At 52.5% G+C, this 60,948-nt stretch overlaps 4 protein-coding genes across 10 annotated transcripts; 1 reads left to right on the top strand and 3 right to left on the bottom strand.

The window, feature by feature from the left end:
* Nucleotides 1-996: 996 nt before the first annotated feature.
* On the bottom strand, nucleotides 997-32,426 carry MXRA7 (matrix remodeling associated 7). 4 transcript variants are annotated; one of them, XM_064150940.1, is made up of 6 exons: nucleotides 31,730-32,426; nucleotides 24,512-24,607; nucleotides 21,304-21,364; nucleotides 16,335-16,434; nucleotides 7,260-7,335; nucleotides 5,121-6,919 (listed from the first exon to the last, which is right to left on the bottom strand). In XM_064150940.1, the coding sequence occupies exons 1-6, from the start codon at nucleotides 32,294-32,296 to the stop codon at nucleotides 6,914-6,916; spliced, it is 906 nt and encodes a 301-aa protein (XP_064007010.1). In that variant the 5' UTR covers nucleotides 32,297-32,426; the 3' UTR covers nucleotides 5,121-6,913. The 4 variants fall into 4 exon arrangements, with proteins under 4 accessions (XP_064007008.1, XP_064007010.1, XP_064007012.1 ...); XM_064150942.1 differs by lacking the exon at nucleotides 7,260-7,335 and adding an exon at nucleotides 13,882-13,962 and having other exon boundaries at nucleotides 31,730-32,425; XM_064150938.1 differs by lacking the exons at nucleotides 5,121-6,919; nucleotides 7,260-7,335 and adding an exon at nucleotides 997-1,388 and having other exon boundaries at nucleotides 31,730-32,422.
* Nucleotides 32,427-37,420: 4,994 nt separating this feature from the next.
* Nucleotides 37,421-51,176, bottom strand: JMJD6 (jumonji domain containing 6, arginine demethylase and lysine hydroxylase). Its single transcript, XM_064150935.1, has 7 exons — nucleotides 50,907-51,176; nucleotides 49,653-50,041; nucleotides 46,329-46,615; nucleotides 44,964-45,099; nucleotides 44,710-44,848; nucleotides 43,646-43,773; nucleotides 37,421-41,180 (listed from the first exon to the last, which is right to left on the bottom strand). Exons 1-7 carry the CDS (start codon nucleotides 51,033-51,035, stop codon nucleotides 41,144-41,146), a joined length of 1,245 nt encoding a protein of 414 aa, XP_064007005.1. The 5' UTR covers nucleotides 51,036-51,176; the 3' UTR covers nucleotides 37,421-41,143.
* A 347-nt stretch (nucleotides 51,177-51,523) lies between these two features.
* On the top strand, nucleotides 51,524-54,348 carry METTL23 (methyltransferase 23, arginine). Its single transcript, XM_064150936.1, has 5 exons — nucleotides 51,524-51,787; nucleotides 51,891-51,995; nucleotides 52,084-52,321; nucleotides 52,640-52,724; nucleotides 53,030-54,348. The coding sequence occupies exons 1-5, from the start codon at nucleotides 51,614-51,616 to the stop codon at nucleotides 53,199-53,201; spliced, it is 774 nt and encodes a 257-aa protein (XP_064007006.1). The 5' UTR covers nucleotides 51,524-51,613; the 3' UTR covers nucleotides 53,202-54,348.
* SRSF2 (serine and arginine rich splicing factor 2) lies at nucleotides 53,658-57,751 on the bottom strand. 4 transcript variants are annotated; one of them, XR_010303973.1, is made up of 4 exons: nucleotides 57,046-57,751; nucleotides 55,880-56,671; nucleotides 55,108-55,220; nucleotides 53,658-54,573 (listed from the first exon to the last, which is right to left on the bottom strand). XR_010303973.1 is itself a non-coding variant. In XM_064150937.1 (3 exons), the coding sequence occupies exons 1-2, from the start codon at nucleotides 57,405-57,407 to the stop codon at nucleotides 56,368-56,370; spliced, it is 666 nt and encodes a 221-aa protein (XP_064007007.1). In that variant the 5' UTR covers nucleotides 57,408-57,750; the 3' UTR covers nucleotides 53,658-55,220; nucleotides 56,361-56,367. The 4 variants fall into 4 exon arrangements, 1 of the variants encoding a protein (XP_064007007.1); XR_010303972.1 differs by having other exon boundaries at nucleotides 53,658-55,220; nucleotides 55,880-55,983; nucleotides 56,361-56,671; XR_010303971.1 differs by having other exon boundaries at nucleotides 53,658-55,220.
* Between the last annotated feature and the right edge of the window lie 3,197 nt (nucleotides 57,752-60,948).

Genomic DNA, 60,948 nt, shown 5'->3' with positions numbered 1-60,948 from the left:
TCATTGATTTATCCAAGGATTCTTCAAGACTCTTCCAAACACTTGATAAATTCACAAGAGATCTCCTAAGGATGTAGTCTCCTACATAATGCTTTTATATTAGAACAGGATCTGAGCTGGACACAATCATCCCTGTAAAAAAAAACAACAGACACTCTTCAGTGTCAAGAGGTGAAGAGATGTTTCTGTTTCCAGGTTGGTGTTAGCTGCTCTTCTCTCAGGCGTGAAGATGAGCTCAGCGAGGTCAGCAGGAGCCAGCTTGGGTTTCTTTCAATAACCCAGCATGAAGGAGGGTGAGAAGTTCCTTCCAAGGAGATGAGAATGGCATGATGAGGAGCATTAATGACTTGCCTCTGAGTGCTTTCTAAGTGTAGGTCCGGGATTCTCTCTGCCAGGAGAGGTTGTGCAGTCTCCATCCTTGGAGGCTTTCAAGACTCAACAGGATAAAGCTCTGAATATTACAGAATCATAGAAGGGTTTAGGTTGGAAGGGACCTCAAAGATCATCCATAGGCAGGGACACCTCCCACTAGAACAGGTCGCTCAAGGCCTCATCCAACCTGGCCTTGAACCCCTCCAGGGAGAGGGCATCCACAACCTCCCTGGGCAACCTGTGCCAGTGTCTCACCACCCTCACTGTAAAGAACTTCTTCCTAACATCCAGTTTAAATCTCCCCTTTTCCAGCTTAAATCCATTACTCCTTGTCCTGTCATTACAAGACCTTGTCAATAGTCCCTCCCCAGCCTTCCTGTAGGCCCCCTTCAGATACTGGAAAGCCACTATAAGGTCTCCTCAATGCCTTATCTTTGCCGAGGCTGCTTTGAGCAGGAGGTTAGGTACAGACCTCCTTAGACCCCCTCCGACCCATGTTACTCTATGCTCCTATTTACATTCATTGTGCATCTATGATCTTTGGCTTCCTTTAGATATCAAACTACTAACTACTAGGTTTAAAGCTTCATTTTTTTTATAAAGCACAGTCAGAAAAAAACCAGCTGTGAGTTTAACTGCTTTGTATAACTGAGACCTAGGACCCAGCCAGGGAGAGGTAAAAATCTCTGTTGGAGGTGAAAATACCACAATAGCTCTTCAAGGTAAAACAACACAAAAAGGTGAGAAGGAAGAGTTTGGAAATGTCTCAGGGCCTATATATGTTCTGCTAAACAAAGTGGAACTGCAACATAGCTACTGAAAGACGTTTATAGCACTACAGCCTCCAGTGTCCTGCACGGTGAGGGCCGAGATGACTCTGGGCATAGCACTGGCTGCGTGGTTATATGTCATACAGTCTGAGCTGCTCCTTCATGTCTCCTTCAGACATCTCTCCAAACGTGTCACTTTTTTCCTTCATGAGCCTGAAGATGGCAGCCAGCTGCTCTCTCTGAACCCTGTCGAGGAGAAGAAAAGGAGAAGTAGGAATAGCCAGTCCCCAGAAGGCACATTGAGCAAGAACACTATGGTCAAACGAAACGTGAAGCCAAATGGAGGTCACCTCACAAGCCTTACTGGCTGCAGGAAATCTGCCCCTGTGAGATAAAAGGGAGATGGCCTCTGGTTCTCCTTCCACCGCCTTCCCATCTATCTGATCGTCCTGCACGACTCTCTGCACTTCTGTAAGTGTGGAGATAAACCAGACAGATTTAACACTAGCCTTGGAGCTCCTCAGGGCTTATCTGTGCTCCAAGTTTCAAGATAATCTGATGTGTGGAATTTCACAAGGCCAACATGTCCCAGTTTAGCAGACTCCATAGTGAAACTGGATGAATCTTTTGTCAGCAAGCAGTGTCCTTTCCTTCTGCCATCCTCTAGAAACAGAGCGATCCAGGTTGCATTTTACATGCATACCCTGCCTTAAAATTAGAGACCAGGCTGCTTGCTAGCGTGGGCATGACTTTGGTCAGCCACTGGAGCATAAGAAATTTGCTTTGATTCAGGAGTTCATCTGCCACTGTCAGATGGTGAGATGGGCTCATGTAGCCAGGCCAGCACTAAGATGATCCCTGTGTGGGCAGAGCTTGACCAGTGGACCCTCTAGCTCTGATCTCCATCCCTAGAGAGTTCCACAGTAAGTGATTAACTCCCTTCTCCCCATCACAGATGATATCCTGATTTTCCCCTAACCTGAAGCAGTTCATTGTATGTCCTGCAGCACAAAGATTGGCATCTATCACAGGGCTTTATTTTAGGAGGATTTGCAGGAGGGCTGGCCATCCATCTACTGATCATCACTCAGATACAGATATGTGGGTAGCACAGGAGGCTCAGCTGTTTGCAGGTAGCTCATAAACTGATGCAGCTTTCTCTTTCAGGGCAAAATGAACCTGCACCTTGGCCCAAGGCAGGCTTGTCCGTGGGCTGCTGCATTCCCATTGCCAGACCTGGCCGGCACCAGACTGCGGTATGGCATAGCACACCTCATACCCAACTCTCCTGTGTGAGATCAGAACTAATGAGGGTGTGGTGCTTTATGGCTGTAACAAGGGAGGAGCAGTTTCTAGTACTTCAAGGCTCATTTGGCCCCAACTTGACTGTGGGGTCAGAGTTGTGGAATCACAGAGCAGCATTCACTCATAGCTCAGCAGGTCAGAGCACACATCTCCTGCAGTCCCAGCTCCTTCTGCCAATTCAGCATCTTTAGACCTCTCCTGGGCTAGAAAGACACTGACTTTTACTTCCACACGGGCACTGTGTCTCTGACACAGCTTTCCATACAGGACTGTAATGCACTGTAATCAATCCATTTAAATGCACAATTAGCCTGGGGTAGGCTTCCTGCTCGTCCTGTGTGGACAAGCTCTTAGCTGTTCCAGCAGCAGTAGAAAATACTCATTGCCAGGCGAAAACCACAGCACAGTCTTTGCTTGGAAGAAGAGAGGACAGCATCAGCACATCAAAAGCCACACCACTACAAACGAGATCGATGGAAGGAGACAGGAAGAAGCGGAGGACCCTTTGCATGTGGAACTCCTGCCTCAGAGTTCTGCCTTCCCCCCTCTCTTGGTCTGAGCCCCAGGAAGAAGCAGGAACAGCAGGCTGTCCTCCCATCACCATTTCAGCAAGCAGGGCAGGGAGGGGAAAACAACCAGCCCAGCAGATCCTGGCAAAAGCAAGCTCGTTAGCCAGTTCTTTTCTCTCGCAATTAAAATGCGGTTGTCCTAAGGCCAGGCACATCCCGATAATGAGGCAGGATCTTTCGGTTACAGAAGCTGTGGCCACAGGCTGTCAAACGGCAGGGTTCGGCTGGCTCTGGTGTCATTGAGGTGGCGGTGGTGTTGTGTGCTCACATGAATAGGTCGCAAGTGCCCTTTTGCCGAGGGGAGGAGGGGGAAGCGTGGTCGTTAGCGATCAATAGTTTATTTTCGATCCCCGCTGGGCACCAGTGGGCACATTTCCAGCCTGGTCTGGAGAAATTCAATACACAGACGGTGTCTGAAACGCCTGCCAGCTGGGAGTGCTCCACGCAGGTCTGCAGCCCTTGCTCGTTTAGGTCACAAGACGTTAAGGCTGCCGAAGCCTCCCCAAAGGCTACCTTTGTGCCTTGCCTCCAAAGCACCAAAATCAAGATCGACGGCAAATATTCGCCCTGTTTTCCTAAGCATGACATCGATGCATTTTGGCTTCCCTCTCTAGCTTTAAATATCCTGACTCTGCATTGGAAAAACACGTAAATAAATAAATAAATAAATCAGGAGCTGTTCCCTGCTGTTGTTGCTGCATAACCTAAAGCAAAGGGAGAGCAAAACAAAGATAGAGAGAGAGAGAAAAGAGCCTGGGAAGGAAGAATAAGGCATCAAAACTATGATGCTGATATAAAAAAGGAGCTTCTCCTATCAAAGGTGACCTTGAAAAACAACTTTGTGGTGCTCCAGGTTGTTTGTTCATTCAGTCATTTCGGATCAAACCCGCTCCATTCACCAATGGAATCATTCTCTCCTCCCCTAAGTGCAGCCCTCAAAAGTGTTTGGATTCGGCAGGTCAAACAGGATTTTACTTCTTGCTGACAAAATAGATGAATTAAAGAGTTTTCAAAGCAGCCTAATTCTTCTTGATAGGCAATTGAATTTGCATACTTAGTTCCCTTAGGCTCTTTTAAGACATTTCAGTCCAAGGCGTTTACAGTTGAGTGGAGGCTTGGGGCAGCAAGCAGGAGAGCTCTGCATCAGGAGCTCCTAAACACCCATGCTCACAAACCCTGAGAAGAGCTCTGCATTGGGAATGTTCCTAACTGCTCTGCAGCCAATTCAGATCAGGATATACAGAATGTTAGGGGTTGGAAAGGACCTCCATGGATCATCGAGTCCAGCCCACCTGCCAGAGCAGGACCATAGAATCTAGCACAGGCCACAAGCTCACAGGATGTTAGGGGTTGGAAGAGACCCAAGGAGATCATTGAGTCCAACCCCACTGCCAGAGCAGGACCACACAATCTAGCACAGGCCACAGGCTCACAGGATGTTAGAGTTGGAAGGGACCCAAGGAGATCATTGAGTCCAACCCACCTGCCAGAGCAGGACCACACAATCTAGCACAGGCCACAAGCTCACAGGATGTTAGGGGTTGGAAGGGACCCAAGGAGATCATCCAGTCCAACCCCACTGCCAGAGCAGGACAATACTAACACAGATCATGGAGGAACACATCCAGACAGGCCTTGAAAGTCTCCAGAGAAGGAGACTCCACAACCTCTCTGGGGAGCCTGTTCCAGTGCTCTGTGACCCTTACAGTAGCAGGTTGCACAGCAACACATCCAGATGAGGCTGGAAAGTCTCTAGAGAAGGAGACTCCACAACCTCTCTGGGGAGCCTGTTCCAGTGCTCTGTGACACTTACAGTAGCAGGTTGCACAGCAACACATCCAGATGAGGCTGGAAAGTCTCTAGAGAAGGAGACTCCATAACCTCTCTGGATCCTGCTGCAACACTGCCTTGCTCCAGCAGAAATAAGGGGAAAACCCTGACTTTCAGCACTGATCTGACTCTATTGTGGAGGAAGTCAGTGGAATCCTTTACAGGGTGAAAGGCCTAAGGAGGGCAGAACCTACCTCTAACCTAAACCCCACAAGTTCTCACTCAAAAGAAATGACAAGCAGGGAGGGCAGGGAGAGCAAGCCACAGACCAAGGTAAACTATTCAAAGGTTTATTGGACCAAACAAAGGCAATTTTTTTGTTGTTTTTTTTTTGTTTGTTTTTTTACAGATTCAAGCCACTAGAATTACAGTCCTTTGTAGAAGAGCCACCATCAGATAGAAAACAAACAAACAAAAACCAAACTAAAGTAAAAAAAATACACCCAGACAGCCGTGTGGAGTTGAAGAAATCGTTCGGACTCGCTGCCACTAGCAGGAAATCTGGACTCAACTATAGACTTTGCTCGATGTACATACTGCCATGTAACTTAAACACAACGTATATAAGGCATTCTTTGCATAGTTGGGTGCTCAGGACACAGTCAGCCAGCCAGCACCGAGGGCAGAGAGCAGCTGTACCGGCAATGAGGGGAGGGGAGGGGAGGGAGTTGAAGCGGAGGGTCCAGAGGTGCCTAAACTCATACGCACAGCACTGCGCAGGCTTGCGGTTGTTGGCTGGGAAGGGGCAGCCCAGCCTCTTTTCTACAGCTGAAGCCTCCTGCTGTTCTTTAAATGAGCCCTTGGATGAAGAGTTTGCCCACCCCAGGCGCTAGAAGGGACAACTGTGTACAAGGGTTCAAGTATTGTCTGCATAGCCATCACATAGGAGGAACGAAAGCAGCCTGCTGGGTTTCTGATATGTTTGCAGCCTTAGCCAAGAGGCAGTTGTTCGGCAGTGAAAGAGAAACTCTGAAGGATGCATCCCCACCCCCAGCCTGCTGTTTCTGCAACATTGCTAGAGGACTTGGACCCTCTTCTCACTCTCACAAACTGGCTTGGTTTGCTGTGGAACCTGCTGTGTGTGAGGCAGGTGTACACACCCAGCCAAATTCATCTCTACGCGACAGAGATGAGGAGCAACACTGAGCACTGGCTCCAGTGGACAAGCCACAGGGCTAGCAAGAGGAGAGGGCACTGCAACAGCAAGCAGGCAGAGGAATGGGGAGGTTGTCTCTTCCAGAACCCCAGCTATTTCATCCAGAGCCAGAAGGAACTCTTGATGCTATAGCTATCTCCTTGGGTCTCTCCTCTTGGGAACAGGAGTAGGGAAAACTGAGAATCCAGATATTAACAGCAGCCAAAGTGTGGCCTCCTAAACCTCCACCACTAGAAGCAGAACAGTTAAACTAGCAATCCTCATCACTTCTCAAGCCTTCTGTCTACCTACACAATCAGGTCTCTGCTAGAACAACTACAGAAGCAAGATCAGAGTCAGTCCATCTGCTATCCCTCACTTGGACCTCACTTTGTCCCTCAGAATGAAGCAGCATTGTACAACATTTGAGATCACAGGCAGTTCCCACCCCCCCAAGAGTAAAGAGGAGTTTGGCCCCAGGAAGAACTAACTTGCTAGTCTGGTGTAAGGTCCAGGCTGGTCTAGGAGAAGAGCTGTTGTTGGCCCACCCCGAGAAAGGAACCACACAGGTTTCATGGCAAGCCTAGTACTTGGTGCTGAACACAACTAACAGACTCGCTGCACATTTAGTGTCCAATTTGAGTTCTGTTTAGGGGAGAGGGAGGAAGGTTCATCCCAGCCCCCCAGACACAACTCAAGTTGCTGCTCGGGCCCAGCCCCAGTCCATAGAACCACACAACAGGTTCTCCTCAAACTCGACACCACAGGAGGTTTTGAAGAGCTCAACTCCAGACCAAGAGGGGATCCCAAGTTTTGAGGGTTTATGGATTTCTCTTATGGGTGTGTTTGGTTGTTTTTGGTATTTCTCTCAAGCCTTTAAAGATGCCAAGGGATGCCTTTAGGAGGAGGCTAGGGACAACTTCATATAGTCTTCAGTTCTGCAAAGAGAAACAGGGAGAGAAGAGAAATCATTTCAGTCAGTTCACCCCTCAAGCTGGCTCAGTATTATTCACACAAACTAGAAGGGGGAAAACTCAGTGTGTGTGTGTGGTGCTGGGGAGACAACTTCCCACCTCAGGGCAGAGCAAGCCTCACTTTGCAAACCTCAGCCTCTGAGGAGGAGACACTTTGCTTCATCAACTGCAGCAGGATAGTACCCCATCAGAAGTGTAAATCCTCTCATCTGGCACCAATCTGTTACAGCCCTCCTGACCTACTGATAAGAGCTGGGGAAGCCCAACTAATTGGAAGCCTTCGTTAGCTCCAGGGGATACTTGCCTCAGCTGTCCTGTGCAGAGCCTCCCTGAGCTGTTGGCAGCCTTCTCCAGCCCAGATTCCTCTTCCCATCTGCAGACTGAAGAGCTGGGAATGAGGACTGGTTTCACAGGGCAGTATGCCTGAGCAGGTCAACCTTTCTCAGTCCTCCTACAGATGTGGCTGTTCAAGTGGAGAGGCAAAACCCCCCCAGACACTCTGCAGGTCAGAAGGCTTCCTTTTGATGGGAAGCTCTCCCAATGTCCTAGGAAAGGAGGCTGAGATGATAAGATATGTTTTATGGATTTCTAGGCATTCCCTGGGGTCTTGCAGCATGTTGTCAGCAGAGACAGGGCTAAAAACAAGGCTTGTTCTCAGTTTGAGCCTTTGAGACACTTACTGCCCCAGCACCTCTGATGGCCCAATATAGGAAACACCTGGCAGCAGGTTGGGCAGCTGCCCACAGACAGAGACCTGTGTGAGGTAGAAGGAAGCTACACCACACATTAACTGGGCACTTACAAACACACACAGATGTGGCCCAGCCGAATTCCTCCTGAATTCAGCAGGGTTCACTGTCCCTAACACCTGAACCCCATTTAAAAGTCCCCCTGCTCCTGCCAACCACAGCATGAAAGCAAGTTGCAGCCTCGTTGCTGCCTCACTTCTCCATGTCCAGCAGCCTCCCAAGTGCAACCAGTGACCAGGAGCCTGGGTGGGAGATGCAGGATGAATCTTCTTGTGGGATGGGGGTTACTCAGGCAGCATTAGGACAAAGAAGGGGAATTGTGCAGGGTGGATCATGGCCCCACTCAAGTCAGACGAGTGGAATCACATTTCATGCCTGAGGGCACAGGCTTGCTGCCACAGAGGCCCAGAAGGAGAGGTCCCCTCCAGCACATCACAGTTGGAGCAAGGACGGATGTGAGAGAGGGTGGACAAGGCTCAGTTGCAGCCTGAGGCCCCTCACAGGAATACTCACCTCCAGGACAGGGCCAGGCTGACAGCTGGGATGAGAAGATCTTAAACCAAGCATGAACTTAATGGAGGATGTTCGTCAGAGCCATAAATTCCCCATCTGCACAACAGAAATACCCCTTTCTGCTCCTGGAGCAAGCTGTGAAGGGGATTAGACTAAAGAGCATGAAGCAGTCTATCACTGGGGACATCAGGGCCATAAAACCCTCCAGGCTGAGCAGCTCTGGCATTGCTGCTGAAAGACTTAATTAGCTTGGGATGGAGGCTGAGAGCACTGAGCCACTGCTTATCCTTGGCTCTTCCCTCCTTCCCATCCGCCCTGGATGACAAAGTCAACCTGATCACTGTAGCTTCACCCAGCAGCACAGCAATCAAACCAGGTCAGGGGCTTCTTTTGCTGGGAGTTTGTAGCCTTTCTTCAGATGTAGGCTAGCCAAATGTCCCTGCTCTGGCCAAAGCTGAGGGCCAAGTCAGTTGACAGTACCATTTGTGAGCTGTGTTCTGTGCAAGAACAGCTGGAGAACAAAGAGCTCAGACAAGAGAGATCCTGGATTATGAGGGAGGCTCAGGTACTGAAGGTTTGAAAAGATCATGCTTTGCCTTCAAGCATGGAAATGGGGTGTCCTGGTAGCCTCAGAAGCCTTCTCTCCACTCCAACTGAGCCACGGCATTGGCACAAAGCTTCTTGCCTTTCAGAGCAGACAACATCCCAGCTCTGCCAAACAGAGTGGGCTAGTGGCATTCCATGTGCATTAATCCCTTGTGTGAAATCTGCAGCAGGTCAGAAGTCCTGTAGCCCATCCATAGACTTACAGCTCTCCAAAGCAGTCCTGACCCACCCTAAGGATGTTCCAGAGCATCTTTCTGTAACCACCCCTGGTAATTGCTTGAGCCCTTTTCAGGACCAGTTTCACTCAGCTGATTTTCAGAGGCATGGAGCTTTCCCAGCTCCTTCCCTCCGCAGAGGCAGAAGGAGCTCAGCTTGGGACCTCTGGTCTGAAATCCTGGCAAGGAGGGCAGAGTGATTTGCCATTGGAATGGGCTGCCCAGGGAGGTGGTGGAGTCACTGTCCCTGGAGGTGTTGAAGAAAAACCTGGATGAGGCACTTAGTGCCATGGTCTAGGTGACTGGATAGAGCAGGGTGATAGGTTGGACTGGATGATCTTGGAGGTCTCTTCCAACCTGGTTGATTCTATGATGGCAGCTGGCTCCAGACTCTTCTCACTCAATCCAGACAGGCCAGGATTGACTCTTGAAGATCAAGAGCAAAGAAGAAAGGCCCTGGATGCTGGGCAGACCTGAGTGCACTCCCCAGGCAGTTCTCTCCCATCTGACTGCTGGGGATGGTCCTATCACCACTGCTTCCCATTTCTTTATCATGGAGACAGCTACCATCTCATTTCTGGTAGTGAACATAAGCCAGCCTTGTCCAAGACTGGGACACTGCAGGAAGAATATGAGCAATGACATGCTGAATCTAAGCTTTCCTGGTGGTCCCAAAAGTGTGGGACAGTTGCTTCTGCCAACAGCTAAAACACAGAGAAGACTTTTATGCAGAACAGGGAGAGACAGCCAGCTCTCAGGAAAGAGGAGAGCAGCAGAGTGAGAAATACCAAAGGGAGCTTCTATCAATGCAAATCTGAAGTTCTTCCAGTGGGACAGAGGGATTGAAAGGTGCACTCAGCCTCAGGGAATATCTCCTGCTCCTCAGGAACACCAGGAGAGCAGCCAAGGCTGCTGGAACTTGCATGACCAGGAAGCACAAGTCCCACTGCCTTTAGGATAGGGCCTGGTGAGGAGTCAGTGGGGCTGGAGACTGTGTCACTCCCAGAGTGGATCTTGCCCACCACTGTTTAAAGCCTCCCATATTTCCCAGCCACAGCCAGGAAGGTGGTCCAAGCTCCTGGCTAGCTCAGCTGAGAGGCCACCACAGTCTCCTTCAGTGGTGTGTTCATCCTCTTGCAAAACTCTTGACCTCCCCAGCCCCATGCTGCAGCAGTGGGGAAAGCCATGGATGTCCCAACCTGCTTCTCTGTCCATTGCTTAGTAGTAGAGCTCCAGCTTGCTGGCTACCAGTTTGCAGCCAGCCTGGTGTGATGCACCAGCTCTCTGCAGCCCTTGGTGTCCCTCAGCCACAGAGGAGCTGCAGGAGGGGCAGAGCCAGGCTCCCAGAGGGTTAGCAGATAGAGAACAGCAAGCTGCCCATGCTGCACAGCATTAAGCAGAAGCAGATGAAGACAAGTTGTGAGTGTTGGGCGAGGGAGACGCAGAGAAGCAGCCGCAAGCTAGGGCAGTTCAGGGCTTGAGCCAAAAGAAAAGACCCAAGAGCTCAAGCAGATTTGCTCTCTGGTCTGAGATCTCATGCCAGGGTAGGGGCAGAGACTCACACTCTGCAAAGGCTACTGTGGAGTCTGCCAAAGTTTTCTCTGTGGGACAGGAGAGGAGGAGGTGGGGATGGGACCTTCCTGGACTCCCTTTCCTCAGGTTTCTGAGGGAGGCATCCTGAGTTGCTCAGTTTGTAAAGCTGCTGGGGACTCATGACTCAATCAGATGCTCTATAAATAGGGCCAGAGCTCAAGTCCACAGACATCTCTTAGGTCAGAGAACATTATCCCCAGGGATGTGGTGGAGGCAGGGCACAGCACTGGACTACAGGAGCTTCCCTCTTCATACAAGCAGAGCCTGGCGCCTAGGGAGGGAGCATCAGAGCAAGGGGAGATCAGTGGGGACCCCCAAACACACAGTGCCCCAAGAGGCAGGTGCGAAAGAAACCATGGCTCACACTTTATGGCTGACAGCAGCCCTGCCCGTGGCCAGTGCCAACCCCATGGCTGGTAGCCACAGTGAAGCAGTGGCCAAGCTGCCCTGAAGAGCCCCCAACAGCCCTGGCTTTGCAGTCCCTTGCTGCTACTCCTCCCTCAGCCCAGGGTGACTATCGTGCTGCAGAAGATGACAAGCAAACAAACAAAGAAACCCCAAAGGAAGCCCAAACTTACCAGTCTCCCACATCCAAAAGAAGCACCATGCTGGACAGGACAGGACAGGACAGGACAGGACAGCAAAGCTGCTGGGCTGGGGGGGGGAAGGTTAGCAGGAGGAAAGGGAGGAGGGACAGGCCCAGCCCTCATGCTACACAGAGCAGGGAGCAAGCAAGCGAGCCAGGGCTGTGTGATGGCAATGCAGGGGGTGGACAGGGACAGATGCTGATGGAGAGCTCTCCTCAGATGCAGCCTCCTCCAGTCCAGTCCACCCACTTTTTTTTTTGAGGCTCAGTAGTGGAGATGTTCAAAATAGGTCAAAGTCTCTCAACACAACGACTGAACCCCTGCAGCTGCTTCCTGCCCTTGCGTGCTCCAGAGCTGTCATCGCGAGCATTGTCTCCTTCCAAATCAGACTTCAGCTTGGTTCTCCCTCAAGCCACAGCTGCAGCCCCACTTTGATCCAGACTGTCTGTCAGAGCAGGGACAGGTCTCTTCTATCTGCCATTCCCTAGAGCCAGTCTGGCCAGGGCACCCTGCCTTGCTGAAACTCCGGGATCCAAGCCCAGTTTTATTCAGTGCCTCATCACCAAGAGGCACTCTGAACCCAGCTGGGGAGGTGACAACTTCCCAGTGCTAAATTACCACCAAGAAAAGCACTGAGCATGAGATTTACACCCATCCAATTCTCCTTGCAAAAATTCCAACTTGCAGTTCAGCCTTAGGCTTAGATCTAGATTCAAGCAGTGTCTCCTCAACCCACCTCTGGCTGGCCAGGAGATGAGAGGATTGAAAGGCAGGAGAATGTGCTCCTAGAATGGGTCAAATGGCTGTTGGGACTGAGCCCATTAGCCAGGGAAACTGGGCAGCCAATCCCAACCTTCTCCTTAGCCTTACAGAGACTGGACTGTGTGCTGGGGGATCACTGTGAGTGCAACAGCACTGCAACCACAGAGCATGGCTGAGCATTTTGGTGCCAGTCACTTGGAGACTGCTCAAAGGACCTGCTGAGGCACCATGGGACAGCTTCTGACTCTCTACCCTCACTTCTTCCTAAATGCCAGAAAGAAGAGAAAGGACAGAGAGGAGAGACCTTTCCACAGACTGTCAGATAGGTTTTGCTCTCTTTTCTCCAGCCAACACACCTGGTGAGGAGAGGCAAGTGCAGAGCACAGAGAGATCAACCCCTTGGCATCACTGAGGCCAACCAGGACTTGGCTGGGACCTGCTCTGCCTCAGTGAAAGAGAGACTTGAGGGAGTCTTTTCTCCTGATTCTTTTCTCTTCTATCATGAGTGGAGCCTTGCTGCAGCTGTCAGTGCTCAACAGAGTCCTAATCACAACCTTTCACACTCCAAGAAAACTCCCCCTGCCCTCTTTCAACCTCAAGGGCAGTCTGAAGAGCAACTGGCAGAGACCACTTTAACCCATCCATGTAGGCCAGTCCCTGAGGGCACACTGGGGAGCCCTTCCTCTTCCTCCCTCATCTGCACAAGGCACCCAGCCAGACCAGCAACACCTACCACCAGGCAGCCTTTGTGGGCTGTGTCTCATTCCTGCACAACTCAGCCCTGGGGCTGTGAGTCATTTCTCAGCCCAGACTAGGACTTTGTTCTGTGGCAGCTGCAGCTGGCAACAGGTGGCCAAAGGCTTCAGGTGCAGAAGAGAAGGATTTGGGAAACAGGCTGTGCTGGCTTGGGGAAGGGCTTCATCCTTCCTTTGCATCCTTCCCTTGCATCCTTCCCCTTCCTGCCAGATTGTTCTTCTCCCCTAGGGGGGTGAATGCTGCGTGCTTCTGTTCTAGACGTACAGGTGACCCACCAGGTGTGATCAAGCAGAGCTAAACTCACTGCTTTCCTCTCTTGCTGAGCAGTCCCTCTATATTTTAAGTCTGAAGTAACCAGAAGCAGGAAGTTGCATCACTCAGTAAAGGTCACATTCTTTCCCCTTTTAGTCCAGATTTAGCTCCAGTTTGAAGCCACAAGATTCAAATGAATAGTTGGCAAGACAAGCACAGCTTCTGGAGTGATGTAGGTTAGAGCAGCAGTGGGGTGTTGGTGAAACAACCCAGGCTGCTGCCTGCCTGTCCTCTCCTCTCCTAAGCCCTGCAAAAGGCAAGGAACCCTTTCAATGGCACCTCCAAATTCAGGAGTCCCTGAATTCAGACCCACGGATTACTGATCAACACAAGATGCCCCAGGGGAGCCTTGGGGCCCCAACTGCACTTTGGGGATGTTGCTTACAAGTTGCATCACATGGGAACCTGCTGGTCCATGGGAAAACTGGGCCAGAAGCAAAGACTAAGCCTGTCTCAGTTTTGGCAATACAGCCTGGGCCTGATGTCCCACTCACTCAGCAGCCCTCATCTTCCAAATCAATAAACATGAGTGGTCATGGGATGCCCATCTGCAGGCATCCAAGATGGAAAGGCTGAGCATCTGAATGTGAGAGCCCCTGTTCCCCTTGGAGCACTCATGATAAGTGTGATGGAGGCAGGGAGGAATGGACTCGTTAATCTGTTATGAGGAGGGAAAGGGAAGGGAGGTGGAGGGAAGGTGGGACAGGCAGTCAACTCCAGCTCAGAAACAAACCCTCCTCCCCAGAAAATGAAACCCAAACTCCTCCCCCCCAAACCACAGTAGCAGATGTTATGAGGGGTTCCACTACTGCTAGCAAACAGCGTGTCCTTACCAAAAAGATTTGCAAGAAAGTTTGTGGCCGAGGACCTAAGGTACTTGCTACAGAGATGTGAGATCAGAGGTCAGCTCAATCCTGCAACATAAAGGTGGCAAACCCGGGTCACAGCAGATCAGCAGCATGGTGGGGGGGTGCATGGAGTTGGGAAAAGGGATGGGGCTGCTGAGGGAGAAGGATGCAAGAGTGGGCTGAGCTGCTGCGCTCAGCTCGCCTGGGAGCTTACCTGGCAGCAGCCCTGCCCCCTTGCACCACCTGCCAGGCCTGAAATGAGAAGCTGCTGATGCTGCAGTGAAGGTTTGGGGAGGAAAAAAATTAAGCCAGCAACAAAGCGAGAGACACAAACACAGGCACAGACAAACAAAATAAACCACACAGCTGCCTTAGAGAAGTGAACAACACAAATATGGAGGAGAAGAAAATGAAGGAGCAGCAGGAGAAAAGCTTCTGCCTGTGGCCCTCAGTGTGGAAGGCTGCCGAGAGCCTCCAAGGAACCTGTTGCCCAGTCATTGTGCCATCAGTTCTGGGTGCACTGTCCTACCCTGGGAGCACTCCAGATCTGAACACCGATGCCTGAGAGGTCCCACGTACCCAGGAAAGGTCCTTCACTCCCTATAGCCTGTGCACAGTACCTCCATGTCCCCTCGGTCTGCCCCAAGGGGACAGCAGGAGAGTTTGTTGCCACAGAGGAACCAGCCCAAGGCCCTACAAGACTTCTGGCCCTGGAAACCCAAGCAGCAATTGCTCAGCTGCCTTAGATTGCGTTGCTGGTGCAAAGAGTTTGAATTTGCCTGCTGCAGGTAGATTTTTGGCATTGGTGCTTAGCAGGATCCTGAAAAGCAATTTCCATTGAGCCCCAAGGGGTTCTCTCACATTCACTCAGTTCATTCCACCACCACCTTCCCCAGGTGAAAAACAACAGTGACACCTGCCCAGCATGTCATGGGTTGGGGGCTTCAGGCACAATAAAGGTAACACAAAAGGAAGAAAGCAAACACTTTTCCTGCTGCCACCAACGCAGAATCCACCCTGTGCCAGAGGAAACCAGAGCTCATTTCTGTTGCTGACCCCAGAGCACACAGCCCTTGTAGATCTTTGCTCCTGGCAGTGCTATAAGGCAGGTGAACCCCAAGATCTGAAGATGACTGGGAGCCAAGAAGCCAGGGGAGAAAGGGTTTGGTGTGGAAAGAATGGCTGCAGGCTCTGCCTGTGGCAGTAGCCTGCACAAAGCCTTGTGCACCACCCAAGTCTTTCTGAGTGTGTCAGTGTCAGCCCTTGGGCAGGTCTCTGGATTGTCACTGCCTACTGCAGAGCCCTGCTGATGCCATGGAGAAAGACCCTGCCCAGCCCAGTCCCTGGCAATGCAGAGTTGTTGCCCAGGGGCCTCAAGGCAGGAGCATGCCAGGCTCAGGGGCAAGGTGTGATCTCTCCATCCTTGCCTTCCCTGCTGTGCCCAACTTTCCACTTGGTCCATGTCAGGCCTTTACACCATGCCAGTTGTGGTGGTACTGAGACCATGGCATCACAGGCCAGGGGTGTGCACACCACTGGACAGAGAATTGGATCCCACAGCCTTTGGGACAGCAGTGGAGAGAACAACATCTCCCAGGTTTGTTGAGCCACCACTGGGAAATCCCAGGAAATGCCAAGAGGGAAGAGGTGTGAGCTGCATGCATCTGCTGGGGAGCAGCCTAACACAGAGCCTGCTTGTAAGGCAAAGCCCTGGGCTAGGGGGTTTGATATCTCTGATTTGATATGGACTAAGGGACTCCTTCCACACGTGGGCAGGAGCTTCACACTGCTGGCACAGACTGACTTGGGCAGGGCAGCACATCTTGAGGTGCAAGGTTTGGGTCGATTCCCCTTGGAAAGGCTGGGAAGTGTGAGCTAGAACAGGATAGGTTCTTCCTCTCTTCATGCAGAGCTCAGGAGGAAACTTTAACAGAAGGTGTGAGCTGGACAATTCTCCATCTCCAGCAGGCTCCACCACTTCGAGCTGAGGAACCATCCCTGGGTGCAGGCATTTCCAGTCTCAGCCCCATCACAGGGAGCTCTAAAGCTCCATGCTCACTCTGCTCCAGAGCTTCTGAGCTGTGTTTATGTCTTCAGTTTGGAGGCCATCCACATGTAAAGGAGTGATTGAGCAGGTCAGTATGGTGCTAATGGGATCAGGGGAACGACATCAGCCTGCATCAGCTGGAAAATTTGGTCTAAAGATTGAGGGAAGGAGCTTGAACAGCTCCAGAGGTATATAGAGACTCAATGTCTCTGTCTCCTAAATCAGAATGACTTTATCTCATCTTCCTGGGTGGAAGAGATCTGGGCCATGAGATGTTGGGCTCTAGGTTACCAAAGTAATATGGGGAGAGAAGTCTGGACACACTCAGCTTGCTTCACAAGGACACCAACCAGATGGCCTTGGGCAAGAAGAGGAAGGAAACTCAGCTTACCTTTGCTCTTCCTCGAGTTCTTCTTTGGTCATCATTGACTTGTATTGGTTTCCCCTCAGCTTTCCAGGACTGTATTTGAAAGAGAACATCTCATCTGAAGCTGGAAAAGGAGGAGAGAGAGATAAAGAGAGATCACATCAAGCAGAGACCTCCTGAGATCAATAATCCACAGTAGTGGACTCATTCCTTTGAGCTGCTCACTGACCCCTGCACCTGCACACACTCCTACATGCTATTGACCCTCCCCAAAACACAATTTGTCAGCCAGCTCCAATCTGCAGAAGGTCTGGGCAGTGCTGGGGAAGCTATGTGGGAGAGAGCCAAGGTGTTGCTGGCCAGAGGACAGCAGGAGTGCTGGCTGCAGCTGTGTCTGGAAGGGGCAAGGATCGCTGTGAGCAAGCAGCCCTGCCTGGAAGCAGATGCAGGTAAATCCTGCAGCATGGAACCATATGCTCCTGCTCCTCCTGGGTTCAGAGCCTTGCAGGCACATCTTGGCTTACCAAGACATGGTAATCCTGTCCTGATTAGCCTGCAGCATTTTCTGCTGCTCCTCTCTAGACTTGCATTCCTCCTCCCTCTCGCTTATCCAGGGGCCCTTTCCTATGCTTGGGGCTCACAGATGGTGCCATGAGCAAAGCTGTCCCAGGCCATGCAGCCCAGCAGCTGTCCTGCAGCCCTGGACAAAGGTGGTGGAAAAAGGAGGTGCCACATTGCCAGTCCTGGGGCTGCAAACGATGCTGAGCCAAGGAAGCCCCAGGAGCACCAACAGAGCTGGCTGCAAGTCCCTCTCTCACCAACCAGTGGCTCTGAAGAGGAAGCTGATGCCTGCTTGTCCAGGCCTTGGGGTGCTCTCGTACCCAGCTCACCAGCCCCAGCCCCAGGCTAATTAGAGCACCAAAGCTCACGAACTCTGAGCCGCAGCTGATCCTTCTCCAATCGGATTTGTTCGAGCACTCTTTGCTGTTAAAAACCTCTCCCCTGCTTTATCTCCCTGCGGATGGGAGAGAACAACAGCAGTGGAGGTCAGCCCAGGAAGAGAGGCTGCTTTGGGCAGCTGCCTGCGGTGGTTATCTGTGGGCTGTTTATCTGCCAGCTCTTATCTCCCAAGGACTGCAGGACTCAGCTGCCTCACCTCCAGACATCTCGCACTGCTGTTTCCCCATCCACCCAGGAACATCTGCTGCTCCCACCCACCCTCAGAGAGCCTGAGGTCTCCACAAAAGGGTGGTTTATGGTTCTATGATGTTCCTGTGTTGTCTGCATGGCCCTGAAAACTTGCACGTTAGCCACAACCCAGGATGATACCTCCCAGAAAGACCCCAGAAGTGGTGAAACTCTCCTGACCTCTGCACTAGGAGAAAAAGCCTCAGCTTGTACATAGCCATGGACCCATCTCCTTTCCCTGGCTACCTAGGAAGCTCCTTCCAATCCTCACTATTGCAGGCACCACATTCATTAAATGTGATTCATGTGGTCTGGAGCAAAAGAGGCTCAGGGGAGACCTTCTCACTCTCTACAAACCCCTGAGGGCAGGCTGTAGAAAGGAAGGGGTCAGTCTCTTCTCCCAGGTGACAAGTGATAGGACAAGAGGAAATGGCCTCAAATTGCACCAAAGGAAGTTCAGGTTGGATATTAGAAGAAGCTTCTTCACTTCTCAGGCATTGGAAGGGGTTGCTGAGGGAGGTGGTGGAGTCTTCATCCCTGGAGGTATTTAAGCACTGTGTAGATGTGGTGCTGAAGGATATGGTTTAGTCCAGGACTTGTCAGTTTTAGGCCTTTTCCAGTCTAGGCAATTCTGTGATTCTGTAAAGCCTCTTCTCCTCCACCTGCCCAAATGAAACCCACCCCACAGCTCCTCTGCTCCCTTCCCCAGGAGGGTTCAGCATCATCAGCTTCTCTCTCTTTCCCAGTCAAGACAGCACTCAAGGACTTCCTCCTCGTGCCCAAGGTCAGTTGCTTGATTTAGCAGTTTCTCTAACCCCAAGCTGCTGCCAGAGCTCTCCCAGACCTTGGGGACTCCCACGCAAAAGGCTGCTCAGAGCCTGAGTTTGTAGGTGGGGAAATGTGAGGTCTGCAAAACAAGATCTGCACGGGACCAAGCCAGCCACTGCAAGGTCACTGCTCACGGCACACAGAGCAGGTCTGCAGCACAGCAGCAGGCTGGGACTCAACAGAAACCTCCTCCCCACACATACCCACTGCCCTCCCTGCCTCTGCATGTCACACAACACAGAGTGGCTGAGGTTGGAAGGGACCTCAGAGATCATCTACCCCACCCTCCCCACCATGGGCAGGGACACCTCTCAACTAGACTCAATGCTCAAGGTCTCGTCCAACCTGGCCTTGAACATCCCCAGGGCAGAGGCAGCCACAGCCTCCCAGGGCAATGTGTTCCAAAGTCTCACCACCCTCATCCCAAAGAGCTTCTTCCTGAGATCCAGGCTAAGCCTGCTCTCCCTCAGCTTCCAACCATTCTGCTTTGGCCTATTGCTAGATGCCCTGATGAGAAGTTTCTCTGCAGCCTTCCTGTAGGCTCCCTTCAGTATCAAAAGGCAGCTCTAAGGTCCCCCTGGAGTCTTTTCTTCTCTAGGCTCCCTCAGCCTGTCTGCATAGCATAGGTACTCCAGCCCTTGGATCATGTTTGTGGCCCTACTCTGGACTCACTCCAACAGCTCTATATCCTTCTGCCTGACCCTAATCTTGGGGAGCTTCCCTGAGAAGTCTTGGTGGATTCCTGGTGGATTACTGCTTAGTTCCTGCTTTGGAGCATTCTTCTAATCCCCAAATGCCATGAGAGGTCCCAGGGGAAATGATGAGGCAGACCCTTTGCTAGCATCTCCTTCTCTGGAGCCTTTCAAGGCCTGTCTGGATGTGTTCCTCTGTGACCTGTGTTAGATAGTATTGCCCTGCTCCAGCAGGGGGGTTGCACTCGATGATCTCTTTGGGTCCCTAATATCCTATGATCTTCCCAAGTGTCCAAACACCAGCACTCCAGTCCCACACTCCAAGCACCCAACATTCCAGCTGGAGATTCAGCTTGACCATATCCCACTTTCCTTGGTGGGAAAACCCTCTGAAGGGGCAAACAAACAAGTCTGGCCAGCTGGAAACAAGCAGGAATGCTGTGGCTTATCAGCCCCTCAGGTGGCCTGAAAAGTGCATGGAAAGAAAATTCAGCTGCCTGCTGCTCTGGGAGATATTCAGAGGAAGAATAAAAGCAGAGGGTGTAACATACCCTGCTGCAGAGCAGGAGCTGTTTGCTTACCTTTGTCTGGCTTGCCTGCTTGCAAGGACAATTAAGATCATTTCCCTCATGTGTTTTTTCTTCTGCCAAGTAAATGGAGATTTGGAATTTTCACCTCTCCCCCAAAAAGGGCAGTTTAATTGTCACCCAAGCAGAAAAGACTAAGGGAAGGGGGAGGATAGGAATCTCCCCATCTGCCTGCCCACATGCTGTGGTCCAAGAGGAGCCAGCTTTGGAAAGCTTTTGCTCTTCTCCAGAGCTCAGGAAATTTCTTTGCAGACTGGAAACAGACTTCCAGGAGGACACAGAAAAGGGGAGGCTGGGATCTCACATGGGCAGCAAAACCACCACAGAAACACGAGGTGACCTACTTAGAGCCTCCCTGAGTTCATATTAAAGAAAACATTTGTCTCTCATGGCTCTGCCCTCTCGTTGCCAGCACCCTGACTCAGGGCTGGCAGGGGAAAAGCAGCCCCAAGAGCCCGACCTCTCCCCTCAGTGTGCTCGCTCCAGCATCACCCCTGCCAGCTCCCTGCAAGCCATGACGTCTGAAAATGGGGGCAACTTGCTTTGGTGGGTTTGGCCACTGCAGCAGCTTGCCAAGCTGATGAGACACTGCCTCTGGGATCCCCAGATGCCCAAGGTGGAGCTCTGCTCGCAGGCTCAGCAGCTCAGTGCCTTGTGCTGGGCCAGGACTAAGTGATGCTCGGGAGAACCACGAGGGAAGGAGTGAGGCTGTTCCCAGCAAAGCCAGGGCACTGCTGCTCTTCCCAGCTGCACACCACTCTGCCTGTTATAAAGCACTGCAGAAATGGTGGAAGTCATTCAGAAGGGGAGTTGGTGGCTGTCTGCAGGAGATGCTTAGGGAGGATGCTGGGCTAGCCATCGCTCATGGCCAGGGGCCATCATCTCCTGGCTTCCTGCAGCCACTTCAGGGTGAGGCAGAACGGTGCTGGAGCAGCTCCTCAAGCAGGGCTGGAGGAGACAGACCCTGGCAGAGCAGCGTTATCGAGCACCCACTGCGGTGCTCAGTAGACATCCACCACTCCTCAAACCAGGTCTCCTGCAGTGCCCCATGGTAACAGCCCTGCCCTCCAGCGCTGTGAGGAAGCCCAGCAGGGTGGAATGAGTGTCTCTCGGGAACCCCGACCCCAGAGGCGCTTCCCCCACCTTGTGGGCACAGCACCAGGATTAGAGTTTGATTCTGTGGCATTAGGAGTAATCCTCCTGAGCTGCGGATTGCCACGCAGCACCTGACAAAGAGCAAGGGAGAAGTGGGGCAGGGCAGAGGGAACACCCCAAGCTCTCCTCCTGCCCCCAGCCGCCCCAAGCTGAGGCTCCTGGGGATGTCTCAGCGTCTCCAGGGCTGCTCAGGAGAGCAGGGGCCCCTTCAGACACACACACACTTGCGTGGCACCATCTGCTTCCTTTTCTTACAGGCGTGGCAGTTGCCACTCCAATTAGTCGATTAATCATTTTCCAATCAACTAATTGGCTAATCAGTTAAACGTGGCTCTGACTAAAGCCCCTGGAGATCGTCCTGGATATGAGCGAGGAGCTTCTGGGGCAGCTTCACCACAAACAGCCCAAGGGCATCTGGGAAACAAAAGATGGGCTGCTGCCAGGCTAGGAATCCCCTCTGCAGCATCCCCAAGCACCTGGGGCTTCAGCCCCTCAGACCTGTCTGTACCCTCCTGGCAGAGTGCTGGCTTGCTTGGTACTCACCATCCTCATCCTCTGGCTCTCTCACCTCCAGCTTCTCATTTTCTGAGTCCAGATCTTCTTCCTGGAGGAGCCAAAAGCAGAGCAGCCATGAGGAGAAGGTGCTGTGCTAAATAACCCACACCAGAGCCCACGGGACAGGGAGGCAGAGACTGGGGTGAGGGCTGGGTACCCCTTCCCTGCCTCCTTCACAGACCAAGCCAAAAGGATCCTTGTTAATGAGTGAGCTTTGTTAGCCTGGTTCCCTCTCCCTAGTCAGTGTGGGGGGGGACCTGGCCTTGCTCCCTGCAGTCCCACCCCAAGGCTCCAGCTGCCTCCCCATAACCAAGGGATACAAAGATGTTTAAGAACCTGCTGTCCTGGTGTCCTCAGGCACAGCCTTGTGTCTAAGCACCCTCCTGGGCTGGCACACCCTACCAGCACCCCCTGTGCTCCCCACCCTGCCCAGGGCCACGCAGGAGACTGAGCCATAAGGCCCAGGGACATCTCCTCAGACACTGTCCCAGTGCTAGGAAGAGGTTAGGTGCCCAGCAAAAGGAACTTTGCAGCCATAGGCCAAGCAGCTGCTCTGCAGCACAGGAGCAGAATCGTGGGATGGTTTGGGTTGGAAGGGACCTTAAAGATCATCAAGTTCCAACCCCCTGCCATGGGCAGAGACACCTTTAGCAGGTTGCTAAAGTCCTGGTCTTGAACATTTCCAGAGGGGGGAGGACATCCACAGGCTCTCTGGGTAACCTGTGCCAGTGTCTCACCACCACAGGCCAGCCAGGACCAGTAGCCAAAGCTGGTGTCGGGGAGTTCATGCTGGGATTCTGCCAGGAGCCCTCCCAGCCTTGCCTGGTAGCAACCCCCAGAGGCACAGCTGGCTCCTGCCCGTGGGCCCCCATCTCCTCCCTCCCCCCAAGATGTGCCTGCCCGCCCATGCTGCGGTGGCAGAGCTGATCTGTGGGGCACAGGCAGAAGCAGCAGCAGCACTTTCTATTTACTTTTTTAAATGCAAACCACTTTTAGATGGTTTGGGGGTTGCCTCCTACAAGCTACAGCAAGCTGTATGAAGCCCAGATTCCTTCCCCTGGCAGAAAGGCATGCAAAATGCAAGCAGGGAGGGAGAGAAGCACTCCAGCTCTGGAGGTAAGAGAGGGACAAATGGCAGTGCCTCCACACACGTAGCTTCCTTTCACAAAACCCAGCACCCAGCATCCTGGCTTCAATCCCCTGCAAGCTGAGCCCAGGGGCAAACAGCATCATGGAGCTTGCCCTGTCCTGCATCCTCCCAGTGCTGCCCAGGAATCATAGAATCACAGAATCAGTCAGAGTTGGAAGGGACCACAAGGATCATCTAGTTCCAACCCCTCTGCCATGCCCAGGGACACCCTACCCTAGAGCAGGCTGCCCACAGCCTCATCCAGCCTGGCCTTAAACACCTCCAGGCATGGGGCCTCAGCCACCTCCCTGGGCAACCCAGTCCAGACTCTCACCACTCATGATGAAGAACTTCCTCCTCACCTCCAGTCTGAATCTCCCCACCTCCAGCTTTGCTCCATCCCCCCAGTCCTGTCACTCCCTGATAGCCTAAAAAGTCCCTCCCCAGCTTTTTTTGCAGGCCCCCTTCAGATCCTGGAAGGCCACAAGAAGGTCACCTGGGAGCCTCCTCTTCTCCAGACCCAACAGCCCCAACTCTTTCAGTCTGTCCTCACAGCAGAGCTGCTGCAGCCCTCTGAGCATCCTCAGGGCCCTTCTCTGGACACACTCCAGCATCTCCACATCCCTCTTGTAACAGGGGCTCCAGAACTGGATGCAGTACACCAGCGCAGAGTGGGAGAATCACCTCCCTGACCCTGCTGGCCACACTTCTGCTGCTGCAGCCCAGGCTCTGCTTGGCTTTCTGGGCTGCAAGTGCACACTGCTGGCTCATGTTGAGCTTCTTGTCCACCAGCACCCTCAGGTCCCTCTCCTCAGGGCTGCTCTCCAGCCACTCACTGCCCAGCCTGGATTTGTGCCAGGTGTTTGGGCTGCTGTGCAAAGGCCAAAGCACATGGGAGAGAGGGGAGTTTGGAGGAGGCTGGTGAGCTGCCATGCTCTCAAGGGGGGAAAGGCAGGATGAAGGAGACCCAAGGGAAATGAAGACCATCCCAGGAGGAGCCTGTGCAGAGCTGGGCATTGGCCCTGCAACACTCAGAAGATAAACTGCTGGAGCAGAGCTCCAGCCCTGACCCAGAAGTGGCTTTGTTTGTCATCAGTGAGGAATGTGCATTATTCACAGCCCTCTGGCTTCTTCTTGCCACTCTGTTCTGCAGCTCCCAGAAGGACACACCACCGAGACCCCCTGCCCTCCACAGCCATTGCTATTTTGGGCTGTGCTTCCAAACATGGGCACTTCCCACTGGGCACCCAGTTCTCCTCAGGGGATGGCTGGGAGTGGGGAAAGCACCCACAGGAGCAGCCTCAGGGAGGGAGCAGGGAGGGGATGCTCAGCCCCGGTGACTCAGCCACAAGGCCTGGGCAGCAGTTCCCTATCTCATCTCCTTTTTCCTGTGAGCCAGGATGCCCCCAGGGGCACCTGGCACCGGGATCTGACACAAGAAGGCATATTTTAGCCTGTTCCCTGCCCAGGCATTAGAAACTGAGCATTTATGAGCAGAAAGAAGTATAAAACTTGGGTGCCAGATCTCTGAGGAAGGAAAGTATCTCTGCTGCAGTCCAGAGGAATAACTCTCTGATGGGAGCAGAGAGTCAGCAGCTGAGGATGACAGGCTGGCAGGCGGCAGCAACATGCCATGGCTGTGCTGGGAACCCCCTGCTCGTGGCAGCCAGTAGCTCACTGCAGCTCAACATATTTCTGCTTGGATGGCTTAGAGGCAGATGCCAGCACCTCCCCTTCCCCCCCTGCTGCAGTCCTGGTCTTAACATCCCCTCCATCTGCCTCGCCAGGGCTGCCCACACCCACTGCTGCCACACTGCCGCAGCCCCCAGGCTGCCTTGGCATAGCCCCACTCACTCCCTGCACACCCCAGAACATATCTGCAGCCTCAGCACTGCTTCTCTCTGCTTTCAGTGGATCAAACCATTAAAACCCCACCCAATCTCCCCTGGGGAGTGCAGCAGGCAAGCTTTGTCCTCCTCTCCACGGCCACTTCTACCCCCATATGATGACTCTTCCATGCAGGGATGCCAGCACACTGTTACTTGTGCCACCCTCTGTCCCACACACCTCTTCCTTGCTGGAAAGTGCTGCATGGTCACATCCATCCTCCACTTCTCCTGTTTGCCCATGGCCGGACCCAGGGGAGGCACCCAAAGGTGGTATCTGGAAAGAGGCAAAAGCTTTGAGCACAAATCATACAATCACAGAATGGGTTGGGTTGGGAGGGACCTTAAGGATCATCTAGCTCCAACCCCCCTGCCATGAGCAGGGACATCTTCTACTAGCCCAGATTGCTCAAGGCCCCATCCAACCTGGCCTTGAACACCTCCAGGGAGGGGGTATCCATAACCTCCCTGGGCAACCTACTCCAGTGTCTCACCACCCTCACTGGAAAGAATTTCTTCCTAAGCTCCAGTCTCAGTCTCCCCTCTTCCAGTTCAGGAGCTGCCTTCTGGAGCAGACTCACTCTGTGGGACTGGGACCCTTGTAAGTAGCTGTAGGTGAGGGGGAGCAGCTCGGCCAGCACTGGGCACAGATGTCTGAGTGTTCTGGCAGGGCTGGAGGCAGCTCTCCAGCGTGCTCATGCAGCAGATGAGGGCTGGCAGGAGGGCAGAGCACAGTGTGCTCCATTCTGTAGCACTTGCAGGGCCTCTCGGACAGCTGCTTTCTCCACTGCAGCATTGTACCCCCTTGAAACCCTCCTGTCCCCCGCACTGCAGCCCCAGATCTGGGGCTTCCCTGCCCTCTCAGCCCCACATTCAGCCTTGTCCCCAGTACAAATGTTTCCTTCCCCTGCTCAAACCCTTCTCAGCTGAACCTTTGCCCACTGTGCCAGGAGAGCGGCAATGGAGGAGGATCTGCATGGGCGGGGAGCAAGGACATTGTGTCCCTTGGCCTTCCAGTGAAATACCAGTGCCAGCCTGCGAGCAGCCTCTGGGCTGCCTTGAGAAGCCATCAGCAGGGACACCACCCCGAGACCATCAGCAGAAGCCCCACCCCAAGCCTGACTGTGCCCACATCCCCTGGCAGCTGGGACAGACAGCAGAGCATCCAAACTCCCACAGGGAGCCTGTCCCCACAGGGCTCCTCAGCCCAGCCATGGCTGGTGGATGCTGCTGTGGCAGTTCTCCTTGAAGCTATGGGGCAAGACCCACAGGATGCTCTGCAAGAGGAGGGCAGCACCCTGCAGCCCTGAAACGGAGGATGAAGGTGTTAGGGCAAGAGTGGGAGACTCGACAACCAAAGAGGACAGGATGGCATCCCAGGCACTGCTGTTCTAGGCAGCCCAGGACAACGTGAGGAGCCTGTTTTGAGTGGTGGGGAGCAAGGCAAAGCATGGACCAGAGGTAAAAGGCAGCAGGAGCTGCTGGAGAAGCAGGGACTTGGGTGCTCTGACCTCCAGCCTGCAAGCCAGCATCTCTCCACAGCTGCAAGCCGACCGGGAGAGCTTCCCTGCATCACCAAAAAGGCAGCAAGAAGCTCTGCAGGGAGACCATGCACGTCATGAGCTGGCAGCATCTGGAGGAGACTTGACACAGGCTGCCCAGGCCAGCTGCTGCAGCAGACAAAGATCACACTGCTGCTGGCTTCAGCACGGGGACACGTCCAGCGGCTGCTGCCTGGCCCCCAGGCCACGCAGGACCTGGAATGTGCCCTGTGCTCCCTGCCTGCTCCTGTTGGTGGGCAGGATGGACCCAGCCTGCCCCACAGAACCTCTTAGGTGCGAATCACTGCTCAGCACAGCCTGCCAAGAGCCCTGGGGAGCCCAGCACCCGGCAGCACAGGGTTAAACCCAGCCATCAGCTACCTTCCATACACTCTTGGCTTCTGGCAGCTCTTGGCTTTAGAGCTGAAGCATTTGTTGGAGCATCAGAAACGTGCTTCTGTCCTTCAGCTTCCACAGCCAACGAATGAGGTGTCCATGCATGAAGCTGACTCTGGCAGTGGAGCATTTGGACCAAAGCAGGAGCAAGGACAAGCCCTCCAGGGACACTTTAGCAGTGACCATGGACTGCCCTGAGTCACACAGGGAAAGAGAGTTCAGATGCAGGAACTTGGTGCTGTGCTCCCCAGATACCCCCTCGTGGCTCTTGCCACCACAGAAGCCCTCTCCCAGCCTTGCAGGAGAAGGAGGCCAGGCTCCCCATCACATCATCATCTGCTTTTCAGCTCATTTCTGGCCAGTTCCTTCCCGTTTCCTCCACCCACAGCACAAACCTCTCTGAGCAATGGATTTCCCTTCTCAGAAGGGACACAATGGGGGGTGGTGTATCCTTGGCCCTGTCCTTAGTTGAAGGAACAGTCCTGGCACCTATGGGCAGGGTGGAGGCAAACCAGTGCCCCAGTCCAGCTCCAGGAAAGGGGAAGATCCCAGACTGCAAAGCAAGGGGAGAAAATGATCTTGGATTAAACTCCCAAGCCCTGTGTGTTGCCATTTATGGCTGCACTTTCTGCTCCAAGCCTGATGCAAGAGGTTGCAAGAGGGAAAGAAAGCAGACAGGAGAAAGCCAGCCAGAAAGAGAAAAGCCAAGAGGAAAACAAGAGGGAAGCAGCCTTAAAGAGAACAAAAATAAAATAAAATAAAAGGGAAAAAAAATAACATTGGGCAGAGTGTAGCAAAACAAAGCAGCTGCTACATCAGCAGCTCCCTTTTGCCCCACTGCTGTGGCTCTCTATCCTCCTGCCAGCCAGAAAAGCAGCTGCTACAGAAGGAAAGCGGTTTCCCTGCCCTGGGCAGTGGTCCTGCTGTCCCTGGGGTGCCTGGCAGGGACATACCTTGTGTGGAGGGAGCACTGAGCAGGTCTGACTCCCATCAAAGCGTGGGGAGCATCTGCTTCCACCAGAGCCTCTGTCACTGCTGCAGGCAAGGAGAAGCCACAGAGTGGACAGAGCCTTGTTAAAGCTCTGTGGCCACCCAGGCCTTGGTGAGGGCTCAAACAGCACCAGGGCTGATGAGGAAAACACCAGCATGTCCCATGGTGGAGTCAGGAGCCCATGGCAGGCGTGGGAGTCCTGGCTCAGCAGCCATCCCTGTGGGCATCATCACATGCTGATACAGCTCCCCAGGCATGGCACTCAGCCATCTCGTCCCCTGCTCTCTCCTTTTTGCTCCAGCCTCTGGCAGGTGAACACCACAGGTATCAACACCAGGATATCTCTTGCTGCCACAGATGGGCCAAATGGCCTCTTTGGGCAGGGAGCTGGGAGGCTTTGCCTGCCCTCACCTTGGAGGCTCACCCAGCAGCCTTCACATAGGTGGGCACATTAGCAGGCAGAGTCCTCACAGGCTCTGCTCCAGCAGTGCACCAGTTCTGGGCAGGCTCCCGAGGCTGTAACCAGCTCGGAAGGGACTGGGCAGCAATCTGACCTCCTAGACCTGCTGTAGAGGACACAAAATAAAGCTCCAACGTGACCATGCCCCGCAGCACATCTCAGCACCACCTCTGTGCTTCAGCCCCACGGCTGGGATGCAGAGGAGGGGCACAGCAGTGCACAGGCTCCCTGAGGAGTGCCACACGTCAGCCACTGCAGGAGATGATGCATCTGTTAGTGCTGCTGGCCACACTGGGGGAATGCTGGGGCACATCCATGCCCTTACAGCTTCAGCTGGAGCTCTGCATCCCGCTGGCAGAGGCCCATGTTGCTGCCAAGGCCACAATGAGGGGAAGAACATCTCCCTGTCCCTCCCCACCATGCTGCAGGACAGTGGAGCTCCTATCGCAGGTCTGTGGCAGCCCAGAGGCAGCCTGCACAGCCTCGGATTAAAGCCAGACTAATTAGACACCCCCTCCCCTCAGGCACAGGGAATGCAGGCAGGAGGTAGTAGAGAAGGAGATGCTGACTTCTTATGTTTAAAGAGGGTCCCTGCTGGGAGCTGCTTGGTTTGTGCTTCTGCTGCCTGCTGTGTCCAGAGACACTGAAAGCCCTCGAGAAGGCACAGACAAGGGTCGGGGGCATAGGGGAAAGGCATCAGGAGCTTTGCAGAAGAGGCAGGTGACATTCCATTTGTGCCTTTGCCATCCAGGTGGCATCCCCACGATGGCTGAGGTAAGCTGGGCATCCGAGTGCCAGATGACCTCCACAGCTGTCTGCTCTCTCCCCACTGTCACTCACTTGACCCTGCTCTGTGTGAAGCCACCAGCTGCAGTTAACCCTTGGCAAACCAGCAGCACTGTGCAGGGCAGAGAGCCTGGCACTGCCCACTTGCCATCTCCAGAACATCCTGGCCAGAATGGTATCCCAGTGGCAGCTCTGGACCACCACTGAGACCCCTGTCCTGTCCCTGCCACCTGCCATTTCCAGGAGAGAAACACTACACAGATGAAGTTTCCTGACTGTCTCTCAGCAGCTCCAGCCGTGCTGCTGTTCCCACCCAAACCTTGTCACTAGGGGATGGCTTTGACAGTGCTGCCTCATCCATTAACGAGGTGGGGATGGGGATGCGAGCAGGCAGTGACACACTAATTAGCTTTTTTTCCCTTGATGGGAACCAGCAGAGACAAGGGGAACCACTACCAGCAGTTAACAGAAATAAGGACTTCTGGGCTCCTTTCCGTGCTCTGTCACTGCTTCATTTCATAGCCACAGACACGCAACGGTCCCGTTCCTCCCTGAGACGGGCAGGGAACCCACACGGCTTTTACCACTTGGTTCCACACCACGGGCTGCCCTTGCGGGAGGTGGGAGCTGCAGCCACGCAGACGCTGGCTTGCAGAGGCAGGCAGAAGGGAAGGAAGCAGGCAGCAGGGCACACAGCTCCAGCCAGCCACTAAACACGCCGAGGCTGCTGTCCCTGAGCAGCTTCATCCATCAGCATTTCGGTCGAGTGGTTAATGTCTGCAGAGAACCTGACCCAGCCTGGTGCAGTGCGAGCTGAGCAGAGAGCAGGGGGAGAAGGACAAGAGAAGAAAGCTCAGGGGCTGTGCTTTGCTTGCTGGTGCACCGAGGAGCCCGCAGGAGGACAGTGTCTGAGGGCCTCGGCTGCTGAGTCACATCAGGGGACTGCAGCCCTCGGCCGAGCCAAGCTGGGTCTGCTCGGGCACGCTTCCATCAGCAGCTGCCTGCAGAGCGCTGCCCAAGGCCAGTCCCGTCCCTGCCCGCCACATCTGCTGCGCTTCGGCCTCAGCAGTGCTGGAGGAGGAGAACTCTGAGGATATTTGCAGGGAGCAAAAGCAGGGTACGCAGGCGAGACCCTGCAGAGCTGTGGATGGCCTGCCCAGCTCTGCCTGCACGATCGGCCCCCGGCTGAGCAGGCTGCGAGCTGCCCCCGGCTCACACGTGTGCAGTGCTGCCGGAGCCGCACGTACCCCTCCGCCGTGCCACCCGGCCCCGCGGCGCTGCCAGCCTGCGCCCAGCAGCCCTGCGGGCGGCACCGGCATCACGTGCAGGCCAGCAATCCCCGACACGTAGCAGTGAGAAGCATCCCTCCCCCTTGCCACTGCTTTCCACCACCACAAAGATCACAGCCACCACCTGGTTCCTGTCCTTCCCAAGGAGGTGCTGCTCCGGTCCAGGGCAACTCATCCTGCCTTGCCCACGCAGGAGTTAAAACTGGCCAGGACCCTCCTCAGCTCTTGTGTCGCTTCTGCTCTGCTGTAAGGGGCTGAGAGCAGTGCAGCAGAGACTCCAGCCCAACAGAGCACAGCCAAGCTCCCAGGGGACACAAGACTCCCTGTGCCTCGAGTTAAGGGCTCACCCCCAGGAATGCAAAATCCTGTGCCTGAGCGGGGATAAAGTTGCTCAGCTCATCTCTGAAGGTGACAAACATCGCAGCAGTGCCTGTGCAAAATCGTGGCTGAAGAGCAGCCAGCAGGAAGGGGAAACATGGCCAAGGCTCAAGCTAGCAAGTCAGCAGAGCTCTGGCATGCTGGATATGGTCTGCTGTCTCAGTGGGGTGCTGCACTTCATCAGAGAACTCCCCAGAGATCCCTGGGTGCTCTCCAGGCTGCAAGGCAGCTCTGGTTGGGTGGCCAGCTTGAGTGCTGAGCTAGCCCTGCTGGGACCCAGCTGGCTAACAGAGGCCCAGGGACCCTCCAGCTTGACAGAGAGTCAAAGGCAACAAATGAATTATGGGACAGAGGGACAGATGTGGCTGCCAGGATGCTGGGACAAAGGAGGAGGCTGCTCAAGAGTCATACCCACAGCCGAGGAGACTGGGAAGGAGAGAAGGAGAGCTTTGAGGCTCAGAAACAAACAGGGGGAAGCGGTGAGGGAGAGCACAGGGAGGCAGATCCATGTCCCAGCCCCGAGAGCAGCTCACCCTGGGTCTTGCAGAGCATCACCGTACAGAGCAGGGTGCACAACCGCCTGAGACCTGCCCAGAGCCATCCATGCGTCAGTGAAGATGCTCTCCAAGGCGGGGGCAGTCTGCAGGCTGCCCAAAGCCTGGATGCAGTCACTGAGGATTACAAATGCTGCTAAGAATAGCCAGCAGGCCCTGGGCCTGTGCTCCTCACCTAACACGCTGCCTGCAGACAGACGAGGCATCACTCCCCAGTTCCTCAGGCTCCCTGTTAGTCCCTTCCCTGCTCTGGGACAAGAGGTCACCCTCAGAGAAAGCCACCCACACAGAGAGCTGAGCCACCTCGGGTTGTCACTGAGTTCCAGACAAGCTGGACAAGAATGGAGCAGGCTCCTCCACGGACACTGGTCGCCCTTTTATTTTTAAACAAGATCCGATGCTGGAGGAGGATTTACTGAGTGTTTATGTAGGCACCACTGCCTCCCTCAGCCCCCTCCCCCCAGTTCAGCCGAGGGTCAGAGCTTGGGGCCAGTATGCTGCTGGAGGTGGAAGGGAGCAGGAGAGCAGCTCCTTGCCCTGAGGCAGCCATGGGCAGCCGGCAAGGGGCAGTTTGCTGCCAGCCCACAGAAAGAGGGTGCAGACAGGAAGGACGAACGTGTGCCCCCAGCACCTGGATTAGCTCCCGGGAGAAGGAGAAGATCCCCCAGGGGCTGGATGTGTGGCGGGAGAGGCTCTCACCGACATGCACATCTCTTCCCTTGAATCTTCTCTGTCTTGATCATTGTTAAGAGTGTACCTTGGCGGCGGGCGGCGGTGAAAAGAAGCCTGCAACACCCTTCTCACACACACTGCCACCCTGAGGGGCAAGGGACTCGTCCCCCAGCCGAGTGCTAACCCCCGCATCTGCTGGGACCCTCCCCCCGGTTTGCAGCCGAAAGCCCCAAGGAACGGAGGCACCCCAGAAAGGACACTGCGGGTTGCGGGACGGGAACACACCGGCCGCGGGGAGCCCAGGGGAAGGCTCCGTGGGGAACCGGCCTTACCTTGCTCTCCGCATCGTCCCTGCGCCCGGGCTCCCGCGGCTCGGCGGGCGGCTGCCGGGGGGTGCTCTCGGAGACCGGGGGCTGGCGGGGGACGCTCTCGGGGGCGGGAGGCTGCCGGGGAACGCTCTCGGGGGCGGGAGGCTGCCGGGGGACGCTCTCGGGGACCGGAGGTTGCTGGGGGACGCTGTTGGAGGCCGGCGGCTGCCGGGGGACGCTGTCGGAGGCCGTTGGCTGCCGGGGGATGCTCTCGGGAGCCGCGGGGCTGGGCTCGGCCGCAGGGCCCAGCTCCGCTGCCGCCGCCTCCCGCTGATTTCCAGCCACCTCCTTCCCCTCCTCTCTTGCCCCGACCTCCTCCACCGGCACCCGGCTCCCTTCATCCTCCGGCCCCGCCGCCGCCGCCGCCGCTTCTCCCTCCCGGGCCGGCTCAGCCGCTGCTGGCTCCCGGGGCCGCTCCGCCACCCGCTCGCCTTCGCCTCTCCGCAGCCTCACGAAGACGGAGGCGAGGACGATGGCCAGGACGGTGAAGAGCAGCGGGACAGCCAGGTACAAGTCCATGGCTACGTCCATCCTGCCCTGCTACCGGAGCCCGCCTCGACCCGACTGCGCGGCCGCGGAGGGAGCGCGACCAGCCCGCTGGGGCTGCGGCGGGGCTGGGCTGAGCTGGGCAGGCTCTGCCGGCTTTGCCCGGCGTCATCTGCCTGGGCCCTGCCCACAGCCCTGGCCCCCCCGCTCCCAGCCCTCAGCACCCACCTCCCGCACGCAGCCGGAGCCACCCCCCCGCCCGCACCCACAGGTGGGAAGCAGCGCAGCTCCGCCTGATGCGCGGCCGGTTGGGACGGGAGGGTCTCTCGTTAATCACAGCGCTGTAGCCAAAGAGTGGCTCCCAACCCACTCTGCACACGGACTGGCACCATTCCTGCGTGGCTTGGGAAAGTTCCTGACTCCTGGCATGCTCCCTGCGGGCAGCTGCAGCCTGGTGAGCACTGCAGGGAGATGGGTGCAGGCTGGACCGTCACAGCGTTTAGACCTTGTTAGCCCTTGGCTGGGCAGCAGAGGAGCTGGCAGGGCCAAGGAAGGACTGCCCTGCCTCTCCTCAGTGAGGAGCATCATCTGCTAGCACATCCATGCCAGCCAGGCTCCAGAGTGTCATTTCAGCTGCAGAGCTGCAGGCAGTACCAATGGTGCCATAAACTGGTGTCACACCCACCAAGTTAAGCACTGAGGGTAGCCAGGCTGTAACAGCCTCCCCCTGAGCATCTCACTGCTGAGGGGGTCTGAAAAACAGGAGGCTCAGAAACAGGGATGTGCCCAAAAGCCATCACAAGCTGGCAAGGAGAGTGGCTGAGCAGTTGTCAGGTCCTTGCAGACTCTGCCCCCAAGGATTTCCTGCCTCTTGAGCCCGCTGGGAGGATTAGCCAACCTTTCACAAAGCAGGCTGAAATTAGAAGGCCTAAGCTATGGCTGCCAGGGTGAAACCAGCACGAAGCCTTCTCCTGGATGCACGCAAGAGAAGCAAACATGGGAATCCACCCCCGAAGTTTCTTCCAGAGAAAAAGCTTTGGAAGCATCTCTGGGAGCAGAGGGTTTTATTGACTGGCTAAAAAAACAAGACAAAGAGGGGATTAAATCCCCAGGGTGGGAGGAAGGAAGTGAAGCCATGATCCTCGCTGGCGTTTGTCTTTATTGGTAATCCTATCAGGCAGCGACTGTTAGCGTATGGAAAACTGTATTCTTAGCAACACCAGCCACGGTGCTTAGCTCCCCTTCTGGCTCCCTACCCTCAGAGCTCCTCTGGAGCTCTGCCAGAACATCCAGAGATTGCTAATGGCACGGCACTGTTTGGTTCAGCATCATTTTTTGAGGTGTATTTGGTCCCTTCTTTAGGGCTAAAAGGATGCTCAGAGGGCTGGAACAGCTCTGCTGTTGAGGCCAGACTGAAAGAGTTGGGGCTGTTGAGTCTGGAGAAGAGGAGGCTCCCAGGTGACCTTCTTGTGGCCTTCCAGGATCTGAAGGGGGCCTACAAAAAAGCTGGGGAGGGGCTTCTTAGGCTATCAGGGAGTGACAGGACTGGGGGGAATGGAGCAAAGCTGGAGATGGGGAGATTCAGACTGGACATGAGGAAGAAGTTGTTCAGCATGAGAGTGGTGAGAATCTGGACTGGGTTGCCCAGGGAGGTGGTTGAGGCCCATCCCTGGAGGTATAACAGTATCACCAAGGTTGGAAGAGACCTCATAGATCATCAAGTCAAATCCTTTACCACAGAGCTCAAGGCTAGACCGTGGCACCAAGTGCCACGTCCAATCCTGCCTTGAACAGCTCCAGGGACGGCGACTCCACCACCTCCCCAGGCAGCCCATTCCAGTAGCCAATGACTCTCTCAGGTGTTTAAGGCCAGGCTGGATGAGGCTGTAGCCAGGCTGCTCTAAGGTAGGGTGTCCCTGCCCATGGCAGGGGGGTTGGAAGTAGATGATCCTTGTGGTCCCTTCCAACCCTGACTGATTCTATGATTCTTCCCTCTTCCTGGCCAAATCCCCTCTTTAGCCTGGTAAAGCCACTGGCTGCCCAAATTTTGACTCATCAGATGGAAGCAGTGGAGAAGATGGAGGATGTGATAACCAGGACTGCTCCACCACACTGAAAGAAAGGAGTAGAAATCAGTCTGATAAGGGTGCTCCACCAAGTAGAAAGCAGGCCCAAGAAGTCCCTTGTGAAAACCACTTGTTCCTTCCATAGCTCTCCAGAGGCAACTGGATGGAGTAAACTTGTCCTGATGATGCAAGGGCTGGACAGAAGGTCTCCATATGGTTTTCCCATCAACTCACTCATAAAAATCATACCATCAGAGGATAGTTTGGGTTGGAAGGGACCCTTCAAAGATCATCCAGTCCAACCTTGCAGTCAGCAGGGACATCTGCAACGAGAGCAGGTTGCTCAGATCCCCAAACAACCTGACCTGGAATGGTACCGGGAACAGGGCAACTGCCACCTCTCTGAGCAACCTGAGACAGCGTTCCACCAACCTCTGAAAAATGTCCTCCTTGTATCTATTCTGAATCTCCCTTCCTCTTCTGATTCCAAGCCATCACCCTGTATCCTGTCACAACAGGCCCTGCTAGAATGTCTGGCCCCATCTTTGTTATCTGTTGCTTTGAGCGCTCAAAGGCCACCAGAAGGTCTCCCTAGAGCCTTCTGTTCTCCAGGCCAAACTCTCTCAGCCTGGCCTTACAGCAGAGGGGTTCCCATCATTGCTGTGTCCTCCTCTAACATGTCCACATCTTCCTGTGCTGAGGACTCCAGAACTGGCCTCAGCAATGCAAGGGCAGGTCTCAGCAGAGTGGAGTAGAGAGGCAGAATCTCCTTTCCAACGCTGCTCATGCTACTGGGGACCAGCTCTGGCTGGACACAGCTGGGTCTAGGCTGGGTGTCCACGATGCTGACTCATGTCCAGCTTTTCACCCACCAGCACTCCCCAGCCCTTCTCCACAGGGCTGCTCTCCATCTACTCATTCCCCGGGCAGTGCTGATACAGGGCCATATGCTGCTGCCTCTCAGAACTGCCACGGTGGTAGAGGAGTCTGCTGTCCAGCAGAGCAGGTGTCCTAAGGCAGCTCTTGGCTGTCACAGCCTCCTGCACCAGACTCCAGGGGATAGCTGCCATGGAGTCTCTCCAAAGCTGAGAAAAAGAGACTGCAACCCAACAGCCAGGTCAGTGCCTCCAGCTGCACCGCCACCTGCCCTGGGACAGGAGGTGATGGATTCACACCTCGGGTCAGCCAGGCCGGCTCTGTGCCCAGCTCCGGGAAAGCAGAGCTGCGGGGCACAGCCCTGCTGGGCTGCAGCGCCGCGTCCCAAGCCTCTGCCCGCCGTGCGGTGGGGCAGGCGCATGAGTGCGCTGCCCCCTGTCGGGAGGAGAGGGCTCTGCAGCGCTGCGACACGGCCCCGGCCGCGCACAACAGCGCCTTTGACCGGCTCCAGCCCCCGCCGGGGGAGCGAGGCGCTGGGGGACAGCTGAGGAGTTCCACCGACAAAGGGGGATTCAGGAGAGCTGCGGTGACAGCTGCTGCGGGAAGCAGGCCATAAACACGCTGTGTGGCAAGAGGGACTGGGCTCGGCTGTCTCTCTGCAGCCCAGGCCGCTGAAGCAGGCACTGCACCCAGTCTGCCCAGTGTAACGTGCTGAGCAGCTGGGAGAGCCTTCTGAAGGCACAGCAAGGGACCCGCTACGCCACGTCCACGTTCTCTCTGCTACAGCACATCAACTGTGCCGGCAGCGGCTGCGCAGAGCTCCTCTGCTCACACATTGGCAAAGCAAGGTGGGGCACAGGGCCCCTCTCTCCACCACAGCTGTAACCAAGGATGGGTCTATAGCCTCCTGCAAGGGCAGGTGAGCAGACACATAATGGTTTCTGATGGGGGGAGTGGCAGCTGCTGCTTTACACAGACCTCAGCAATGCACGCAGCACCTGTCCCAGAGGATTCTGTGTTCCCAGGTCCTTCAAGAACCCATTTTCCTGCCCGTTTAAAGACCAGTCATGTCCCCAGTCACCAACACCACTTACCCATTGCCAAGCACAGCAACATCCTCTCTGCCATAATGCCAGAAACCAGAAGGTATCCCAAGAAAAGTCACCACCCTTGCTCTGTTCTCCAGCTGACTCAGGTGATGGAGGTCACCAACCTCTCTGGCTGCCTGGGTGTGAACTCAGAGTCAGTTCCATTCACAGGAAACTCAACACCACAGACAGAGTTCAGCCCTCCAAGAGGTTGGAGGTAGCACAGAAGGGCAGGGCTGGCCGTAGCTTGCTGCTTGAGCTCCCATTACTAACCCCTTGCAAGCTAGGCCTCTGGTCTCAGCCAGTACAGCTCCTCTACCAACACATTCCAAGTCACTTTCCAGTCTAATCCCCCAGCTAAGGCAGGCCCCCAGTTGTTCATAGTCTTCAAAGTTTTGAGCCAGTTGTACCATGGGCTTTGCCCTCGAAGGCAAGCTGACAGAAAGTGATAGCAAGCCAAAGCTCCCAGAGTGGCAGTCAGGCCGGTCCTGAGAGCAGGCACAGCTTTGGGTCTAAACAAGGCAGTGCTGCATCAGAAAAGCAGTTCTGAAATCCTCCTTCAGCCTTGCTTGCACAGCTGGGACACAGCTGGGCCAGCTGCTGCTCCTCCACCACTCTGCTCCTGCCAACAGGCTGCACAGATGCTCCCCGTGGTGGCAGCTCCTCAGTTTCAGGTCCTTCTGTGGGAAGAGAAGACACCCAAGGGGGACAGGCATCACATACAGATGGGGAGCCACCAGCTCTCAAACCAGAAGGGAGATGGAACAATTCTATCTTTTTGAACACATTTCTAAATGCCTCTATGCACCAGTGTGGGGTGGCAAAGGAAACACAACAAAAGGCTTCTTGTGTCAACCCAGAGGACAAGGAAGGGGCAAAAAGCACAGGCTGCAGCCTGGTAACAACACCACAGCCACAAACTCTCCCAGACTCACCACAGCAGTGCATGTAGTACACATCCCTCCACCACAGAGAGTACATCACATAGGAGACAACTTGAGAAAGCTCCCAAAGCCTCCCCCACAGCTATCACCTGAACATCATTTTGCATCCTGCAGGGCTCTGGCAAACAGGTGGAGACCTGTAGGGCCAGGTTTTTTTTTCAGATCATGGTTTTAAAAAGGGACCAGCTGGGAGGATAATGCAAAATAATTGATTTTATTTAAAATAAAAAGCAAAACCACAATCATCCAAACAAGACAAAGAGTATCCCAGCTCTGCTGGATGGGGTGACAAAAGCAGCTAAGGACACTGGCAGGGCTGGAGCTGACAGTGTGACTGTCAAATGGAGCAGTAAGCTCCTTCCTTCCCTCCCCGTGCAAGGGGGATGCCAAAACCCACCCCATGACAGTGAGCCCACAGGCATTTCAGATGGGACTCAGCCAACAGCCTTGCTTCCTGCCCTGCCATGGCTGGGGACTCAGGGAGGACAAGGGGCTTGGTTAATTATGAAAGAGGTTGCTGTCCTTCTAAGCACTTGGAGAGGCTTCATGTAACTGAGAAGACAAACTAGAGCCAGCACAGCCAAGCTGGAGAAGGGAGGAAGGTCTGTCAAGGCTGCCTCAGTGTCACCTGCTCCCACAGCACTTGTGCAGAGAACAGGTGCTGAGATCAGCCCCTGCTGCCCACAGCCACAGCTCTGGTGGGTGCTTGTTTACTCCTGAATTGGCACAGCAGACAAGCCTGCATTGGTTACCAGGCTCAAAAGCACGGCCAGAGCTCACAAATCCCTCTACCCTTCTCTGGAGCAGGCAGGACACTGACACTGGTTTGCAGAACCCAAAGGCAGCACACAGCTCTCAGCCTGGGACAGCCCAGGAAGCACCACGGTGAGGCTGAGGTGGAGCAGGGCTGCTGCTTGGGGACTCAGGGGGACAAGGGGCCACTGGGTCTGGATGCTGAAGCACAGCCTGCTACATCCAGGGCTCTACAGTACACAAAAGCAGTGGGGTTGGAACAAGAAAGACGTGGATGCCCCACCAAGCACAAGCTTGGAGAAGTGAGAGCACAAAACCCATGCTCCCCAGTCAGCCTGCCACGAGCATGGAGTTAGGCACTAGGGGAGCACAGTTTAACTTCATTCCTCACTCACCCAGCCTGGAAGGAGGGCCTGGGAAACACCAGCTCCCCCCTTCCTGTAAGGCCAGTGGAGCTGACTCCCTGATGAGAGAGAATTTAATCTAGTCCTATTTTTAAAAAGCCCTGATCTAGCAGGACCTCCTGTTTAGAGCAGGGCATGAGATGCCAACAGATAAACTCTGGTGAAAACAAAAAGCCTTGTTTTGCTACAGGTTATGTACCACACAGCAATTCTGGAAGGGCCACCACAGAACACCACGTGGCCAGGAGTGCTGAACAACATCCTCAGTGTTCTCTGCTACAAGAAGGCAACACCAGGTTAGGAAGTCTCAGGTTGCTCAGGATGTCTCAAACGCTTTTTGTGGGAGGATGACTTCAAAGCATCTTACACAGTAATTACATTTCAGCCTCACAACACCCCTGTGAGGTAGGTATTTTCCTCCTAATAACACAAAGCTAGAAGCTCACCTATTTGGCCGAGGCTAGAGCCTGCAAGTGGAAGAACCAGAGATCCCAGGAGTGCCAATTCCCAGGTAGTCTGAACAGACAGACCTTTGTCTCCTATCAGAAAGTGCCTTGTGGAGGAGTCAGTGCCGTCCTGCTGGTACCACAGGCCTGCAGTCCCTTCCCCACACACTGCTTTCCTGTGAGGGATGTCAAACAAGCACAGGCTTCATCTGAAATGGTTTTCCTTTGCACTGTGCAAGAGTTCATAGGCACAGAAGAATCCTCTGCACTCTGGCTCTCCTGCTGTGCTGCTGGTGACAGAGGGCCGCTTTCCCAGCACAGCCATCAGGCTTGCACCAACATTTTAAGCAGATTGTAAGGCTGCAAAACTGAACTCTGCAAACCAAAATCCAACTGCAAGTGACAGCACTGACACACTAGCTGTCAGGCCACAGCTCTCCATAGGCTCCCCTCACCACAACAGAGCCAAGATTTCTGAGCCTTCACCTCTCCAGGCTCTCACATTCCTTCACAAGGCAGCAGCTGCAGCCTGCTCTGAGGTGACACAGCTTGTGCTGGCTCCCAGGCTGTCCAGGAAAAAGGCAGCCCTTGGCCAGGAACAGCAGGAGTCTGAGAAGTTGTTTTAAAATGAAGTAATCCTGCGGAAGAATATGCAGCAGTCTACAGGGCATCTGTGCTCACTTACAGCTGCCCATCAGAGGGAATTCAGAGCCTGAACTGTACAAAAAACCCTTCACTTTCTCCACTTTTCCACCACTTTGTCACTCCTATAGAAGATGACTAGCACAGAAGATTCAGAAACTGTGATTTCAGACCCTTTAGGACTCCCCTCTACAACAGGATGTGGTCTGAGCTCCAAGAAGAAGAGTTTTGAAATAGGAAGAGGTAAGGTTAAAAACAGATCAGAAACCCAGACAAACAATGTTCTGGCTCCCATCAAACCCAATGTGAGCAAGGAAGTCACAGTTAGGGCTGCCAGTCTGCTTTTGAACCCTGCTCCCAGTGCCTGGGCATTACTGCACGTTTACTACACACTTCCCACTGCTGCTTTCCAATTTCCTCTCCCACAGGAGAACAGCTGAAGTGAGATCAAATACCCATTCCCAGAGAGCACCCAAGGAAGCACTCCAGCCCAGCTGTGCTGTTCAGATGGAAAAGGAGGATCATTTCCTTGCAGCACAGACACCCCTCTTCTCTTACACTACCAAGCACAAGCCCCTGCTAAAACACCCAACAGCTCCAATAGATCCCTTGGGGATGAGAGCTTTACCTGGCATAATACAAACAGCACCTACACAGACTTAAGCAACACATTGCAATTTTAAACAGCATGAAACAAAAATAACTTCCCCTCCCCATCCTTTAAAATTGGCACTGCAAGTTCTAGGGACACATCTGAACAAGAAACCTCAAAGCAAAGCTATTTAGGTATGTGAACTGCACTGGCCTGCACGAGCCCACAGCCCTGTCACTGCTTGGTGTTTAAAACCCAGCAACCGTTGTGATCCTGTAAGAGTCAGACCTCCTCAGTGGTTGCTTAATGCTAAGCATCACACCTGCACCTAAAGGCTTGGAATTACTGCCAAATGCTGACTTGTTCCCCACAGTTTTTGCTGTACAAGAAACTCCAAAGATTTTCTTGCTCCGTCGAGCTACTGATAGCAAGGTTCTAGCACATCTTTGATACCACCAGTCATCATGATAGACAAGAGCAAAACAAATGCACTGTTGCTGGTTAAGCTGTTGCACCTGTATGTGTGCAGATGAGGCCCACAACAGATGCTTTGGGTCGGTGGTCACTTTTGCTTGAAGTTGCTTTCGTGTCTGCAGCATTTGCACCACCTTTCCTTCCTGAAACCGTGGTGGGAGATCCGCCAGACTTTTGGACAGGCCCAAGGGGCTGGTGTTCCTCTCTCCTCAAGTGTACAGGACAACATGTAAACATATGACAGTCTCAAAGCAAGGCAGGTCTGGGCACTGACCTGCTGGTTTTAAAAAGAGTTCCTTTAAAAAACTGACCATCACCTTTGTTGCCAGCAAGGTGAACCGTTCCATTCCTGGCTGGGTCGTTAGTGCACTCACTCGGGGCGTGGAGGGGACAAAGCATTGCACGAGAACGTAGAGATGGGACCTGCTCCTAGAGGGCATCCAGGAGCCAGCCTTTGACAGCACAAAATGGAGATGGTCTGGGTTGAGGAAGAGTGACAAAAGCTTAAGGACCGTGAAAAATAGAAGCAGAAGGGGGTAGAACAGAGCTGGCTGGCTGCTAAGGGAGCTTGAATTGGCAGCTGCCTCTAGGTGGGTGTTGGTATCTCTCAGGGGTAGCTGCGGCTTCCACAAGATTCCCTAATCCTGCCAAAGAAAACAGAAGTACAACTGCCTGTCAACAACCACAGCACTTCCCCTCCTATCAAGACAAGAGATCACAGCACAGAGGTTAATGGCATGCACACTAGTCCTACAGAATTAGACAGGTTTTGTGTTTGGAGCTGTTTCTATCTCCTAACCCATCACACATCTAGAGCAAAAAACCCACCCATCCTCCCAGTCAAACACAGAATCACTTCGTTGGAGGTCTTTTCCAACCAGAACAAGGTCACCAAGTCCAACTGTCAACCTAAGTCCACCATGGCCCCAAGTTTCACGTGCATAGGTTTTCTGCACACCCCCAGGAACAGTAACTTCACCACAGCATCACAGAACATTAGAGGTTGGAAGGGACCTTCAGAGATCAAGTCCAACCCCTCTGCCAAAGCAGGATCACCTTGGGTAGTCCGCATGGGAATGAATCCAGGCAGGTTCTGAATGTCTCCAGAGAAGGAGACCACCTGCCTGGGCAGCCTGTTTCAATGTCTGGCCACTCTTTTAGTAAAGAAATTGTTCCTAGTATCTAACCTAAACCTCTCTAGCACAACTTCAGGCCATTTCCTCTCATCACCTGAAAGAAGGGACCAGCCCCCACCCTCACCTAAGCCTCCTTTCAGAGAGTTGCAAAGAGCAATGAGGTCTCCTCTCAGCCTCCTATTCTCCAGACTAAAGAAACAATTCCCTCTGTTGCACCTCTTAAGACCTGTTCTTATTGACACACAACAGACAGGAGGGAGAACAGTGAAATCTGGTGAGCAAGTGCCAGGCACTCTGCTCACTTTTAGTATTTAGGGTATTTATATGAACAGTGGAAATGCAAACTTAAAACTGCAGAGCAGTCTCAGGAGAGCAGATCAGCTCATGTGCTCTGCATCCTTACAGCTTGGGGAGGGAGCTTAAAACAAGTTCTCCATTAAGGTTTGTTATCTCCTGCTAATCATTCCCTGCCTGGAATCAGTGGCTGCTGAAATGGGATTGGACCCTACCATAACAACGTGTTAAAAACCTCCAGGGCAAACTAAGCAGTCAGCACAGTTTTCTCCAAGTGCTTAAGGATGCTCTGTACTTGCAAGTCAGTTGCATGCAGTCATGAGCAGCCCTGGAAAACGGGAGAGCACCAAAGCACAGCACAAGAATGGCAACAGGTCCAGGAGGAAAAAGGCAGCAGCCCTCACTGGGAAGTCAAGCATGAAACTGGGAATTTGGATTTACTTGGGTAAATTACCATTGCATATGGCACACAACAGGTCAGAGGATGCCAATCTGGGAGCATCCAACAGCTTGGTAACTGGACAGCAGCCTAACGCAGACAGGCAGATACAGAAGCATCTTAACCAAACCACAAGGAGTTGGCTTAAGAATTCTGGCAACCCTCTGAGAAAAATGCTTCCTTTCACCAAGAATTTAAGCTCCTCCCTGCAGCATACTCTCAGATTCTCAGTGTTTCACTGGTTTTAAACCTGGCAAGTCCAGAAAACTTCCTTCCCTAAGCAACAGTTATTCTTGGTTCTGTAATATTATCGTTCCCTCCATCCAGACTGAGTAGAAACCTGCTCTCTAATCGCTAAATCCAGCTGGGGTTGTTTAGCCTAGAGAAGAGGTGACCTCATTGCTGTCTACAACTACCTTGTAGGGAGGATGTAGCCAGGTGGGGTTGGTCTCTTCTGCCAGGCAAGCGGCAACAGAACAAGGGGACACAGTCTCAAGTTGTGCCAGGGGAAGTACAGGCTGGATGTTAGGAGGAAGCTGTTGGCAGAGAGAGTGATTGGCATTGGAATGGGCTGCCCAGGGAGGTGGTGGAGTCACCATCCCTGGAGGTGTTCAAGAAAAGCCTGGATGAGGCAGTTGGTGCCATGGTCTGGTTGACTGGATAGGGCTGGGTGCTAGGTTGGACTGGATGATCTTGGAGGTCTCTTCCAACCTGGCTGATTCTATGATTCAGGATCAATTTTGCCTTGAATACTTGAAACAGTGAGCCAGACTGAAGTAACACAGGCACAATTAAGAGAAACTGTGTAACTACTTGAAGGTTTCCTGTTTGGACAAGTCATTGAAACTTGAGTCTTGCTGACCATTCCTCAACCTTTAAGTATGTATTATTCATCTGTGTTCTTTCAAAGGGCACAATTAAAACCTCCCATCTCTCCCAAAGAAGAAAATACTTTCTCTATTAAAAGAGACAAGTAGGAAAAGTAATAAAATTGTTTATTAAATAAAAAAGTAATTTATTTATATATGTATTTGTATATCTAACTTATCTCAAGAATCTTAATTTTCAGTTTGAAGCAATTAACCCACAGAGGGAAGATACTGGCCATCTGCTTTACACTCTGTAAGCAACCCTTTGCTCTCCACCCTCTGTCCTGAGAAATTGCCCTGTCTGAGATCTGCCAGCTCTGCCTCCTATTGTCTTTTGGCTCGTGTAAACACAACAGTCGCCATCAGGTCACCTGGAGGAGCTGCGTTCTTTGCTGACACAGTCGTCCTGGGAAGTGGTATCTCCGTTGCCCATCATACTGCACGTCCTCCTCTTTTTCCTGCGGTGCATCATCCCCTCTGTCTCAGAGCCAGAGTCACACTGAAGCATGAAGAGGTGAAATCACAATTCAGATAAAACTGAGTAAACAATTTGTCACCCGGAGAGCTGCCTCAGCAACTCTGAATAGTCAGCAATCAAGGAATGCTATTGTAGATTAGACATATGAAAGGAAGCTCAAGCAAAGCGTTTAGAAACCAGAATGGCTTTGTTCTTAGTTTTCATCAATGACTAAGCTGGCTTGGGGCAAGACAACATATCCTTTCGGCTCCTAGAAGGACTCAGTTTTCCAAGAGCAGAGTTAGGTGCCTAGAAAATCCCTTTTTGCAACTGACAGTCTCTGGTTTGGACCTTCTGCCTCTCCATTTTCTCAAACATTCATTTTGTAGCTACATAGGCAGGGTTTAGCTAAAGGAGTGACACATTTCTGTAGAAAATAAACACATATCAGACAAACCAAATTCATCTGGTAACACAGAGACTGCAGCAAACAGAACATAGAACCATAGGCTCCTCCACCACTTAAACAGAATCACAGAATGCTTTGGGTTGGAAGGCACCTCCAAAGGTTTAGTCCAACCCTACCTTGCAGGCAGCAGGGGCATCCTCAGTTAGATTAGGCTGCCCAGAGCCCTGTTGAGACTCACACTGAATATCTGCAGCAATGGGGCCCCAACCACCAGCCCGGGCAACCTGCTTCAGTGTTCTACCACCCTCATGGTAACGAGCCTGTTCCTAACATCCAATCTAAATCTGCTCTTCTTCAGTTTGAAGCCATTTCTCCCTGTCCTATGACCACAAGGGGTAAAGACCTGGTTTAGATGCTTTCTATTAATTTCATAGAGTAGTTTAGTTTGGAAAAGACTTTTATGATCATTGAGTCCAACTGTTAGCATAGCCAAGTTCACATGAGATGAGGCATGGAGAAGCCAATCTAACTGCAGGACGTGGATCATCTGCTGCAGCAAAAGGCATTACCTCTGAATCTGAGTCTGAGGAGCTGGAACTTGAGGAGCTGGAAGAGTCACTGGAACTATCAGAAGCAATACCAGTGGACTCCTGCAGGTCAACTGAATCAGCCAAGGCTGCCAAGTCAGGGTGTTCCTGCTTTAGGATCCTAAACAGTTAAATGTCAGGGTTAGCCTCTGAACAGTAACACTGCACATAAAGCAAACAGGGTATTTGGGGGTTTTAAATAGAGAAGATGGAAAGAAAGCAACTAAACCTCTTACCTGTACCATTTCCTTGACAGTTTGGGTCTCCCTCTTACCGTTTTGTGCCACACCACAGGGAAGTTGGTACAGCTGGCAAAGTTTTGTGTGATGGCAATGGTTGTGTCAAGATTGAGAACTACGTGCCACCAGCCACCTACAAATACAGCACCAATGACCATTTCCAGCTACGGGGCAGGGAGCAAATTCCAGAACAGCCATGAACACACTTCCCTCATCAGAGAGGAAAACCTCAGCTTATCCCCCAAACCCAGGTGATTTTGCCATCATGCCATCTTCCCTCAGCCTTACTTTTGCATTCTCTGCTGCTTTACAGCTTCTCAGTGCTGTGACCATGCTACTCAGCTCACAAATAACGCTGAAGATCTGACCTGACAGCACAGCACTGGCTGCTGACAGCTTATTTAAACAGCAGGAGCCATTGTAGCCCAGACAGCACAGAGACAGTCTCTGTTAAGCTGGAGAGCACTCTCCATGCTGCTTTTGTAAGGTTCTTATGATTACAGACTAACCTTTCATTTAAAAATAGACACAAAACTGTTTCCCCACACAGGATAAAAATAGACAGTGCTGTTCTTGCAACCCACTTTGAACCTCCTGTAAAGACTAAGGAAACAGTTTAATGGAAGTTGACAGCTACAAAATCTTAACAGAAGGTACACTGAGGAGTCACCAATAAGTGCCAAAACAGTCACGAGGCACTCTTCAAAGTCTATATGGCAGAGGAAGACAACATGGACTAAACAATGCAGGATTTAAGGGTTAAAATTTGGCCCTGAACTCACCTGCTTTACCCACTGGCCACTTCATCTCCCAGTTTTAATGGGCACAGAATATAAGCCACTCCAAGGGAATAGCATCTTCACCAGATCTTTCTTTAGCTTTTGATTTCAAAAGCACGATGGAGCAGAGAGGTGGGTGGAAGGTGCCAGTGCCTTTAAGTAGTTGTTTTCCCACAGCTAAGAAAAAATCCTGTGCAGTCAGACTACCCAGGCTACAAAATTCAGCTGCTGCAGCATACAAAAACTCAGTTCTCTCTAGGAGAGAACACAAATACCTCCAGCATTTTATGTCTTGACAGTTTTCCATTACTGCAGATTAGTTCTGGATCACATTCTTGTGATGCCACATTCGTTTTGTCACCTGTAGCATGTGCAATCCTATGCATCAGGCCATATATGTCTCAGGACATTCATGAAATGACTGAACAGTCTCAAAACACACCTTGCCTCCTTGAAAGAGCTCAGAGTAGTTCTGATTCCAAGAGACTGGCCACATAAGAGTGGAAATAATCTCTCCATCTCTACTGCACAGAGATGTTAAAGTGCTGCTTTTCTCCTCCTGACTGGACAGATGAGTACATACCTGGCACAAAGACTGTCTCTCCTGGTTTCTGCAGGATTTCCAGGGGTTTGAATTCTGGAGGCCAGGTGGGGAGCTGTGTCCTGGGGTAGATGACATTGAACCAGGTGATGGCTTCATCCTGCTGGTTCCCTCCCTCTTCTCGCGTCACTTTGATCAGCTCTCTGGGAGTGCTGGTAGGGAACAGGCACCAACGCTTATGTCCTTGGACCAAGGCATTCCATGCACTGGTTCCCAAAGGATCGATGTGAATTCCTGTTCCAGAGCGAGGTGGGCCCATCACAAACCATCTGCATGGGGAAGAAAATCCCTTTAGTCATAGAGAAAGCACATAGCTACCTTCTATTCTCTTATTAGACAGGAAATTACAGCTGATAATTGCACAAACAGAAATCCTTCATTTACCTTCTTGAGATCATCAGGCTTATGCTGTAGGGAAGGCATAACATGGCCTTAACCTAAAAACCCACATGAATTGGGACAAGAATGACACTGAGACAAGAAAGTGAAAGAGGCTGTTTATATGTCACAGCTGCATGGTTTTAAACAGCTGTCCAATACAATATCTATTGATTTCAAGGCTGCTGAATGGAATTAAGTCACAGCAGCCTGGTTTTGGGTTCTTACTGCTCAGAGGAATTCTCCTAACCCTATGGTTTTCCAAATGTTGCTACTCAGATGGATCCAGAGCTGCAGAACAATGAGGAAGAAATAAAAGACAACACAAGTAAGGAAGAAAGTTATGCAACCCTGGCCTCCCTCAATGCCTTCTAGCACTCTGACAAGAGGCTTTTCATTCTAACATTCAACTCGATGGAGCTTATTCTCCAGTGGCCAGTCAGGGTTTGGTGTATGTTCTCATTCACCATTTACATGGTTTATTTCTCCCCACAGAGAACTTCATCAACGACACACATTTAACCGCAGCAGCACCTTCAAACGCTGGTTTCCCCTCTGAAGGATGGCTGGTAAGGCTTTGCCATACCAGACATAGCAGTGTGAATGAGGTGACTTAGTATCAAGAGGAGAGAGGAAAAACACTACAATAACATTAATGGGCACAGAGAGGGTACAAACAGCCCCCGTTGTGTGCTCACAGGCAGGTGATACCCAGCAAGAGGTTCAGAAAACACCACAAGTCAGCAACATAGCAATAACTGTTTAATGAGCACAGAGAGGGTACAGATACCCTCCATCCTGTGCTGACAGGCAGGTGATACTCAGCAAGAGGCTCAGAAAACACCACAAGTCAGCAAGCTCTTCCCCTCCCCTTTCCAGCACAGGTAAATTAAACTGTTTTTGAAGTATCCTTTGCTAACACCAATTGTGGGAGTGTGAGTTTATCAAGCCGAGCTCTTCCTGCTTCACAAAGCAGCCATAAAAACATGAATTAGCAGCTGTTTGTCACTTCTACTGTCATTTCACTCTTTAGATTCACATTAGCTTGGGAGAGCTAATTAAACCACAAAAAGAACAGCCAAAGCTTCTACAAAGAAATTAAGCACACGAGGATCCACCTGGTACACAGACAGACACTACTCAGTGCCATTTTTCTGACTGCAACCTCAGTCTACGCTGGGAGGATTTTAAACTCATTTAGCAACACTCTCGTTCATCAGCATCTTCCTCCAGGTTTTTGATTCACCATGAACCTAACCCAGTTTGCCACAAGCTATCACATTTACTGCTAAAAACTTTACAACCAGGAACTTCAATTTAAAAGCAGAACCACCCTACAAACACCACCCTCCTCCCCAGTTAAAATAGCTGCTTCAGTAAACAGCTTCCAAAAATTACTGCCTTTACCTTGAAGAGGAACAAGTCCAATGGAGATGCTCTAAATCACTACACTTCAGCACACCTCTCAGTCCAGAGGTCCTTCATATCCTCATCCTACCATTAGAAAATTTGTTTCATGTTGGATTATTAAACAGCTCTCAAGCTTCTGCATACTCTTCATCTCCTCCTGCAACTAGATGAAACTAACTGCAAGAAGCATGAGTGAGCTCCCTTGCATCACTCATCTCTCAAAAAATGGTTAACGACCTCAAACGAACCCACATTTTCCAGAACAAAGGACAAGAATTGTAGGTATCAAGAGCACAAGCACAGAGTTGAGCATGTGCCTGTAGGAGGGGAGAGAGTAGGGCAAAGAGACAGCAATGAGAGTGAGTCACAACTACTTTACCTACCTACAACTGGGCCAAAGGATTGCCAGTGTATTCCATTTCTACTAGAGACAACACCTGGGGTACTTTTGCGTTTGATCACAGCACTGTGTGTTCCCTTTTCAAAGTGAATTACAGAATCAATCTGTTGCTGCAAAAGCACCTACACTTCAGGGATCTCCAACAGAATTCATTTCATGTTCCACTCCTGCAAAAGTACAACTGAACTAGAGAGACGAGAGGCTGCAGAGCACCATTATTCATTCCTTGTTCTACTCTACTTAAAAAACACCAAGCAATTAAAAAAACCACACCACAGCCTCATGTCACTCAAAGGGCAAAGCCTTCTCTGACAATTATAATGCTGCTGTCAAGCCTGTAATTACTTGGAAGGGTTCACCTTAAGCTCACACTGCTATGAAGCATTACACTAACACAGAGCAATCATTTTTGTATCTAATAACCCAAATACAAGGTGTTTGCTTTTGCTTTCAGGAAGTGTCATTTCAAGCTTTTACCAACCAGATGCAAAAGTTGAAAGGACTACTTAAATGTGAAATATTCTCTTCCAAAATCATATGAAGAGGAGCTAACTAGACTCCACGCTTCATACTAATCAAGCTTAAGATCTTTGCATTAAAAGGACTGACTCAGAATCGAACAAAATTCCACACTGTACATAAGGCACTTGTGTAGAACCCAGGAGGTAGTCCTGAGGGACTTGAAAATTTGGAAGCCAGAAGACACAGATGAGAAGGAATTAATCTTCCTAACCTTCAGTAACTGTGCTTTTTTAATTTTAATCTAAAAAAGTGAGGTAAATTAAAATAGTAACAACAATAACAGCCAGGAGCACCAAAACCTGTCACAGCATTGCTGGAAGAACCAGAAACTGTGATAGACAATTAAGACAATCTGCCCTTCCCTCCCTCTGGTTTAAAGACATTCCTTTTGAAAAGAGCAGCTCATAAAAATCACTAAGGTTGGAAAAGACCTCCAAAACCAAATCCAACCTTCTACCCGACACCTCCATGACCACTAGACCATGTCCCCAGATGTAAAGCCATCGTTTTGATTTATACAGGACAATCACACTTAGTTGTGAATAGTTAACAAGATGGAAAGTACCTACTTGGATCTTACTGTCACCGTACTATACCTGTAAGGTGGCCTTCGTTTCTCCCCTGCATACTGAAACAGGTCATCAGTGAAGAATTTGGGTACTTTGTAGTCCTCCAGCAGTTTCCTGCGCTTGGGATGCTCTCCATAACTGCTGTCAAAGATGTAGAGGGGGCTGTCATCACGTGTGGTTTCCATATACTCTATGTAGTATTTCATCTTCATCTTCACAGAATAACCGTCATTGTCCTCCCCACATTTGAACTTCTGGTTCCTGTACTTGCGTTTCAGCCGTTCCAGAGTCCACTTCTCTTGGGCAGACCAGCCCACCTGGGCATTCAGCAGGACTACAGGCTTGTAAGGTTTTTCATAACGCTCCACGAATTCCTCTACTGTTAACTGGAGTGCATCTGCCCTCTCCACGTTATCCTGGGGAACCAAGAATACAGAACAGACTGTGGGACAAACTAACACCCCAGAACCACACTTTCTAAGCGTGGAGGAGCCTCACAGTCATACTTTATACACCACGAGGCTATCAAACTGCCTACATGCTATTTTAAGCTCCCCGAGGCTGCAGCTCTATTTCTCATGCCTGCTTCTTGCACCCATCAGCAACACCAGCAGGCTGAAGCCGCTTGGCATCGCTCCCCACAGAGAAAAAAACCCAGGCAAGGAGACCATCCCTGCTCAGTTGGCTGCCAGTTCCCTGCTGCACTTCCTCCCGGACCCCGGGGAAAGCACCTGGGAATTACGTGGGCGCTCCTGCCTTGAGGGTGCCCACCCATCGCGGCGGAGCCCTGACCTCCCGCCACATCTCGCCACGTGGAATGCAAAAGGCTGCGGATGCTGCTTGACCTCCCCTTCCCTGACCTGACCTGACCTCGGCACCTTTTGAGGGGCCCCAGCTTTCATAAAGGGCTCCTTCCCCGCTTCCATCCGACTTCCTTGCACCATTCTGCTCAGAGACCCCCCCCATTCCCCCACTATCCCCCCCCCCCCCCCCCCCCATTCCCCCACTATCCCCCCCCCATTCCTCTTCGGAACCCTTCAGTCGGAGTCGCCGCCGTCCCCTGCTCTCCTGATGGCTTCCCTATTCCTTCCAGATCTCCGCTTCCCTGAGCCCTTTCCATTGCCCTCTGGACCCCCGCAGTGGCCCTTCCATCCTTCTCGGGCTCCCGTTCCCCACCCGTCTCGTTCCCTTCACAGTTCCTCCAGCCTCCATCGCCCTGCTCCCCTCTCGTTCCCCTCAGCCTCCGCCACAGCCCTGAGGCGAGGCGGGGCCGGGGCACACCTTGCAGGCAGCAGGGCTGAGGGGAAAGGTCTCGCAGTAGTTGTGCCGGGTCCAGTCCAGCGAGTCCTTCAGCTCGGGTCGGGCGCTGCGCTTCGCCTCCCGGATCCGCTTCTTGCTCTTGTGATTCATGGCAGCAGCGTTAGCGGCAGCGCGGGGGGCCCTTACTGCTCCGCCGCTGCCCCAGGCCCCGCTCCGCGCCCGGCCCCGGCCTGGCCGCACCTTCGAGAAATTTCACCCCCTTGCCGCCGCTGTCGCCGTGGCTCCGCCTCCGCCGCCCGCCCATTGGCTCTCCGCACCGCCGTCTTCCGCCACGCCTCGCCCGCCCTCGGGCGCTGATTGGCCGGAGCCGCGGCACGGCCGGGCCGCCATGTCGGGAACTGCGGGCGACACGGGCGAGCGGGGAGCAGGCGCTCTCGGCCGCGCTGCCCCTGCCCCCTCGCCGCCGGGATCATCCCGGGAGCCCCAGCACCTCCGCCTTTCCCTTAGCTAGCCCCTGCTCCGTAACCGCCGCTTCCTTGACAGGAGCAAAGCGGCGGCATGCCACCCGGGTGATGCTGGGCCTCGCGGTGCCGGACAGCGTGGCGCCCGTCGCGGCACCACCGCGCGGGGAGGAGCCCAACCAACTCCGCGGCCCGGTTTGATCGCGACCCTGGGGAGAGGCTCCCCGCAGCGTCCCACCGCCGCTGCCACCGCCCGCGGCGCTCCGCATGACGCCACCTCCGGAGAAGGCACGGGTTGGTCGGTGGGGCCCGGTGCCACACGTGGGCCGCCCGCGATTGGCCGGCGGCGCTGGCGCGGACATGGCGGAGCCGCAGCGGCGCTGCGTGCGGCGGTACCGCTTCATCGAGGGGCCGGCAGCGCTGGCCCTGCGCATCCCCGAGGTATCGCCTCGGGACGGGGAGGGGTTGGCGGAGAAAGCGGGACCGGCGAGGCGCAGGGTAGGACAGAGTCCGCCTTGCCAGCGCAGTTCCCGGTGTGTTTCAGGTGCTGGACTCGCAGTACGGCATGTACGTGTGGCCCTGCGCCGTGGTCCTGGCCCAGTACCTTTGGGCGCACCGCGGAAGTCTGCCTGGCAAGCGAGTGCTGGAGGTACGGCTAACAGCCTCCTTGCACACCACCGCTATCTGTGCTTGCAGGGGCAGCTAGTCCCATCTCCATCATCACGCTGTGCTTTCAGATCGGTGCGGGTGTGAGCCTCCCCGGCGTGCTGGCAGCCAAGTGCGGTGCTGAGGTGACCCTGTCCGACAGCGAGGAGCTGCCCCAGTGCTTGCAGAACTGCCGGAGGAGCTGCCTGCTGAACCACCTGCCCCATGTACCTGTTATAGGGCTCACCTGGGGGCAGCTGTCTCCACAGCTGCTTGCCCTTGCACCTGTAGACATTATTTTAGGGTCCGACGTCTTTTTTGATCCAAAAGGTATGCAAATACTCTGGGCTGTCTTTGATTTGTGACAAACTACAAAGACTTAAACGTCCAAGTAGTACCGGGAACAGTCAAGAGATCAGGTTTCAGTTGTTATGGTGACACTGTGCTACTATGCTTGTTATGCTTGGGGTAATTCTAGCATTAAGCTGCCACAGAAATACCACTGGAGTCAGTAACTACTTAAGGCCATACTTGTCTCATACAGGTGTAGTTTGTCTTGTATTTATTATCATTTCACCTAACAAAGCTATTTTTCTGTGCCTAGAACCCAGACACTAACCGAGTCTGCTTCATGTTCCCAAACTGCAGACTTTGAAGATATTTTAACAACTATCTACTTCTTGCTGGAAAAGAATCCACATGCTCAGTTCTGGACTACTTACCAAGTCCGAAGGTAAAACTCTTCTGCACGTTAAAGACAAATTTTAATTGTCATTTCCTCTTAGCTCTTTGAAGTCTTAGAGGCACCAATCACCATACCGATTCCACAAAAGCCCCTCACCAGACTAGTATTAGCCAAGCAAATCCTAAGGGTGGCAGCCAGACCAGAAAGTCGAAGAATGGCCAGTTCACTGAGCTAGAATTGTTATGAACTCAGTGAGCTGTTGCATTTGTTTGGTGACAGCCTCTTGCAACTACTGTGCACACAAGTTAGGAACTTGGCTGGTATTTTAACACCCTGGTATTTTCTCTCCTCAGTGCTGACTGGTCTATTGAAGCTGTGCTCTGCAAGTGGAAGCTGAAAAGCACCCCCATTCCCTTACACTCCTTTGGTGCAGATAAGGAGAACTTGGCCAGCTCCTCTCTACCAGGAAGGCATACAATTGAAATGATGATCATCTCGCTAGCAGAACCAGGTGGTACTACTTGACTCTCTTCTTGCTGGTTCCCATGCAAGACTCTGCTGTTTCCTGGAGCAGTGAGCTGCAGAACAGTTCAATTTACAGCACACCTCTTGGTGTCTGGGAAGTGACTCCTTAGCAGTACCTCACACCACATGCACTGTGTGAATAAAGCTGCTCATAGCTCAGCTTTGGCTTTCGAGAATTTGCGTTCCTCAGAGACCATGAAATAGCTCAAAGACTACATCCCATTATGTAACCCACTGCACAGTTTAACAGCCTGATAACCCAAAAGACACAACTAAAATTCAGCTTAGCTTTGAAGAGAATTCCACCCTTTTGAGCTAGAAGATATCTCCATAAGATCCATTTCCCAGGACTGAAGCCTTTCATATTCCCAAAGCCACCTCCCCAGGTGGTTTTCAAACAGACCTGTGCAGACTGCTTCCAGCTCTGCAATTCTGGAACATACCAACTCCTCAGAGTTTGTAGAAAAGTACTTTTAATCCTCAATTAAGCCAGACTGCAAATATTCAGATGTTTCCATTCCCATTTAACATACATGCATGAAAGTTGACAAGGCATTACAGTAACCCTTGACACATGAAGTTACAATTCATTTGGTACCCAAATCAATATGATAAATCTTAACTGTAAGATCAGCCCCCCCATCCAGCAGCAGCCTGTTGAGTCAGGGCAAGCACAAAGCAAATGCAATTAGTACTGCTCAGTGTGTTATCTTCTGCAACCTGCCTGATTTCTGTGTTCATGGTTGATGTCCACCACTCACCACACAACATTATGGGTTAGTTACAATACCTGTTAAGTTTGCCCATAGTGATTGAAAAAGCAATCCCAGTGGATAAGATTTCTAAGCATTCAGTTACCATATAGAAGTTAAACATTGACAGTATCATTGCAGAAATCTTTTCAAGCTAAAAATAAGCTGACTCAGACATTAATTTGAGAAAAGTTAACACAGAAAAAAAATGTTTAATATTAACTACAGAGACAGTGGGTATAGTACAGAATGTCTTAAGCAAAAGATACACCAATCAGTACTTACAAAGGAATGAACCATTTCTTTCTTAACATTACATTTCTCATATGTAAGTTCGTATATGCAGGTTGGTAAGTTTTACCATTCTGGAAAAAATAAAGGTGTGTATATCATCAGCTAGATGTGCTCACTGTATGCTCCATTATTTTTACGCAAGGCCCGGGTGACTGGAAGTGCAGTTGTCAGGCATTTTAATTAACTGGACAGCCATTTGTTTCTGCACGACAAGGCATCGTTACACAGGAGCAATCAGGAGAAAACAGGAAACAGCCAAGCACTCTGCACTGCAACACGCCACCTTAACAGCTAACCAGCATTACTCAACTGCTACACAACTGCGCCTAGTGCACAAAAATACATAAGAGAAGAGATTAGAATTGAGTCTGATAAAACAATTCCTTTTCAAATATCAACTGTCACCTGAAAAGATTTCTACCAATTTGAATTTGAAGATACTATTTGAATTCAAAGTTTAAAATAATAATAGTAATTAAAAAACCAAACATTTACAATAAGTTTCAAATTAAAGTTCTGCAGAATTTTTAAAGGAACAAAGACAAAATTGAAAATACTTTGTTTTTTTTCTGACAGGGTTAGCTACTCAGCATAGAACGGCTGCACATTTCTTCAGTATGAAACTGGAGGCAGCAAATTACCCATAGGTTTTTTTTAATTTCAAATAAGTCAGCACTGTATAAACAAAAATGAAGTTTTACCTCAATTATCCAAGCCAATAATGAAATCGGTAGTCGTTCACTTCACTAAATTACAAGAAATTTGAATAACAGCAACAAAATGGCACATAAACTGTAAAATCTGCCAATTGAGGCGCAACTTAAACAAGTAAAAAGTTAGACAAAATGTTACAAAATAACCTTTTTCATCGGCTGGTTGCTCGTGCCAGGGGTCTCTCCAATGGACTGAAGACTCAAGCGATCTTTTCCCCCCAAAGGCGTCCTTTATGTGGGTTCTCATTTATCTGATGCATCTAGGTTTGAAGAGAGAGAAATTCAGACAGGTTTCTACCTTGTTCTCCTGGGGTTGTGTGGACGACTTCGGGTATACTGCTAGATGTGTTTCGACTGGCTTTGCCTAATTTAGTTCCAAGTTTTAGGAATTTCCATAGTGTTCCACCTCCCCCCCAACGTGCTGCTTTACTTCAGAGGCCAAATGTAAGCTTCTGTCAAAGTATTTAGTTAAAAGAAGAACAAGCATCAGGCTGTAGAGCAATCCAGCATTAATTTCAACTCAGCCTGTTCAACAATAGAGTATTAAAAGTTATATAAAAGTTATAAAACTAACACTTCTTCATCGAGACTTAACTAAGCTCTAATTAGCATTCAAAACAAAGTGACTAAATTTGCTACATTTATCTAACTTTAGCGCTAGCTCAGGCCCTTTCCTTTTAAAAAACAGGACCAAACAGTTTGAAGGGTTAAAGACACACTATCCTTTCCCCACCCGGTGTACTTCTCAAGATGCCTCTTCCAAGATGTCGACTCGAGGAAAAACTAGTTTCCACGGTTTTCTCGTCGCAAGGAATTTGCCACTTTGCTAGAACAGTTATTACCTCCAGTCAGATAACGGCCACTGAACCGATCTTCCGTTATAAAAGGATAGTGTATCTTTAACATTTTAAAGACAAACCTGCTCCAACACACGCCCACAGAAACTGGTCCCTGGAGGATCAGCCAAATCAGTTAAAATCTGCAATACTGGCCAATATTCTTTTAGCAAACAGGAGACCGCAGCTTTAAAGGGGAAAATGCAGATGTTGGATAAATACAGTAAGAAATAGTCATTTTCATCATAGGTTGCGTCTCATACAATATTTTTTTTTATTAAAACCAAGCCATTAATCTCTCAATAAAACATTTGCTCTGTAAAAAAAAACAACCAACAAAAAATTTCTCTGTAGAAAGCCCTTCGGTATTTAATTTCCCTAAATCAGTAACAAATAAACAAACAAAAAAAAGCACCGCTCAAGAAAAAAAATAAAATAACTAACAATGTGCCCCGTTAGGATTCACTTGGTTCGAGCTATTAATAGTCTAAGAACTACCCAACACCCCGGCTAAGTGCTACAATAAAGTAACATGCACCATGTGCCGATCCCGAGGTACATTACCATGAGCCTAGGAGGATACAGCTCCTTCTTCTTCCGGAGACTTGGGAGGGCTCTTAGACCTGGATCTAGAGTTGGATTCCCTCTTTGAGGCAGGGGGAGGGCTTCTAGATCTGGATCGTGATCTTGATCTGGACCGGGATCTGGAGACAGACGAGGACTTTGACTTGGATCTCCTGGCAGACCTGGACTTCGAGGTGGAGCGAGACCGAGAGCGTGTGCGAGAGCGGGACTTAGACCGACTGTAACGGGACCGACTGCGTGATCTAGAGCGGCTCCTGCTTCTAGACCGGCTACGACGGCGTCTTCTAGGGCTGAAACACAGCGAAAAAGAAAGCGTTAGGAGCTGGCACATGGGCAGCGCAACAGACTTCGGCGACTTCTTCGGGACAGGGAAGGCGGAACGGGACCCACGTGGGCACGAAAATGAGCGTTAAGAGGGCGCCATTGTTCAGAGCGAGTGGCCGGGGGCTAAAACTACTACAGAGCGCAGCCCTGCCGCGCCGAGGGCACTCCACGTGCCTCCGCTACGGAACTGCAACTCCTCTCTCCCAGCCCCGACACGCAACTCACTCGGAAAACGAAACGAAACCACGCGGCCACCTCCGGACGGGAGCACGCCTAAACCCCGTCCTTCCACCTCACGAACGAAGCTCCGCTGCCCCCCTGCCCACGTACAGGCGCTCACCTGCGGCTGCGGCGGCCGTAGCCACTGCTCCCGTAGCGGCGCGGCGGCGGCCCGCGCCGACTGTGGTGCGAGTCGGGCGGGCGGCCGTAGCGGGCCATCTGCACACGGAGCTCACGGCCATCCAGCACAGCCCCGTCCATGGCATCCATCGCGTCCTCGGCATCGCGTTTGTCGTGGAAACGGACGAAAGCGAACCCGCGGCTCTCCTTGGTGTAGCGGTCCCGGGGGATGTAGACGTCGCCTACGCGGCCGTACTTCTCGAAGACCCTCCGGAGCGTGTCCGGGGACGTACGGTAGGTCAGGTTGTCCACCTTGAGGGACGTCATGCCCTCCACGTCTGGCGGGGGGCGCCCGTAACTCATGGCGGGCAAGAGCCCCCGAGGGGTGGCGGCAGCCGAAGAGAATAAACCCGAAAGAAGGAGGACGAAGCGAGAGGCGGCGCGGCCCTAAGCGGGAAGCGCCTCACACCGGAGGAGGAGCGCCGGAGCGGCGGCCCAACTGAGTCCAGAAAGGAGGAGAGCTACAGGGCATAGGGAAAGGCCGCGGAGTCCCCAGCAGGACGATCCGAGCAGGCACCCACCTCCGGGATGCGAAGGGAAGGGCGGCTGAGGCCGGCGCGGCGGCGAGGCGCGGCAGCAGCCAGCCCTGCCCGGCGCTGCGAGGGAATGAGCGGGGCGCCGCCCGCGCGCGCCTACTTAACGCCACAAAATGGCCGACGGCGCCCCGGAAGCGAAGGCTCCGCCCCCAGCCCGGCGCCGGCCGCGGCGTGCTTCGCCGTTCGCCTCTTCTCCCCTTACCGGCCGCGGATCCCAGAAGCCGCTTTGGAGGGAGGATCGAAAATACTAATCTAAATTAATAAATCGCTTGCCGTTGGAAGCGACCGTGAAGGCGTCTGGGCCGCGACCCGGAAGGACTGGGCGGAGGCGGGGAAGTTTCGAACAATGTGTGCTGGAAACGGCGAAGGAACGGAAGCGAGGCGCGGCCTGGCGCGGCTATAGGGGCGGGGAGCTGCCGCCGCACCACGGGGAGCGAGACCCAGCCCCGAAAAGTCCTTACCGGAGGGAGTCGCCTCTCGCAGGGTGCCGGTGTAAAATGGCGGTTGCGAAGGGGAGGCGAAATCAGGCCCTCTGCTCAGGCTGCCCTCAGGGCGGCTCTTCCCCGGCAGCTGCTGTGGGAACCCTGTGCGCTGCCTGCTCCCGCTGCAGCCGGGCGTGTGCTCCGGTCACCGGTGGGAGCGGGCCGGCGCGGGCCTCTCTCAGGCTTTCCTTCCCCTCGCTGCCGGTACCGCGGTCCGATGAAGCTGCCTCGGTCCGCGGCGCGGCGGATGTGCGCTGTGGTGCGGTGCAGAGCCGCGTTGGTAGCCCTCAGGCCGCAGGCTGCTGTGGGGCGATCTCCACTGGCTCCGTCGGTGCCTGTGAGAGCTGTGAGCCGAGCTGGGGAGCGTAAGAAGTCCTCCTTTACCCACCCAGCGCTCCCCGCGAGTTGATGCTTCGGCAGTGTGTGGCAAAAACGAAGCAGGGTCAGAAGATGACAAGTAAAGTCCCCGAGTTTTGTCGAGAGAACTGGACGAAAGCTTTTCCCCAAACGAGTTGTTGCCGTGTCACTCCAGGTACAGTACAATGCCCAAGATTCAAGCACGAACTCACTGTGCGACGAAGAGGAATGTTTTTATCTGTCTGTTCCCTAATGCCATGGGGAAGAATGGAAACAAAGAGGCAGTTACCTACTCATTTCTTCAACGATATCGATATGAGAATGTAAATTCAGTATTGGAATTCACATCCTTTCTGCAGTCATGTTTAGTTGGTTGGGGGTACTGATTGATACCCGCCTGAACATGAGCCAGCAGTGTGCCCAGGTGGCCAAGAGAGCCAGTGGCATCCTGGCCTGCATCAGGAATGGTGTGGTCAGCAGGAGCAGGGAGGTCATTCTGCCCCTGTACTCTGCACTGGTTAGACCACACCTTGAGTGCTGTGTTCAGTTCTGGGCCCCCCAGTTTAGGAGGGACGTTGAGATGCTTGAGCGTGTCCAGAGAAGGGCGACGAGGCTGGGGAGAGGCCTTGAGCACAGCCCTACGAGGAGAGGCTGAGGGAGCTGGGATTGGTTAGCCTGGAGAAGAGGAGGCTCAGGGGTGACCTCATTGCTGCCTACAACTACCTGAGGGGTGGTTGTGGCCAGGAGGAGGTTGCTCTCTTCTCTCAGGTGGCCAGCGCCAGAACAAGAGGACACAGCCTCAGGCTGTGCCAGGGGAGGTTTAGGCTGGAGGTGAGGAGAAAGTTCTTCACTGAGAGAGTCATTGGACACTGGAATGGGCTGCCCGGGGAGGTGGTGGAGTCGCCGTCCCTGGGGCTGTTCAAGGCAGGATTGGACGTGGCACTTGGTGCCATGGTCTAGCCTTGAGCTCTGTGGTAAAGGGTTGGACTTGATGATCTGTGAGGTCTCTTCCAACCCTGATGATACTGTGATACTGTAAAAATAAACAACGACAGCAACACAAACTCCCATGCAACACTTTGTATCCTGCCACAGTTAATCAAGCAAACTGGTACTAGTAATTTCTTCTTTTTTGCACTGAAGAACTATAAAAATAAGCAATAACAGCAACACAACCCCCCCATGCAAGAGTTTGTTTCCTGCCACAAAAGTATTAAGGATTCAAACAGACTAGCACGTTTTGAACTGCTTCGTGCTGTATTGTTTGTTTTGTTTGCTTGCTTTGTTGTTGTTTTTTTCTTTACAGAGAATTTCTGATTAAAAAAAAAAAAAAAATATATATATATATATATATAAAATTAATCTGCTGAAACCCTCTCTGGAGATATTCAAGACCTACCTGGATGTGTTCCTGTGATCTGGTACAGGTGATCCTGCTCTGGTGGGAGCGTTGAACTAGATGATCTGTCCAGGTCCCTTCCAGCCCCTAACATTCTGTGGTTCTGTGAACCCATTCTCTGGTTTGTCTTTACAATGAGTTTCCTAAAATGGGTGGGCAGAGGCCAATGGGATGAGATTTAACAAGGCCGAGTGCAGGGTTCTGCGCTTTGGCCACAACAACCCCAAGCAGTGGCACGGGCTGGGGACAGAGTGGCTGGAGAGCAGCCAGGAAGAAAGGGACCTGGGGCTACTGGTGGATAGGAGGCTGAAGATGAGCCAGCAGTGTGCCCAGGTGGCCAAGACTGCCAATGGCATCCTGGCCTGGACCAGGAACAGTATGGCCAGCAGGACAAGGGAGGTTATTCTTCCTCTGTACTCAACACTGGTCAGGCTACACCTGGAGTACTGTGTCCAATTCTGGGTTTCCTCAATTCAAGAGAGATGTTGAGGTGCTGGAACATGTCCAGAGAAGGGCAACAAAACTGGTGAAAGGCCTGGAACACAAACCCTATGAGGAGAGGCTGAGGGAGCTGGGGTTGTTTAGCCTAGAGAAGAGGAGGCTCAGGGCAGAGCTCATTGCTGCCTACAACTACCTGAAGGGAGGCTGTAGCCAGGTGAGGTTGGTCTCTTCTGCCAGGCAATCAGCAACAGAAGAAGGGGACACAGTCTCAAGTTGTGCCGAGAGAAGTCTAGGCTGGATGTTAGGAGGAAGTTGTTGCCAGAGAAAGTGATTGGCATTGGAATGGGCTGCCCAGGGAGGTGGTGGAGTCATTGTCCCTGGAGGTGTTGAAGCAAAGCCTGGCTGAGGCACTTAATGCCGTGGTCTAGTTGACTGGATAGGGCTGGGTGCTAGGTTGGACACTGGATGATCTTGGAGGTCTCTTCCAACCCGATTGATTCTATGATTCTATGTCTAAGGGAGTTTCCTGTGTCCCTCACTAGTTTCACTCACTTAAATACAAGCTGCTTTCTGTTGCCAAAGGAATTGGTCCAACACACCAGTCCAGTTTTCCCTGCAGCTAGGTAGAT

This window comes from Pogoniulus pusillus, chromosome 11, assembly GCF_015220805.1.
Source record: "Pogoniulus pusillus isolate bPogPus1 chromosome 11, bPogPus1.pri, whole genome shotgun sequence".
In the NCBI taxonomy this organism is placed as follows: domain Eukaryota; kingdom Metazoa; phylum Chordata; class Aves; order Piciformes; family Lybiidae; genus Pogoniulus; species Pogoniulus pusillus.
This window is presented reverse-complemented; position numbering and strand designations above follow the sequence as displayed.

Excerpts from the sequence above, each read along its gene's own strand:
- JMJD6 (XM_064150935.1), bottom strand. The coding sequence starts at position 51,035 with ATGAATCACAAGAGCAAGAAGCGGATCCGGGAGGCGAAGCGCAGCGCC. Across the intron at positions 45,100-46,328 it reads AGAGACAGTCTTTGTGCCAG|GTGGCTGGTGGCACGTAGTT; the intron begins GTATGTACTCAT and ends CTGTATTTGTAG. Across the intron at positions 41,181-43,645 it reads AAAGAACGCAGCTCCTCCAG|GATTAGGGAATCTTGTGGAA; the intron begins GTGACCTGATGG and ends TTTCTTTGGCAG.
- MXRA7 (XM_064150938.1), bottom strand. The coding sequence starts at position 32,296 with ATGGACGTAGCCATGGACTTGTACCTGGCTGTCCCGCTGCTCTTCACC. Across the intron at positions 21,365-24,511 it reads CACTTTCCAGCAAGGAAGAG|GAAGAAGATCTGGACTCAGA; the intron begins GTGTGTGGGACA and ends TGGCTCCTCCAG. Across the intron at positions 16,435-21,303 it reads AGAGCCAGAGGATGAGGATG|CTTCAGATGAGATGTTCTCT; the intron begins GTGAGTACCAAG and ends CTCCTTTTCCAG.
- SRSF2 (XM_064150937.1), bottom strand. The coding sequence starts at position 57,407 with ATGAGTTACGGGCGCCCCCCGCCAGACGTGGAGGGCATGACGTCCCTC. Across the intron at positions 56,672-57,045 it reads TACGGCCGCCGCAGCCGCAG|CCCTAGAAGACGCCGTCGTA; the intron begins GTGAGCGCCTGT and ends GCTGTGTTTCAG.
- METTL23 (XM_064150936.1), top strand. The coding sequence starts at position 51,614 with ATGACGCCACCTCCGGAGAAGGCACGGGTTGGTCGGTGGGGCCCGGTG. Across the intron at positions 51,788-51,890 it reads TGGCCCTGCGCATCCCCGAG|GTGCTGGACTCGCAGTACGG; the intron begins GTATCGCCTCGG and ends GGTGTGTTTCAG. Across the intron at positions 52,725-53,029 it reads ACTACTTACCAAGTCCGAAG|TGCTGACTGGTCTATTGAAG; the intron begins GTAAAACTCTTC and ends TTCTCTCCTCAG.